The 72,089-nt window shown below is 37.2% G+C and overlaps 1 protein-coding gene across 1 annotated transcript in view; it reads right to left on the reverse strand.

Annotated features, from left to right (window-relative positions):
* Nucleotides 1-71,857: 71,857 nt before the first annotated feature.
* LOC133822919 (protein argonaute 7) overlaps nucleotides 71,858-72,089 on the reverse strand; it is a 4,218-nt gene continuing 3,986 nt past the window's right edge. The window contains exon 3 of the mRNA XM_062255388.1: nucleotides 71,858-72,089. This exon is cut by the window's right edge and continues 1,472 nt beyond it. The gene's annotated coding sequence lies outside the window, so the exon portion shown is untranslated.

Consider the following 72,089-nt stretch of genomic DNA (forward strand, 5'->3'; position numbering starts at 1 on the left):
GTTTGCATGTCTGAAGCAATGCAATTTGATGGTAGTTGAGTATGCTCGAAAATTTGATCGTCTAGCCAAGTTTGCACCAGAGTTAGCCTCAATCGACTACTTGAGGTTTACCAAGTTCACTAGGGGACTCATACCCAAGATTGAGTTAGGAGTTAAGTTTGCAAATCCTGGAACCACTCTTACGTTGATGTTCTGGAAAAATCTATAGAGGTGGAAAGGCTCCAAGAAAATGTTAGTAAGGAGGAGGCTAGTAAGTCTGAACCCAAGTAGCAGAATCAGGCGCAGAATGGTCAAAACCACAACAACAACCAGCATAACAATAATGGGCAGAAAAGAAAGCAACTTGATAATAAGCAAGCTGACGCTGACAAAAGGGCACAGACTAACAATGGTAATAACAGGTCAGGTTACGGGAATACCCCCAGTGCTCCAAGTGCCAGAAAAGACATCCTGGGGAGTGTCGTGCAAACACCAAGGGTTGTTACAATTGTGGCCAGGAAGGTCCTCGGAAAAAGGATTGTCTGCAGGTCAAACAAGAAGAAAAGAAGGACAACAAGATGATTCCTGCCAGAGTCTTCTCCTTGACCCATGGAGAAGCCAAAGCTAGTAATAAGGTGGTCATAGGTCAGCTTCTTATCCTTGATAATACATGTTCATTATTGTTTGATTCGAGAGCAACACTCTCGTATATCTCATTAGGAACGATAGAAAAATTATACAAACCTTGTGAAAGATTTAGAACTGGGCTTATTACGGAACCCAGCCAAACTAATCACAGCCATGAATCAAGTTTACCTAACAAACCTCCACCTTATGAAAACCGTGCAATACAAGCTCAGAATTTCCAACTACATTTCAACTAGAATTTTAGTAAAATCAATTCAATAACAAACTTCAATCTTTGCTATGCAAATCAGCCTTAACCAATAAACAACACACAATCACAATACTATATGCATGTCAAATATTCCAATTCATTCCATCAAAACCAAGTATTACATATGCAGGCATAAGTCATCGATCTCCCCTAATATGATAACACATGCTCAAGAATCAGAAGGACTTTTAAGCTTATAACAAAAGGATAAGGTAAAGGTAGATGAAAAGGTCATTTAAGCTAAAGTATACAATAAGCACACAACCAAACAAACCAATCTTGTATCAACTTGCAAACCCAAAAACAATCCCAAATTTCCAAATTTTCTTACTTTGAGAGAAAGTTCAATTGATGATTTTTTTTTTCTTTTTCTAATTTGCAAACCCAAAAACTATCCCAAATTTCCAAATTTTCTTACTTTGAGAGAAAGTTCAATTGATGATTTTTTTTTTCTTTTTCTAATGATACTACACTTCCCCAAACTTATTTCTTTGTGTTTTCAATTGGAGTGTAGTTCATTTTCAATTTACTTTTTTTTCTCTCTCAATTTTTCTTCTTCTCTTGACACAAATTTCTAAATATAAACCTCATTACAAACCATCTCCCAATCACTTTTCATGTGCCCATGGTATATCAAAGTGAAGGAAAAATAACAAAGTTTCAAATAAACTCAAAATAAGTGTCAAACAAAAAGAATCAAATTAGGCTCAAAATTGGGTAACTAGGGATTTAATAAATCTAGGTTAGCTTGAAAGGCACAAATGGTTCAAAGAATTTCCTAAATCATCTTCCTAAGTATGTATTACACCAATTTCAGCTCACTCAACAAATTATGCAAGTTCTAGAATATTTTCAAAATTTTGATCCACAAACCCACTTAACATGCATATTTTATTAATCAAGGCTTTTATGACAATTAAACTCAGATCAAAGCTAATCACTAAATTACTTTCACCAAGCACATGAATTCGCATAGTTTGTCAAAAAAAAATCGCTCACATTACATGGTTATCAGTATCATTGACTTCAAAACAACTTCATTCATAATTATAGACACTAAAAACAATGAAAACAAAACAAATAAAACTAAAATAAATAAAACAAAATAAAATAATCCCTCCCCCAAACTTAAATAACACATTGCCCCCAATGTGTTACAAAATTTAAAGGGAAAGAAAACTTACCCAATCACCACATCAGATGGTGGAGGAGGCGGTTGTTGCTCATAAGGGTGAAACTCTGAAGGATATTGAAAATAAGGCTCCTGCGCATCATTCAGGTTCCAAAGACCGACCAAAGCATTCAGTTGATCGATGTGTGTATGCTCGTATACATTCCTGGCCATCCAATATTGTTGCATATAGTTGTTTTTTTTTTTTTTTTGATCAAGAAGAAAAAGGAACTTCATTGAACAAACAAGCTGTACAAAACAGTGCTAAGCACTCAAAACCAAACCTGTACACAACCAGCAACCCCTACACTAATTACATTGTAATTTCCTTAAAAAGGACTGCTCGACTGTAAATTTCCTAAAATCAACCAAGTAAAGCCTATATTTAACTACAATTTTAATCTCATTAGCAAGACAATCAGCTGCCAAAGAATATTCATCAAGCAAGCTTCTATTCCTATTCCTCCAAATACTGTAAGCAGTGGCAGCAACAGATAAATTCAGGATAGCTGCCATCAGACCATGCCGAGGTCTAGCAAGCCAAACACTCCAACTAGTGAAGTCACTCGGCCAAGCAATGAAACCAAACCAATTAAACAAAATTTGAAGCACCTTCTTTGATAGACAGCAGGTAAAGAAAAGATGATGGTGACTCTCAGGATAGCACCCACAGACCGGACACAGCTGAACAGGCACCTGAATATGCAGCTTTAACAGGTTATCCCTAGCAAGAAGCTACTCATTAACCACTTGCCAAAGAAGGAATCTATGCTTAGGTAAAGTAAGCTTGCACCAGACTGCCGAATAGTAGCCTACAAGCTGCTGGTTTAAAGCAAAATTATACAATTTGGATGGCTGAAACCTCCCAAAACTACCCGCTGCCTGAATCTCAGTAAAACCAAATTTCTCCCTTATGTGACATAACTTCCTCCAATACCAACTACAGTCAGATTTCAAAGCATATAGTTGTTTTGCTGAATAATATAATTCAACTGAGCATTTGTATATTGAACATGAGGATTAATCGGTCCACCAATCGCCATTATTGGATCCTCATTCATAGCAGTTGCTACATTGTCCTCTGCATCCCTTGGTTCCTCTGGTTGAACAGCCTCAACACGCCGACGACGACGCGGTCTTTGTTCCTTTGGATAAGGAACTGTTATAGGTGCAGAATACCCATAAACAGTAGTCCGAGTAATAATACCTTGGACCTATCCTTTAACACCAGCCGAATGCATTGGAACTCCATAAGTTTCACACGGATCCGTAATGAAAGATCCATGCCCCAATCCACCAGTTGTCGTGAGCCGACAAATAAATCCAATACTATTTCACATCTATTTCCCACATCAATTTTCATCCCCTTCATGATTGCATAAACCATCAACAATCTATCCATAGAAATATCATAAAAGTGTGATGAAGGAATCAACCGATCACTCACAAAATACAAGAATGCATGTGCTATTTGGTTGAGCTGACACAGATACATATGTTTAGGCTCATCATGTGTATAATTCACTCTGGGTCCATGACAACCAATGAACTCCGCCACCTCATCATAATCAATCTCAATGCGTAAGAACGCATTATACTCATCTTGTTCATTTGAGTAAGACTGCATCTCATAAAAATTGTTGAATGTCACAGCACTAACCGGCACCCGCTTCCCCCTCACAAAACAGGTATTATTCTCTTGCTCAGGCCAGTTTGCATAAAACTCATATACAAGAGAAACGTTGGATTTAGGAATGTTGTCCACATTGACCAATGAATGCCAACCTCTATCTTGAAGGATAACTCTAATAGGTTCATAGGTTGGGTCATCAAAAGGAGAATTCTGATAATCCATTTCTTTCTAGAACTAAACTCCATTTCCTCAATCTCTCATGTCTATCTTAAGCCTCTTTGCTCACAAACTGTGTTCTATCAGAAGAAACTGCACCCCTAGATGATGATGCTCCATGACTCGATCTCTTAGGACCCATTACACTTCTTAATGCTTAAATTCTATAAAAAAAATTGACAGCACCTCCCCTTGTTTTTTCCACTTCCCAATTCAACAAAATACCACAAATCACACAAACAAACTTTTCAAACCAACACTTAACACCCAATCTAAACAATACAACTCTTAACCACCCAAATCACAATAATATATTGTCAAAAACACCAAAATATTCAGAGAATAAGAGAAAAATAATTAACCACAATGAAGATTAGATGAAACATATCAAGCTCTCCCAATAATTAAAAATTAGGGTTTTGAATTATGATAATGTAATTGAAAAGGGATTTAAGCCAAAGTGATGATGGAAAAATGGTTGAATCAAGGTTATATGAAAATTATGAAAGAAATTGTGAGAAAATTGGATGTTTTTTCCTAAAAGAACGGTGGAAATGAGGTGGGAATTTCGGATTGTGTAGAGAGAAGAAAAAAATAATGAAGGGAGTGAGGAACAAAACCAAAAAACTTACAGTTTATAGCTATTTTGCGACTAAGCGTCGTGACTCAATGTTAGGGCGTCGCGGCCCGTGTGGAATTTTGATATTGGATATAAGTCCCCAGCATGGACACCAAAAACTTGATCGGTAAATTATGATACGCAAGAATATGCAATCGATTCAAGTAATATAGATAGTAAATAAGAATCGTTCCCACTAAGACTATAACCCAATTACCAATAATTGCTCTTTACTTTCTATTTGGCAAGTAAAATTAAGATAAATAAATCTAACTACAAGCACAATTTCAATAACTATAAAAAAACAATTAATCAAAGAATAAAATCAATAATAAAAAGACCTAGGGTATTAACTTCATCAACTTTTCATTCTATTAATTTTACTAATCAGATCTAAATTTCTTCCTTCTTATACTAATAGCAGGTTAATAAAAATCGATTCCTATTCTTTTTCAAGATATAAGATCTCAACCTATATGCAGGTTTTCTACATCTCTGTGATATACTTAAACACATAGCAGGTGTAACGACCCAAATTTGTTAATAAGGCTTAGGGCCTTGATTAGCGTGCCTGTAGGGCAATAAATGATTTAATATGTTAATATGTGAATATATGTGAATATGTGATAGAGATGCATGTTTAGTTGAATTAAATATGCATGTGGGCCCCGCCTGGATATTAGGGGTATGTTTGTGATTTTAGCCCGTTGAGGGTATAAATGTGATAAATGCGATATGTATGTGATTTATCTGTGCAGCACGATCCGAGACAATCCTGGGGAGCGGTTAGCCAAAAAGTCACAACGGGGTTGAGAATCCGACTCAGGGTGAGTCGAGCGGTATTTTGGGTATTAGATGTATTATGGGGTTATCGGGTTATGGAAATAAATATTCGGAGATATATTTCAGGTTAGAATGTCTAGGAGGGAATATTGGGGAAATTTACCATTTTTCCCTCGGGGACGTTTTGGTACCCCGAGCCTTGAGGTAACCCTATAGACTTAAGTTAAATAAAACAAAATTTGGAATTGTTTAGAACATTTAGAAACCGAATCTTTCCTTTTCTCTCTCTTGAAGTTTTCTTCTTTTCTTTCCCTCCATTTGAGCTTGGGAGAATTCTTGATGAAATCAAGCTAAGGACTAAGTAGTGAAGTTGGGAATCTTTGGAGCTAGAAGCCTGAGGCTTAAGGACCAAATTCAGAGACTGAGTTCAGCAAGGGTAAGCTTTAAATTACAAGGTTTTAGCTTGAAGTTTCTGCTGGTTTTTAGAATATGCATGTAGTTGGGTGAAGGATTGATCTTGGGTTTTATGAGGATTTTGGTTTAAGTTCTTGTTAGGTGTTGATGTTGTGGTTCTCTTAAGACTTCTGTGATTAATGTTTGGATTGTTAGGTAGATTTTTAAGGATGATTGGCTGGGTTTTAGAAGAGAAAATGGAGGATTTTTCTGTGTTCGAAGGGTTGGGCCGCGGCATTGTTCTTGCTGAGCCACGGCCCTCTGAAGCATTTGGGTGGCCTGGAAGAAGGGCGGGCCGCGGCATGCCTTAGCTAGGGTCGCGGCGCGCATGCCCTATTTTGGGTGTGCTCTCGGGTTTGGGGGCGGGCCGCAGCATGGCCCCATAGGGTCGCGGCTCTTAGTGACATTTTGTGCTTTTAAGTGTGTTTAGGCTTGGGAACTCAAAGGTTAAGGCTCGGGATGGATTTTATCACCCGGATTGATAGAATTCAAGATCTCAGAGATTAGAGTTATGGCTCAAAGTTATTTAATGGATTAGAACTTGATGGGTGACTATTGTTAATGTGTTGTAACTAGGGTTTTGGCGAGGCTCAAGTTAGGGGAGTGTGCTTGGGATATCGGTGCTCGGAGAGCTCGGGACGCAGGTAAGAAAACCACTGTTTCCATAGAGCTTAAATGTAGGGGCGAGCCCTATATGTTTGAATTGCAGGGCGTAGCCCTTGATTGAATTTGTTAATGTTCGGTGTATGTTTTATTATGCTATGAATGCGATTATGTGAATGTTCGGCAAGAGCCGGGAACGACGCAGGCCGAGGTCGGCAGGGCCGGAAACGGTAAGGGGTCGGGAACGGCGTTAAGCACGTTGAGTGCAAGGCCGAGTGCGAAAAGGGGCCGGGAGCAGCGTTGAGCACGTGGAGTGCGAGTTGCCAGGGCGAGACCCTAAAGGATACCTGGGATATCCTCACGATGTGGACTGCAAACCCAGGGCCTGGTAAGGCGCCTGGGACGGCTTGGCCGTATGTGTTTAGCCTATTGATGGCCTATTTATATGCTATGTGTTTGTTATACATATGTTTTCTGCTTGTGAGGGTTTTCTTGTTGGGCTTCGTCTCACGGGTGCTCTGTGGTGTAGGTAAGGGCAAGGGAAGGGTTGACCAACCATGAGTACGGAGAGCGTGAAGCGACGCGTACATGTTTGGCCTACCTGGCTACCACAGCCAGCGGTTTTTTGAGAGATGGTTGTATTAAAACCTAGATTTCTAGTCGACTTGGTTTGTATTTATATGTTGTAAATATTTCTAAACAGTATTTTGGGATCCCAGGTGTCAAACACTTTATGATTTTCAGTAAATGGAATTATTTTCAAAGTTTATAACTCCGCTTATGATTTAATTACACTTTTGACTTAAAATCCTGATTAGCGGTCTGAAAGCACATTTTAAACTCACTTGGCAACGGCTCTAAGGCAGTAGGGCGTTACAACTTGGTATCAGAGCGAGCCAAGGTTTATGGTTCTGGAGATTGACCAAACATATACGCTCACTGTTAGTGACAAGCTCGACTCAGGGTTGGTTGGTATGATTGACTAATATGCTTGAATATGTGCTTGAATGCCCTGTTTGGCTGCTTATTTTATATAGAGCATGAAGAATGAGTTAACATATGCATGATGCCAGGGCATGGCCCATTGTGTTATATGCTATCTGTATGTTATGTGAATTACTGTTTGTGGATGGCTAATGTGTTTGGGAGGTGGTTTTGGATGTTGTTATCATGCCTGATGAGCGGCGTCGTTGGTTGCAGGAATATTTGTTGAGATGCCTCGACAATCATCTAGACTCTGCGGCAGTAGGGCCGAGGATGACAACCAGGGTCAGGACCCTCCACTTGCCCCACAGAATTGGCAAGAGATGTTTGCCGAGATGGAAGCGAGACTGCAGCGAACAGAGGAAGAGCTTCGATAGTTGAGGCAGCATGCCTCACCTCAAGTCACTGGGCTGCCAATTCAGCAGGTTGAGGTGTCAATGCCGGTTCAATCTGCTATGGAGAATAAGTGGGAACCTTTGTATGAGAGGTTCAAGAAACAGCATCCTCCCACCTTCGAGGGTGGACCAGACCCACTGCGAGCAGAGTAGTGGATGAATATGATTTTCTCAATTCTGGATTATATGAGGGTTTAGGGAAATGAGAGGGTAGCTTGTGCTAGCTACATGTTCAGAGAGGATGCATGCATCTGGTGGGACGTTGTAGTTCAGAGAAGGGATGTAACAGTTATGACTTGGGAAGAGTTCAGAAACTTATTTAATGAGAAGTATTACAGTGTGGCAGTTTGAGCTGCAAAGGTTGACGAGTTCATCAACCTGACTCAGAACCGATTGACAGTGACAGAGTATGCTTTGAGATTTGATAGATTGGCAAAGTTTGTGCCAAATTTAGTGCCGACTGATGCAGCAAGAAGAGATAGGTTTATGCGAGGGTTGAATGTTATGATCACCCGTGATGTGAATATTACTTTGGATCCAAAGACTACGACTTATGCTCAGGTAGTGGATAAGGCCCTTACAGCTGAGTGGGCCGAGGATCAGATCCTGAAGGAAAGTGTTGTTAGGCGCGATGCCAGGAGGACAGTGCCTCCTTTTTTTGGATCGAGTCAGGGTGGTGGCTCTAGTGAGCAGAAGAGGAAGGCCCTAGATTCTTTTGTTCCTCTCAGTTCAGATAGGAGGGCACAGGGTGTTTCTACTGGTCGTCAGGGTGGAAGTGACAACTGGAGGAGTTTCCCAGTGTGTCCATGGTGCAGACGTCGACATCAGGGTGAGTGCAGGATCAGAGCCTGCTTTGTCTGTGGGAGTGCCATTCATCTGAAGAGGGACTACCCTCAAGTTAAGAAAGAGGAGCTAAAGCAGAGTGACAGTCTTGCTCCTACCATGGTATTTACTTTGACACAGACTGAGGCGGAGGCTAGCCCCTCAGTTGTGATGGGTCAAATCTCTAGTGCTGGTTCTTTGTATACTGCATTGTTTGATACAGGGGCTACCCATTCATTTGTATCTGCTAGAGTGATAGACCAGCTTTGTAGACCTAGTGGTGTGTATGCTAGGGGATTTCAGACTTTGTTGCCAACAGGAGAACTGGTAGTCTCTAGGAAATGGATTAGAGCATTGCCAGTAGAGATAGATGGTAGGGAATTGTCCGTTGATTTGATTGAGTTAGAGATGGATTACTTTGATATGATTCTAATGATGGATTAGTTATCGAAGTATGGGGCAACGATTGACTGCAAGCGCAGCATGGTGACTTTTGAACCGGAAAGGGAGGTACCCTTTGTGTTTGTGGGGACGGTTAGTGGACCGCGAGTACCAATGATTTCAGCATTGAAGGCTAGAGACCTGATGCAGGAAGGTTGCATGGGATTCCTAGCGAGCGTTGTGGATACCTCTAGGGTGGTGTCGGCTAGATTGGGTGAGACTAGATTGGTGTGTGAGTTCCCAAATTTGTTTCCGGCAGATTTGCCAGAGTTGTCGCTGCAGCGGGAGATTAACTTTGTTATAGAGTTGGTACCAGGAGCGGAGCCGGTATCTAGGACACCTTATAGAATGGCTCCAATGGAGTTAAAGGAGTTGAAGATTCAGTTGCAAGAGTTACTTGATTTGAGGTTCATCAGACCGAGTTTCTCGCCATGGGGTGCTCCAGTGTTGTTCGTTAAAAAGAAGGATGGATCCCTTAGGATGTGTATTGATTACAGGGAGCTGAATAAGTTAACCATTAAGAACAAGTATCCACTGTCTAGGATCGATGATTTATTTGATCAGTTATAGGGAAGAACAGTGTTTTCCAAGATACATCTCTGATCAGGTTACCATCAATTGAGGATTAAAGAGGAGGACATACCAAAGACCGCTTTCCGAATGAGGTATGGACACTATGAATTCCTGGTTATGTCCTTTGGATTAACCAATGCCCCAGTAGCTTTTATGGACATGATGAATAAGGTTTTCAAGGATTATTTGGATAAGTTTGTGATTGTGTTCATCGACGACATTCTGGTGTATTCTCAGTCAGAGGCAGAGCACGAGCAGCATCTGCGGTTGGTTCTACAGCGGTTAAGGGAGAATAAGCTACATGCTAAGTTCAGTAAGTGTGAGTTCTGGTTACCATAAGTTACATTTCTGGGCCATATTGTCAGTAAGGAGGGGATTCTGGTTGACCCAAGTAAGATTGAGGCAGTCAAAGATTGGCCTAGACTGAGCAATGTTCCTGAAGTGAGAAGTTTTTTGGGTTTAGTGGGGTATTATTGGCGGTTCGTTGAGGGGTTCTCCAGAATAACTACGCCTTTAACAACTGACAAAGAAGAAGACAAGGTATGTCTGGACAGACAGATGTGAGAACAGTTTCAAGGAGTTGAAGCGGCGACTGATCACCGTGCCAATGCTAATTTTGCCGACAGATAATGAAAAGTTTGTGGTTTATTGTGATGCATCCAGACAGGGTTTGGGGTGCGTGTTGATGCAAGCTGGTAAGGTGATAGCCTATGCATTGAGACAGTTAAAGGAGTATGAGCAGAGATATCCCACGCATGATTTGTAGTTGGCAGCGGTGGTGTTCGCACTTAAGATTTGGAGACATTATCTCTATGGTGAGAAATGTGAGATATATACCGACCATAAGAGCTTGAAGTATTTCTTTGCTCAGAAGGACCTGAATATGCGCCAGAGGCGGTGGCTGGAGTTGGTTAAGGACTATGATTGTGATATCCTATACCCTCCTGGGAAGGCTAATGTAGTGGCTGATGCATTGAGTCAGAAAGGCCCAGGACAGTTGTTTAGTTCGAGACAGATATCTGATAAGCTAGCTGAGGAGATGATTAGAGCGGGTATAGAGTTGGTGGTTGGTCAGTTGGAAAACATCACACTTCAGTCTACACTCCTTGAGAGGATCAAGGAGGCACAGGGGAAAGATTCCCAGTTGAGAGGTCACAGAGAGAATGTCTTAGTCGGAGCGACTAAGGACTTTTCTATTTCAGAGATGGGATTACTGAAGTACAAGGGTCGAATCTGCATTCCGATGGATTTTGATATCCGGCGGGAGATCTTAGATGAATCGCATACCACTCCCTATTCTTTGCACCCGCGTACAACGAAGATGTACCATGATTTAAGAGTTTTGTATTGGTGGTCGGGCATGAAGAGGGATGTGGTGGATTATGTGGCCTAGTGCTTAACTTGTCAGCAGGTCAAGGCTGAGCATCAGAGGCCAGCGGGGTTGCTACAGCCTCTGGGGATTCCATAATAGAAATGGGAAGACATCACCACGGACTTCGTGGTTGGTTTGTCGAGGACCGTGGGGCAGCATGACTCGATGTGGGTGATCGTGGATAGGTATACCAAGTCCGCCCACTTTTTTCCTATTAGGATAACTTATACTGTGGAGCAGTATGCTGAGTTATATGTGAAGGAGATTGTTCGACTTCATGGGGCTTCGAGGTCGATAGTATCCGACAGAGACCCCACCTTCACTTCCAAGTTGTGGGAGAGTCTGCAGAAGGCTATGGGCACGCAGTTACGGTTTAGTACCGCTTATTATCCTTAGACAGATGGACAGTCTGAGAGGACGATCCAGATATTGGAGGACATGTTGCGAGCCTGTGTGCTAGATTTTGGGGGATCATGGAGTAAGTATCTCCCTTTGATCGAGTTCTCGTATAATAACAGTTATCAGGCAACCATCGAAATGGCGCCGTATGAAATGCTATACGGAAGGAAGTGTAGGTCACCTATCCATTGGGATGAGACAGGTGAGAGGAGATATCAGGGTCCAGAGATGGTTCGGAGGACCAATGAGGCGATTGAGAAGATTAGAGCGCGAATGCTCGCCTCCTAAAGTCGACAGAAAAGTTATTCAGACCTGAAACGCAAGAGCGTGGAATTTCAGGTTCGTGATCATGTGTTTCTTAGGGTTTCACCTTTAAGGGGAGTGAAACGGTTTGGTATTCGGGGCAAGCTGAGCCCTAGGTTTGTTGGCCCCTTCGAGGTTCTAGAACAGGTTGGAGAGGTAGCTTACAGACTAGCGATGCCTCCAGCTTTATCAGGGGTTCATGATGTTTTCCATGTGTCCATGCTCCGAAAGTATGTGTCAGATACGACGCACATTTTGAGTTATGAGAACTTAGAGCTAGATCAGAATTTGTCCTATGAGGAGAAGCCAGTTCAGGTTCTTGACCGGAAGGATAAAGTCTTACGGAGCAAGACTATCGCCTTGGTGAAAGTGTTGTGGAGGAACAACAAGGTTGAGGAGGCAACGTGGGAACTTGAATCAGAGATGAGGGAGTGGTATCCCGAATTTTTCAGGTAATTTCGAGGACAAAATTTCTGTAAGGAGGGGATAGTTGTAACGACCCAAATTTGCTAATAAGGCTTAGGGCCTTGATTAGCATGCCTGGAGGGAAATAAATGATTTAATATGTTAATATGTGAATTCTGTGAATATGTGATAGAGATGCATGTTTAGTTGAATTAAATATGCATGTGGGCCCCGCTTGGATATTAGGGGTGTGTTTGTGATTTTAGCCCATTGAGGGTATAAATGTGATAAATGCGATATGTATGTGATTTATCTGTGTAGCACGATCCGAGACAATCCTGGGGAGCGGTTAGCCAGAAAGTCACAACGGGGTTGAGAATCCGACTTAGGGTGAGTCGAGGGGTATTTTGGGTATTAGATGTATTATGGGGTTATCGGGATATGGAAATAAATATTTGGAGAAATATTGGAGGTTAGAATGTCTAGGAGGGAATATTGGGGAAATTTACCATTTTGCCCTCGGGGACGTTTTGGTACCCCGAGCCTTGAGGTAACCCTATAGACTTAAGTTAAATAAAACAAAACTTGGAATTGTTTAGAACATTTAGAAACCGACTCTTTCCTTTTCTCTCTCTTGAAGTTGTCTTCTTTTCTTTCCCTCCATTTGAGCTTGGGAGAATTCTTGGTGAAATCAAGCTAAGGACTAAGTAGTGAAGCTGGTAATCTTTGGAGCTAGAAGCCTGAGGCTTAAGGACCAAATTCAGAGACTAAGTTCAGCAAGGGTAAGCTTTAAATTACAAGGTTTTAGCTTGAAGTTTCTGCTGGTTTTTAGAATATGCATGTAGTTGGGTGAAGGATTGATCTTGGGTTTTATGAGGTTTTTGGTTTAAGTTCTTGTTAGGTTTTGCTGGTGTGGTTGTCTTAAGACTTCCGTGATTAATGTTTAGATTCTTAGGTTGATTTTTAAGGATGATTGGCTGGGTTTTAGAAGAGAAAATGGAGGATTTTTATGGGTTCGAAGGGTCGGGCCGCGGCATTGTTCTTGCTGAGCCGCGGCCCTCCGAAGCATTTGGGTGGCTTGGAAGAAGGGCAGGCCGCGGCATGCCTTAGCTAGGGCCGCGACACGCATGCCCTATTTTGAGTGTGCTCTCGGGTTTGGGGGCGGGCCACGGCATGGCCCCATAGGGTCGCGGCTCTTAGTGCCATTTTGTGCTTTTAAGTGTGTTTAGTCTTAGGAACTCAAAGGTTAAGGCTCGGGATGGATTTTATCACCCGGATTGATAGAATTCAAGATCCAGGAGATTAGAGTTGTGGCTCAAAGTTATTTAATTGATTGGAACTTGATGGGTGACTATTGTTAATGAGTTGTGACTAGGGTTTTGGCGAGGCTCAAGTTAGGGGACTGTGCTCGGGATATTGGTGCTCGGAGAGCTCGGGACGCAGGTAAGAAAACCATTGTTTCCATAGAGCTTGTATGTAGGGCCGAGCCCTATATGTTTGAATTGTAGGACGTAGCCCTTGATTGAATTTGTTAATGTTCGGTATATGTTTTATTATGCTATGAATGAGATTATGTGAATGTTCAGCAAGAGCCGGGAATGGCGCAGGTCGAGGTCGGCAGGGCCGGGAACAACGTTAAGCACGTTGAGTGCAAGGCCGAATGCGGCAAGGGGCCGGGAGCAGCGTTGAGCACGTGGAGTGCGAGTTGCCAGGGCGAGACCCTAAAGGATACCTGGGATATCCTCACGGTGTGGACTGCAAACCCAGGGCCTGGTAAGGCACCTGGGACGGCTTGGTCATATGTGTTTAGCCTATTGATGGCCTGTTTATATGCTATGTGTTTGTTATACATATGTTTTCTGCTTGTGATGGTTTTCTTGTTGGGCTTTGGCTCACGGGTGGTCTGTGGTGCAGGTAAGGGCAAGGGAAGGGTTGACCAACCATGAGTACGGAGAGCGTGAAGCGACGCGTACATGTTTGGCCTGCCTGGCTGCCACAGTCAGCGGTTTTTTGAGTGATGGTTATATTAAAACCTAGATTTTGTCGTCTAGTCGACTTGGTTTGTATTTATATGTTGTAAATATTTCTAAACAGTATTTTGGGATCCCAGGTGTCAAACACTTTATGATTTTCAGTAAATGGAATTATTTTCAAAGTTTATAACTCTGCTTATGATTTAATTACACTTTTTGACCTAAAATCCCGATTAGCGGGCTGAAAGCACACTTTAAACTCACTTGGTAACGGCTCTAAGGCAGTAGGGCGTTACAGCAGGCATTAAGCATAGAAACCTAATTTATACACAAGCCATACATGTACTTTTGTCCAATATGTAACCTATGTTTATATAACGATAGCATATTCAATTCGCATCTTTTGAATTTTGAATCAAAATCATAAATAAAACAAATATTGATCAAATATTTGCTAGCATTAAGCAAACATTATATAGATTAGAATAAAGAAGAAGAATCAATAGAATATCATAATAAAGTTAAATAGGAATCCAAGTGACTACATTGACCCCTAGATAGAGGATTTAGTTCATATCAGACATAATAATCCCAACATTCAAATAATTGTTCATAGAAAATACCCTAAAGAACTAAGATGAAGAAGAAATATATAGAATAATAAACAGATAAAACAAGTAGTTTCCTTAGGGATTTTTTTTTCTTTCAGAAATCGTCATAATGATGCTTAAATAGTAATATGTGCTTTGGATATGAATTCTCACTTTTGCCCCTGCATAAAATTCCCTTTTCTGCGAAATACGCCTCTCAAGCGCCGCGACTCTCAAAGGTAGCGTCGCGACCCTTTGCTTCTCGATAAATTGGCCTTTCTGTCTAATCGCAATGTCGCTGCTCTAACTCTAAGTGTCACAGCTCAAATTTATTTTTTCATCGAATTCCATATTTTTAACACCAAATGCGGTCATTTATCAATTATGTTAAAACACTATAAAACCTACTCTATCATACAGTTTACATAAAATGCTCCAAATAATGTGTTTTAAATGTTCTAATCCTATTGGTTAGACTAATGATGATGCCTACACTACGTATATGAGTTATTAGAGTTTAAAAGTTTTGATCACACTTTCCAACTCTCTCTCTCTCTCTCTCTCTCTCTCTCTCTCTAAAACTCATTCTCTCTCTAGCTCTCTAAGACCAAAGGTCTCTCCAAGAAACTCATCAAGCTTGCTTGACTTGCATGAGTTTCAAGGCTTATTCAATCCCAAATCTCATTCTACTTAGTTGAAGCTTCAAGCAATTAGGAAGGCTTGGAATAGAGATTTTGGACAACAATATTCATATTGTGTATAAGCCTTAGAAGTTCTCCAAGATCGAAGATTCAAGTTGCTCAATAGAAAGGTTGTATCTCTCTAACCCTAATCTTGTATTTTGAAATTCTATTATGTTATTCATTGTGTGTATTGATGATTAAATGTATCTAAATTCTTCTTATCATCATTTAATCATTTAGGTCATTATATTCAAGATTGACATTCATATCATGAACATGTTTCTTTGATTATCAAGAATTGTCTTCATACTTTGAATTTGAATCTTGATCAACATCTAGGATTTGGAATATTGTATTATTATTACAATTCATTGTTGATTTGCATAAAGGTAAAGCAAGATATTTCCAACAACGGCCTGATGCTTTTTGCAGCCTGGAATTGTTTCTTGAATTCCTTGGAGAGTTGTTCCCATGATGAGATCGAGTGCCTTCAAAATTTGTCTAACCAATTCCTTGCTGGTCCAATGAGTGTGGTTGGGAAGATCATAAAACTGAGCTCGTATCTGACATTGATAGCCCTCGTTACTGTATTGAAGGTCCTTGGGTGGCTACCTGGGTTGGTAGTCCCGTCGTAAGGTGTCACTTGAGGTATCTTGAATCCACTGGGGAAAGGCATCCTTACGATATGTGGAGCAAAGGGTTCAAGCTCCTCATGTGATTCATATACCTTATCCTTGTTTTTCCCTTCTAGAAGAAGCCTAAATGCTTCCTCAAGTTGGTTAATTCTTTCTTGAACTGATTCCACCGGAGGGGGAGCTTGCACTACTAGGAGCTGGTTGCTGTTCATAGGAACTCCAGCTCCTTATCGCGGTATAGGGTTAAATTGATTTCCATATACTGGTTGTATAGGCTCCATTTGGGCATTTAAGTGTGCCCTCATGTCCAGGTTTTGTTGATTGAACTGCCCCCAGTTCTGGTTCAGGTGGTCTCGAAGATCTAGATGATCATTCAGATAGTTCTTGTAATATCTAGGCTTGGTGTTATAGACACTCACTAACCTGCTGTAATCCTGACTTCCATCAAAGAAGCTGACAGTTCTTTCTGGTTGTTGTTCCTATTGTGGGGCTTGATTACGAGGTGGATTATTCACGTGCACCCTAATTCCAGTTCCACGTGACCTCAACATATAATCCCCTGATGGTTGGGGTTGTCTAGCCTGTCTATGTTCCTGATGTGCCCCCATTGGGCCCTCGTGTTCACCCCTATGCTCTGGTCGAGTTCGATGACTCTTGTTCCGGCTTCCATTTCTAGCACTTTGTGAAGGCCTCTGTGGTGCCCTCTCCCCAGCTCAGTTTTCATTGGGAGCTTGCTGGGGTATACCTTGAGCGGGAGAGGGATGCCTGATAGGTGATGGAGGATGTCAGATTGGAGATGGTGGCGGCCTCTCATTGTTTGGCCTTACAGGCTCAAGGTTATTATTATTCCTATCAGATTTTGGGTTATATTTCTAAGCTGTCAAGGGAGCTCGATTATTCCTAGGGTCTGCAGGAATGTCCATGGTTGGATTGCTTCTGGTAGGGTTTTGAGATGACACACTGAGCAAGCACTCTCTAGTATTTGCCCTAGGCCTTGGTTGAGCCTGTTGGGCCCTTTGTTTGGCCATCCTGCCAGCCGTACTTCCTCGAGGTCGCCCCCTGGTCCTCCATGGGGGTGCCTGGGCTTCAACTGCCCGTCTTTCCATCTTTTCATTTAACCGCGTAGCTTTGGCTAATTGTTCATGCAACCTCTGATTTTTGAGCTCGACTGTTGGCACATATCTTTCAGGATTATAGTATTCCTGCTCATTATGTCTAGAAATTTGGTCTGGTCTGGAACTTTGCCCTGGATTCCGTGGGGGATTTCGTTCTCTGGGAGAGGATGAGGCACTCTCCTCATCGGGACTTTGGTCCACAACTAGCTATTTTCCAGGCCTTCGATGATGCTTTTTAGTACGTGGAGTACTTCCATCATGGATTTGGGGAAGTGGTCGTCCATTGGTTCCAAGAATATTTAGGGCATCCGTTGTTGTTAAGCGAGAATTTTTATGATAAATGGTAAGAAGAATTGCTTAATGCTCTCAAAGAAAGCACCAAACTAATGAAGGTATTTTTCGTCAACTTAATTATGTAGAGCAATTAAATAATTAAACAGGAAGAAAAGAAAATAAAGGGAATTTTTACGTGGTTCAGGAGTTAAAATATGTCTACGTCCACGAGTCACTTTTATTAAGGTCTACATTAAAGCTTCAAGAAAGAGAAAATTCACAATGTTTTTCTCAGTACCCAATTGTGCGTGTGTACAAATGACCAGATCCATGCTATTTATAGACCTGGTTACAAAAATATCCTCCCACAAGTTTAGGGAAGTTACAACAAATATTCAAATTAAAATTCAGATGAATATTTGAATAATAATACAATTAAAAGGCATTATTTAAATAAAGATCTCATAAAAATAGGGATTTCATACACGGTTTTAACTAATCACAAAGAAATAGAGATTTCGTAACAGTTTTTTCCATGTATATATTTAACGCGCCTTCGTGCTTGAACACTGCTTCAACGCGTGTTTGAGATCACTCGTAGCCTCGAGCTCACCATTCTAGTTGTCGCCACCTCCTTGCTTGATCATTCTGTCGAACTCATTTCTTGGAGGAGATTGATGTCTTCGAGCCTACAACTCATACTCGAGCACTGATGACGTAACTTTGGAACTTCGTGACAATTTGTACAAGTATAATGTTAACGCTTGTTAATATCGAGCTTACAGTTTACGAGCCTATATTTTGAGTCTACTTATTTATTCTCGTAATTTGGATGTAACAAAAGTTTATCTCATAAATATAAACTATAATCAATGTTATTATTATAATTTACTAATAATTAATTATGATTTCAAAGTAAAGTAAAACATCAACGACAATATCCTTAATTCCAATTTCAATTCCGTCAAATCAAATAAATAACTTATTTTGGTTTTGATTCATTAATTTGATCTCAGGTCAATTCAATATTCCTAATTATTCTTATTGTGAAACCAACACACCATTAATCTTAGTGCATGTTAGTTCAATCGAATGAAAATGCACCTTTTGCTTGAATAGATTTCAATTGGGTTTTTTTTAATGAACATTTCAATGTTTGGTAAGCATTTTTAACTTTTAGAAAAAAGTTTTACGTCTTACATCTTAGGAATTAGTTTTTCATCTCTAAAATAATATTCTAAAAATAAATATTACTTATTTTGCTTGAATAGATTTCTATTAATTATTAAGTTAATATCTTAATATTAAAAATATATATTTTGTCACAATAAATTTTAATTTTTTCTTTTAATTCATTTGATTAAAATTAAATTCAACGATTTGATAAACAAATATAGCACCATTACTTAATTATGGGAAATTCACAAAATACCTAAAATTTAAAAAAAAAATACTAAAAATACAAAATATGTAAAATATTACAAAAATACGGGTGACATAATCTTAAATACGGAGTTTTTTTGTAAACAAAGTTTACAAATTTATAACAATACAATTTTTTTGTAATGAAAGTTTACAAATTTGTAATTAAAATTTACAAGTTGCAACCATATGTTACAATTTTGTAAACAACATTTACAGATTAAATACAAAAATTGTGACATGTGATTACAGAATCGTAACAAACTGTTAACCATATATTTGTAAATTTTGTAAAATTTCGTATTTTTCAAATTTTTTTGAAATTTATATTGCTAGGTGTAATTTTTCATTTACTTATTAAATATAATCTAAACCACAGCCTGTGTGTTTGTCTTTTACTTTATGTAAATAAAAACTTAATGACCACAAAATATTTTGAAATAATACCATGATAATAATATTAATACATTATATATTTTAACCACAATTAACCAAACATATATTTTGAAGCAATCAACCTTTAGGAAAATGATAATATAAGTCTTGATATTGAACAATCAAAGACCAAATTGTTTTTTCCCTAAAAAAACATATACCTAATTAATTAAAGGGTAGGTGACCATTTGGTACTGTGTTTTTGCAAAGTATCATTTTGGTACCATCTGTTTTCAATAATGCTCATATAGTATCCTGTATTTTAAAATCGTACATATTTAGTACCCTAAACTCAAATTTAATTAATAAAATTTTACCAATTTAATCAAACTGTTGTCAATTATGTAAGTTCCAAATTTAAATTTAATTACTTAATTACATATAACTGATGACAGTTTGATAATATTGACAAAATTTTATCTATCAAATCTGAGTTTAGGGTATCAAATATGTATAATTTTAAAATACAGGGTACCATATGAGCATTATTGAAAATAAAAGGTACCAAAATATACTTTGCAAAACCATAGGGTACCAAATGAGTGAATTCCCTTAATTAAATGATGATAATAATAATAATTAATGTTATTACTAGATTATATAACAAAGAATAAGAAAAGAGTCATATAGATATAAAGATGAGAATCACTTTCCAATTATAAAAATAAGACACATAAAAGCTAGATTAAATAAAAAAGAAATTTGCGGTAAAAGTATCCAAATTATTACGTTTGTGGCACTTAAATACGTAAGTTATTTTTTATGTTAGTGAAAGTATCTTCCATTTATGTTTTGTTGCAGCCGCCAGTTTCAACCGTTAAGTTTGTTTGTAATATGTTGGTAAAAATACTAAATTAAATAAATATTTGTAGTATAAATACCTAATTTAATAGATATATGCAACAAAATTACTAAAGTAATGAGATATTTATAGCAAAAATATCTAAATTATAAATAAATTTGATATCACATAATAAATTTAGCGCCAAAATAAACAATAGCAACAAAATAGAAAAAGAATAGGGAAATAACCGCATATACTACTTTTTACATGATTTTTCCATATTTACGGTATTAATTAAGTTATTACACTTTTATATATGCAATAATTCATTTATACGGTAATCCACTTTTTCATATTCCATAATTACGGTTTCTTAGTCATCACCTCTATTTCTCTACTCTCTCTCCCACAATCAAACATTTGTATTGGTTTACCAATTTTATAGGAACTAGAACATGGCAATATTCTTTCAGAGAATCATTTTTTTTATCTGTTTACTTCATTTATTTATACACTTATATTAAATAAGAAAAAAGAATAAGATAAATTCAATGTCCTTCTAGTGGTGTTTTCCTTGCTCACCAAAATAAAGTTTATATATATATAAATTATGATTACTTCATATAGATTATGTGATTAATACTACTGCACTAGACTATAATAAGTTAATTTATGATCCAAGTATCAAAGAAAGTCAAACAACAACTATATACACTTGGAGGAAATTTATTGGTTTCACACCTCTAATATAGTGATTTTGGAATTGTTATTCTGTACTTCATTTCATATTTTGTGATGACATTTATGAATATTGAGTGATTTTATTTTTAATTTTTCAGGTTTTTCGTTCACAAGATTATAAGAGAATTTTTTCAGGCTCTTCGTGGTAAGTTTCTCATTTCTCACTCACCCTTTTGCTTTGTCTATCATGTTATGATTGAAATTATTGATTGAAGATGTGTGAAATCCTTGCCTACAACTTAAAGCAAATCCAATACAACTTAAAGCAACCCACTACATTCTGAAAAGAAACCCAATGCAACTTTAAAAAATATTAATATCCTAATTTGATCCTTATGCAACTCATGCAACCTCAAATTCAAGCAAACGCAATCGATTGCAACCTCGTGCAACCTTATTTTCCCAATCTAAAAACTCATATGCAACCTCATGCAACTTAATGCAACCAATGACAACTTTAAAAAAAAAAATCATATGCTCATTTCATTCTTATGCAACTAAAGCAACCTCAAATGCAAGCTTAATGCAACTTTAAAAAAATGATATGTTAATTTCATTCTTTTGCAACTCATGCAATCTCAAATGAAAGTCAATTCAACAAACTATAACCTCAAATGCAAGTCAATGCAACCTAATACAATCCACTGCAAGCTCAAATGCAAGACCATGCATTCCTAATGCAACCCCATGTGGATGGAAACCTTCGCACCTTCTACAACCTAAAACAACTTTAAAAACAACTCATTTGCAAAATTTATCCTTATGCAAATAATGCAACCCACTACAACCTCAAATGCAACCTCATGCAACCAATGGAAACCGAAAGCAACACATGGCTAGTCCAAGTGCAACCCACTGCAACTCCTAATGTGAGTTATCTATATGAATTACGAATGCAACCACATGCAACCTAAAGCAACGCATGGCTAGTCCAAGTGCAACCCACTGCAACTCCTAATGTGAGTTATCCATATGAATTACGAATGCAACCACATGCAACCTAAAGCAACGCATGGCTAGTCCAAGTGCAACCCACTGCAACTCCTAATGTGAGTTATCCATATGAGTTACGAATGCAACCACATGCAACCGAAAGCAACACATGGCTAGTCCAAGTGCAACCCACTGCAACTCCTAATTTGAGTTATCCATATGAATTACGAATGCAATCACATGCAACCTAAAGCAACGCATGGCTAGTCCAAGTGCAACCCACTGCAACTCCTAATGTGAGTTATACATATGAATTACGAATGCAACCACATGCAACCTAAAGCAACCCATGACTAGTCCAAGTGCAACCCACTGCAACTCACTGCAACTCCTAATGTGAGTTATCTATATGAATTACGAATGCAACCACATGCAACCTAAAGCAACGCATGGCTAGTCCAACTGCAACCCACTGCAACTAATAATGTGAGTTATCCATATGAATTACGAATGCAACCACATGCAACCGAAAGCAACACATAGCTAGTCCAAGTGTAACCCACTGCAACTCCTAATGTGAGCTATCCATATGAATTACGAATGCAACCACATGCAACCTAAAGCAACGCATGGCTAGTCCAAGTGCAACCCACTGCAACTCCTAATGTGAGTTATACATATGAATTACGAATGCAACCACATGCAACCTAAAGCAACACATGACTAGTCCAAGTGCAACCCACTGTAACCCACTGCAACTCCTAATGTGAGTTATCCATATGAATTATGAATGCAACCACATGCAACCTAAAGCAACACATGACTAGTCTAAGTGCAACCCACTGCAACTCCTAATGTGAGTTATACATATGAATTAAGAATGCAACCACATGCAACCTAAAGCAACCCATGGCTAGTCCAAGTGCAACCCACTGCAACTCTTAATGTGAGTTATACATATGAATTACGAACTCTAAAGCTCCAAAGCAACTCATATAGCGACCATTTTATGCTTGAAATTCTTTATCAAAATAAGAAGCAACTTAAACAAACTAAGCAACCTGATCTTCTGCTACATAACATCTCAAAGCAAACTACAACCTCAAATGCAAGCCCATTGCAACCTAAATCAATCCAATGCAACCTCAAATGCAAGTCCATGCTACCTACAACAGCTTTTAAATATTTATTTGAAAATTTCATCCTTACGCAACTCATGCAACACAATACAACCTCAAATGCAAGTCTACTGCAACCTCAAATGCAGTCTAATGCAACATACTGAAACCTCAAATGACAGCCCATTCAACCCACAACAACCTTAATTAAATGTAATCCACTGCAATCTTAAATGCAACCCAATACAAATCTATGCACCTTAAATGCTATCCAAATGCAACTAAAGCAATTAAAAAGAAAATAAAGCAGCTTACCTTTGACAGTGATGAACCTCAATGCCTTCAATCTGAATGTTCACTTTTTCTCCTCCTTTGACATTGAACTCAGAAGCTGGTTTTGGAGGACCATTTTAAAAATCGTTGGGTCGACTCAGTCCACCGTACTGAACAGGAGCATCTTCAGGCCTAATGAACCTGATCAAGATAGAAAGGAAAAGGACAAAGGTAGAGTTATTTTTCTTTAAACTTGTGAGTTGCTCAAACATAGTATTAAAGGAAAGTAATGTGCTCCAAAACGACATCGGAATGAAAAGAAAAGACAGACAAGACAACTAAAGAGGTTGTGGTTTGTACTGTACGTAATATATATACATATATATACACAAGCTTTGAACTTGATAAGAACTGAACATACACAAGCTTTGAACTCACTTCAGAATCTTGAATTTTTTTAAAGAAAATGTCAGAAAAAACAAACCCAGTTTGGATTCTCAATCAAAAAAAATTTAGAGTAATCGAATTAAGCTAACTATTTCAGGCTTACTTGTAAAGTGTCTTGACTACATTTCCTTCCTTAGAAATCACGAACTTGCTCTTAGTTCTTTGAGTTAAAAATGGACTGAAAACAAAGTATAGCATGTTGAAGTACCATGGAACATTGATGAAAATCTAAACCTGAAACATAACAAAACAAAAAAGTTAATAAAGTGAAAAAAAAATGAAATGTGTAGAAAGATACTAAGAAAAAAGAATTAATCAATCACATTACGAGCAACCATTTCAGGATAATTATCTTGAAAGAAAGAGAGGATCTGGTTTGAAGCTACTCTAAGCTCTCTTTTGGGCATGTCTTCAAAGCTTTATTTGTGAGTTGTTTTACAGTAGACATACGTTAGATGAAGAAGAGATCGTATTTCTGAATATATTTTATACAAAAAAGTATTATTGCAAAGATTTAGTAGAAACCGTAAAATTAAAATGTATTTTTATAATATATTTATCTATGAAAAAATCCCAAAAGAATATCTTTTTTCAGTAAAAAAATAACTAGTTACTTAAGTGAAACAAAACTAATATTTAATTACTGTCGCCTGCAAATATAAGAAAAGAATTTTAAACTTCAAAATTGCATGGAGAAAATATATATTTTGTATGAATATGTTTTCATGTAAAAAGTACCAATCAACCTGATTTACGGTAAAATCAATCAATTCATAGAGAAATATCATTCTTATTCCAATATTGATTTGAAAGTTCAACTAAATAATAAAATATTGTTGTTATTAGCATGTAGATCTACTAGCCTATACTCCATCCTTCTTTATTCTAATTTATTTTTCTACAAATCTAAACGACACAACTAGATACAAATATTAATATTTTAACTGAAAGCAAACTCTCTCGGGAAAAGCAAAATATATAAGAAAACTGTAATTGTTATTATTATTATTTGATCATAGTAGTGCAGGGCATCTGGAATCTTCAGTTGGCTTGGCCTTGGTGTCCACCAAATTTAAACAGAGATGCTGTTCAGTCACTTCATTTACCTACGTGAAATAAAAAAAAAATGAAAGAAAGAAAAGATAAGACACCAGTTAATATCAACTATGGTAAATCCACAGCACAGTTGGACAACATCTAACACTGATCTGACCCTTCATTTTGGTCCTTTACATATTGTCACACCGTTAGCTTGGCAGTAGTAAACAATTCCATCCCTCCGATTAAAACATATATAGGCTCGAAACACAAAATATATATAAATATATTATATGGTTCTACGAAAAACTGCTTGGCAGAAAAATTTGAAGATATTGGATTGATCGATGGGACCACATGTATATTTATAATAGTTTAGGTAGAGAAACAAGACCAAAACATTGTCTGTACCAGTACGACATGTCGTTTCTGCAAATGTAGAGTGACAGAGAGAGAGAGAGAGTGAGAGTGGTTCAGTATGATCCAGTATAAGGTTCCATCACCGACATAAGGAATCGGTCATTGACACTTTGGTATCACTTATATCTTGATATTACTGTAACTTAACTTATTGGCCTTGATTCTTGTGTTTTTTTACCTGTAGATTTTGCTTATTTATTAATGGCGATGGCGATGTCTCACGGACTGTGTTATCATCAATATATAAGTATATCGTTTATCTTTAATGAAAAAAGAAAGTGTATTGTTTATTATCTAGTTTCGCTAATTACATGCCACATAATTCACTTAAATTTAAAAAAAAAAAAAAGGAGGGAGGGTAGTGTATGAGTTTTTTCTCAATATTAAAAAATAATCAAAAAAATATTTTTAAACACATCTCCAAAACAAATAATATATCTTATATATTAATTAATTTATTATTTTAAAGAATCTTTTTACAATAATAAGTTAAATGATTTTTTTAATTTAAAATTTTTACTTTTATGATGTTCTCATTGTGAGTTAAAAATAAAAATCAGGACTATATTTTGATATTTATATTTATCAAAATATTATATATAGTGACATAATACTGTTTTTTAAAATATTTTTTTTTTTATAAATTTGATTTGTTAAGCTGACTATCTGTAATGTTTAAGTGTCCATAATATTACCAAACAATTGAGCATATTTTTTAGTTTTCTCTCTCAAAAGAGTCTCACGTTGGTTAGAAATATTTTTCTTATGGAGGTACATATAAGGCGTTGAAAATAATGTTGGGGTTGGACACGAAGGTGAACTCACTTTTGTGGAAGGAAGAGAATATAGACTAATTATTAGATTTAGTTATATTTTCTGTTAGCCTAAGTTGTTTAATTAGCCCAAATGGTTAGTTAGTTAGTATCCTAACTAACTTCAGCCTCTTCTATATATATTACTCTGTATTGTATTTGAGCCGAACTTAAGTTCTTGATTACTCAATAACAAACTTGTTCTCTCTGATATTGGTTCTACTCATATGGTATCAGAAGTTAGCCATTCCAGCATTGCTTCCATGGCCAGACCCACAACTCGTTCACAAGATGGCATCCATCCCACTGAGAACTCCCAATCTGAGCTGATCTCCGACAATCCTCCTGCTGCAAATTCCCATCCTTCATCGACGGCTCCACGGAGATCTCAAACTACAAGACCGCCCAATCGCCCAAATATTGGCTCTGAAATTCCCACTCCAATAGGCTCTCCTGGCGATCTTCCTCCTGGTGATTTCATTCCACCACCAGTTCATCTTCAACGTTCATCATCCTCAGTTGATCGACCCACACATGAAGACTTATCTAGTCCCTTCTTCCTCAGCGCCGGAGATCACCCTGGGTTGATTTTGGTCTCTTCTGTTCTAACTGGGGCAAACTATCAATCATGGAAGCGTGCAATCACAATGGCCCTAGCTGCGAAAAACAAATCTGGTTTTATCGATGGTTCAATACCTCGCCCAGATCCTGGTAATCCTCTTCTCAATTCTTGGATTCGTTGCAATAACATGGTGATGTCTTGGTTATTACACTCTGTTTCCACTGAAATATCTCAAAGCATAATGTTCTTTGATTTTGCCTCTGATATGTGGCATGATCTTGCTGAAAGATTCAATGAGGGTAATGGACCCAGAATTTTTCAATTACAAAATCAACTTACAAGTCTGCAACAAGGTGATCAATCTGTCACCTCCTATTTCACCAGACTAAAATCTTTATGGGATGAACTCAAAGAGTTCCAACCCAATACCACTTGCACCTGTGGTGCAATGAAAGCACTTCTTGATTACTACAATCAAAACCAGGTCCTCCAGTTCTTGACAGGTCTGAATGAATCCTATTCATCTGTACGATCTCAGATTCTTCTCAATGAACCCATTCCGACCCTATCTAGAGTGTTTTCCATGATTGTTCGAGAAGAGCGCCAAAGAACTCTTGGTTCTTCTAATTTCTCTTCACTGGCCTCTTCCATTCGTCCTCCTTCTTCGCACAATTCATCCCGTGCAAAGAAGCCTCAACCATCTTGTTCCAACTGTGGCAAACCAGGTCATTTGGTGGACAAATGCTTCTTCATTCACGGCTTTCCTCCTAGTTATGGAGACAAGAAGAAACAAGACAAAGACAAAGATGCTACTAATCAAGCTTCCACTAGCACCTTTCCTGATGACACTCCAGGCACTACAGTCCGTACTGACCTCTCTACTCAGTGCCAACATCTCATTTCTCTACTCAGCCAACAACTAACTCAAGCAGTCCCTAAGACTGAACCTGTTGTTCCACCTGCTGCTTCAAACATGGCTGGTAATAAACTCTTTTCTCTTTCATGGATAATTGACAGTGGTGCCACACACCACATCTGTTACAGTGAACCTTGTTTTTCTTTTTTTTCTAACATTTCTTTTCCAAAGCAAGTTATTTTACCTAATGGCACCAAAATACCAGTTCATAAAATTGGTTATGTCAAAATCAATTCATCCATCATTTTACACAATGTACTTTATGTCCCCGATTTCAAGATCAACTTATTTTCTATCAATGAATATCTCAATAACACCTCTAACTTGATCTTGTTTCAATCTGCAACATCTCTCATTCAGGATCCTTCGAAGAATGTGGTGATTGGGACAGCTGAAAAACAAGGGAAACTTTATGTTTTGCATCAAGAGATCTCTCCCCTTGTTAATTCTAGTCAATCTCATTTTCATTTTCATCATAACAATGTAGACCAGTGGCATAAACGTCTTGGTCACCCATCTATGTACATTTCTAATACATTCAATAAAAAGATTGACTCTTCTTTTCAACCTAATCACCACTGTTCTGTCTGTCACTTAGCAAAACAAAAGAAATTACCTTTTGTTTCTAACAATAATTTTACTGAAGCTATTTTCGATTTGATCCATATAGACATATGGGGACCTTTTCACATAATTAGCATAGAAGGATATAAATATTTCCTTACAATAGTTGATGACAAATCAAGGTTTACTTGGACATATATGCTCAAAACAAAATCTGAAGCACAAATTGTCCTACCTTCTTTTTTCAACATGATTTGCACTCAATTTTCAACTCCAATCAAAGCTGTCCGTTCAGACAATGCTAAGGAGTTGAACATGCAATCTTTTTTTGCCTCAAAAGGCATCATTCATTACCACTCTTGTGTGGAAAGACCACAACAGAATTCAGTGGTAGAAAGGAAACACCAGCACATTCTAAATGTTTCCAGGGCTCTTTGTTTCCAATCTCATATACCCCTAGCTTATTGGTCATATATCATTCAGACCAGTACATATTTAATTAATCGGATTCCATCAGCCCTGTTAAAAGGCTTAACTTCATACGAAATATTTTATAAAAAACCTCCTGTCTATGATCATTTAAGATGTTTTGGGTGCTTAGCTTATGGCTCCACTCTAAATTCTCATAGACATAAATTTTCACCAAGAAGTCGAGCCTCTATTTTTATTGGATATCCTCCTGGCATGAAGGCCTACACTCTACTTGACCTTCAAACTAATCAAATTTATCATTCAAGAGATGTAATTTTTCATGAGACCATTTTTCCTTTTATGTCTCAATCATCTCAGGAAGAAATTGATCACTGTTTCAACTCTTCCATCCTTCCCATTAATATAAACTTACCAGCTGTCAAACCAGCTGAAACCTCAGTTCATAAACCAGCTGAAATATCCATTTCGAAACCAGCTGCAATATCCATTTCGAAACTAGCTGCACCTTCAGTTAACATAAAAGCAGCAACTTTAGTTTCCAAACCAGCTGAAAACTCAGTTCCCAAACCAGCTGTACCATCAATTTCCCAACCAGCTGTAATATCAGTTTATAAACCAGCTGAACACTCAGTTCACAAACCAGCTGAAAACTCATTTTATAAACCAGCTGTCAGCCCCTCAAATTTATACACTAAATCTGGGCGCACCTCCAAGAAACCATCCCACTTAAATGACTACATATGTCACACTTCTTCCACCCAACACCCCATATCAAATTACCTTTCATATGACAAATTAACATCTTCCTTCAGAGCTGCCATACTAGCTGCATACTCAGAAATTGAACCAAAAACCCATACTGAAGCTTCCAAAATTTACCATTGGCAAAAATCCATGGACACTGAAATTGATGCTTTAGAAAGAAACAAAACTTGGATTGTCACCATTCTCCCACCTGGTCATAAGGTCATCGGGTGCAAATGGGTTTACAGAATAAAGTACAAAAACAATGGTGAAGTAGAACGCTATAAAGCACGCTTAGTAGCCAAAGGCTACAATCAAAAGCAAGGTGTCGATTACATCCAAACTTTTGCACCAGTAGCAACGTTCAATACTTTAAAAATTCTACTTGCCCTTGCTGCCATGAACAATTGGAACATTCACCAATTAGACATAAATAATGCTTTTCTACATGGGGACTTACATGAGGAAGTATACATGAAACTTGCCCCTGGTTACAGAGCTCCACCCAACTCAGTTTGTAAACTAACCAAAAGCATCTATGGCCTCAAACAAGCCTCTAGACAATGGTATGACAAGTTACGTTCCACACTTATTAATGATGGTTTTCATCAATCCGCATCAGACCATTCTCTTTTCATAAAAAGAACAAACTTTATTTTTTTGGATGTACTCGTATATGTAGACGATATCATTGTTGCTAGCAACAATAACTCTGCCATTACTCTATTCAAACAAGCCTTAAACTCTAAATTCAAGCTAAAAGACATTGGTTCACTTCGTTTTTTTCTAGGCCTTGAAATCGGCAGAACCAAGAAAGGAATTTCAGTTTCCCAACAACCCTTTACACTTCAGCTGCTAAAAGAAACAGGGTACCTAGGAGCAAAACCAGCTTCAACTCCCATGGAACCAAATCTAAAACTTAGCAAAGATAAAGGAGATCAAATACAAGATCCTACTATTTACAGAAGCTTAATTGGGAAACTCATTTACCTTACAATAACAAGACCAGATATATCATATGTTGTTAATCATCTAAGCCAATTCCTGTCTTGTCCTCGAGTACCTCACCTACAAGCTACACAGCGTATTCTACAATATCTTAAAAGTACTCCTGGTCAGGGTCTTTTTTTCCCATCAGATACGTCTCCTAACCTTTCAGCATATGCTGAAACAAGTCTATCTACAACCAATGTTCAAGTTTCCCTTTTTGCAGATGCTAATTGGGGAAGTTTCCAAGACACTAGACGCTCCATTTCTGCTTATTGTATCTTCCTAGGCTCTTCTCTTGTCTCATGGAACTAAAAAAAAACAGCAAACAGTTTCCCGCTCTTCAGCAGAGGCTGAATACCGAGCCATGGAAAATGCAACCTCTGAAGTAACTTGGGTCCTTGCTCTCTTAAAGGATTTTGGCATATCTCACAATCATCCAGCCTACCTTTATTGCGACAACACAACGGCAATACACATTAGTGAGAATCCTGTCTATCATGAACGCACCAACACATGTCGAAATAGACTGCCACTTCATTCGAGAGAAGGTTCAACAAAGGTCCTTAAAACTCATCCATGTTTCGTCTCAAAACAATTTAGCTGATATATTCACTAAAGCTTTATTTCCTACCTCTTTTTCTACAATTGTATCCAAGATGGGTGTTTTTAACTTGTACACTCCATCTTGAGGGGGGCTATTAGATTTAGTTATATTTTCTGTTAGCCTAAGTTGTTTAATTAGCCCAAATGATTAGTTAGTTAGTATCCTAACTAACTTCAGCTTCTTCTATATATATTACTCTGTATTGTATTTGAGCCGAACTTAAGTTCTTGATTACTCAATAACAAACTTGTTCTCTCTGATATTGGTTCTACTCATACTAATACTAGTTTGACAATTAGCCCCCAGCCATTGTCGATTGATTCGTTGAGACACTTATTTTTTGAATAAAAATTATTTAATGTTATATCAACTCTTCTCATGATCCAAATACTCCATGGGTATTCGAGCCAGCATGTATAGTTATATAGAGTTAGTTTTGTTAAGGCGTGAGCCACCCCCATTAGTAATTCTAGGACACAGTTGAAAATTAACATCATAAAAACCATTAAAGACAATTTTAATATCTTTGACGACAACAACAAAAGAATAGTTGACTAACGGTTGTCAAACAGTCAAACTCAACAATGAGAGAGGTAAACAATACTACGACAAAGGTTAAGTAGGTTCGCATAAAATTGCCTTAGCTTTGGCAACTGTAAGAAGCATTCGAAACAATTATAGGTCACACTGCAGAAGCAATAACATGGCTATTATCTTCTCTGAGAACCATCCCTAAAACTACCTTATTTTTACTCTTGTCCAACGCAACGTCCAAATTAACTTTGAAAGAACCTCTAGGTAGAGCAATCCATCACGACATTACTTGATGTCTCTCATGGGGCAAAGGGTTATAACCATTGGCTTTGCAATGTTTTTCAATATAATCCAGAGTCCAAACAATAGTCATCTTCTCACTAAGCCGAATATCCTCATGAAGTTTCTTGTTCCTCCTAAAACAAAAGGGCCACATCAAAACCGAACACATGGTCCATTTCAAATTATTAAGGCGAGCCATGATATCTACTAGAAGGGAAGTTCCACATTTTTCGTGCGGCAGAATAATGCCAATCTCAATTCCGAAGGCTTCTTGAAACTTGGCTGGAGTAAAGCAAGCCCATATAGCACATGATAAGTAGTCTCATAAGAGGACAAGCATAGAGGACAAAGTTTAGTATTATGGATGCCATTTCTACCTTTAGATTGATAGGAGTAGGGATCCAACCATTAAAAGCTCTCCAATCAAAAGTATTGATTTTTACAAGCAAACGGTATAGGCTTGCTTTACTCCAGCCAAGTTTCAAGAGAGAGTTTTGAAGAGAGTGTAAGAGTGGGTTTTGAAGAGAAGTGAGAGTGAGTTTGAAGTATAGAGAGTGTGAGAGTGAATTTGAAGAGTTGAAGAAAATGCTGTATTGGGTTTTAGGTGGAGAGATTGAGAAAGTTTAAGTGTGCAGCATTGAAGTTATAAGTCAAATATATCTCTTTTTGTGAGTTTGGTAATTTACCAAACCGAGTAATTTTTTTTATTATTTATTATTGTTTTTGTTGCGCTTGGAAGATTTTCATTTTCCCCAACAAACTTGTGCCACCAACGAGATGGCCCTGCAAGAGAAAAAGCTTGACTCAAACCAAGCTTTTTGAACAGCTATCCAATTGCCTCTACAAATAGTATACCTACTAGACTCTTCATGATGCCAAATCAAGTGATCCTTTGTAGAAGAGAGGGGACACATAATAGGAAGGATGACCTTTGCCTCGTCATTAGAGAAGCAATTTTGAACCTATACGTTTTGGGTCAAATTCTTCCCAATACAATATCTTTGGGGATTAGTAATAATTTATTTCATCCATTTGCTAATGTTCTTGAGTCTTTAGATTTCATATTCAATTTATTCAATCACCTCTAAGACTAGACCAAATGGGGAGTACCTGCAAAAAGGTTTTCTCATGCTTAAGTCACTTAGTGATTTGCTCTGCAATTTGTCTTTCAAGAATTGTAACGAATAGAAAATCATGTCCCTAAAACGAGACCATCCTCTACTATTTATAGAGAAAACAACAAGGAAAGAGTTAGAAAGATTTATCATGATTGGTCCACGTGTCAATCTAACTAACGTCGCTTCTCACTCTTTTCCTCTCCTTCAAGCCAAGATAAAAGTCCAACGACAGAGCATCTGATTAGCCTTTGTTCTCATTAATCCCCTACTCATCATTCATTCGTTCTCTAATCTATCATTTTCAATTAAAAGATGTGTTTAATTAAAGACTAACATTCTTTTATGGTGCTCTTATGAGCTCTACACATTCAAACTAACTCTATTGAGTTATACTCAAGTAAGATTGTCTCAGACTCTCCTTTCGGACATGATCGTTTTGAGCTCTCTATCTATGAGAAGCTCTTCTCAACTTCTTCTTTGTAGCACACAAGCGCTGAGTTCTGCTCTACGGGGCAATAACTTTGTCAAATTCTTATTGTCGTTAGTCATTGATTAGCTCTTCTCTACAAGGAGCTCTCAAAAAATACATTCTAATATGCTCATCTTTTTTAATCTTTCATTAAATAATACGATGTGTTTAACTCAATTTATATCATCAAATCTTGTGGGGAGAATTATTCCCTTACACAAACTATCATTCCAATCTTCATTCTCCCCTAAAAATTCAAGGTCCAATTTAGTTATTGTTTCACACATGCAATAATTATACATCTCGCACTAGTACCATCATATAAAATGGAAAACTACACAAAATATCCCTCACATACCCAATAATACTACCCTTATCCCCATTTTAATATTTTTTAAGGCAATTTTTACTTGCACACAACAAAAGTAAAAATATCACGTGTATCATTTACAAAATTATATACAATAAAAACCATTTTAATAAACATAATTATAAAAATACAACTTTATTAATTCAACCACTTTCCTTATTTTTATATATATATATATATATATTTATAACTTCTCATATATAATATACAATCTCACCAACGTTATATAATGAATTAATCTAATATTAATATATAATATACAAAATTATTATCTCAATTATGTTAGCAAACACAACAAATAAACACCATTTCCAACAAATTTGAATCAATATCTTCAAATAACCTATTACTTTTTACAACATGGTGACTAAAATAAAATAAAAATTAGGTTTAGTTATAAAGAAAATAAATATGTTTAATATTTCAAAGGACAACCGGGTATGTTGATCTTAAATATACATCTTTCAAAATTAATGTATATCTAGTATTAAAGTTGCAATTGAGACACCATTTTTTTCCGGCAAAGTAAGCTTTTCTCATTGTTTATATCACTACAACAAATGCAGGTAGTTGCGGCGAGGTCATTAGCGGCGGGCTCAGTCCGCCGCCATTGTAGAGGTTATTAGCGGCGGACTAGGCTATTCCGCCGCTAATGATATTTAATAAAAGTAAAATATAAATATGGATATTTATATTTTATTAGCGGCGGATATACGATTATTAGCGGCGGACAGTCCGCCGCCAATACCCATAATAAAAAGCCCGGGAATTTTTCATTTATTATTAGCGGCGGGTAATTATTATTATTAGCCGCGGACTACCCGCCGCTAATAATATTAGCCGCGGGTATTTACTATTATTAGCCGCGGACGGCCCGCCGCTATTTTTATTAGCGGCGGGTAATTATTGTTATTAGCCGCGAGGACTAATAATAGCGGCGGGCCCCGCCGCTAATGCTCTTGAGCAGTTTAAATTTTCCATGCATCCCTTCTTCTTCCTCGTGTCTCTCCTCCTTTCTTCAACCGTTCTCTCTTCTTCATCTCCAACGTTTCTTCACAGTTGCAGAGAAAAACATCCGAGACAAGTAAGTTTCTTGATAAAACTTAATCCATTTTCTTCTTCGTTGAGTTCTTCAATATGATTCTGAGTCTTACATCTTCTCTTAATCATTCTTAGTCTCATTGTCTCTGTTCTTGCTTTCTCTGTCAAATATGTCCAGGTTCAGGGCTCTCTGCTCGCACTGCAATCTGATTCTCTCTGGTTTAGCTGCTTTCTACAAAGGTAAGCAAGCAAACTCCATTTTCATATTCTAATTCTCAGCATAATTTGTTAATTTATATTTTAAATCTCTGAGATTATTATTTGAACAGATTCTTTTTTTATTATTATTATTATTTGTAAAAAATGCTAATATTGATTGATATTATTAATAATGATTGCTTTTGCCATGGAAAATGTGTTGATATTTGCCTACTTTTTACGTTCATATTTCTTGTTCCACGTATTAGTGTTAGATTTTTTATTTGGTGCTTCTTAGATTTTTTTAAAAAATTTGCTCATATATGTTAGTGAGACAGCTATTATCTCTTGCACTATATTTACAAAAAGAAGACAGGAAAAAAAAAAGTTTTTGGATTGAGATTGTGTGTGTTGTTTAAGGTCGGGGGGATTGAGATTGTGGGTGGACCGGGGGCATGGGTTTGGGGTTGTGATGTCAGGAGGTTTCGAGGTTGGGGTTGTGGCTGAGTGATGAGGTTGGTAGGGTATTAGATTATTATCTGTAAATTTTGTGTATAAGGTTTTAAATATTGTATTGTGGAAATATTAATTATATTTCATAAAAGTATAAAAAATTAAGAATAAATATAGAAATTGATAATTATATTTCATAAAAGTATAAAAAATTAAGAATAAATAATTATATATATAATAAATTATTTGTTGATTAATTTTTAATAATTTAATGAATTAAATAATAAAAGTTTGATATAATATTATCTAAATAAATAATTTAATTTAATTTTTTTATTGAATAATATTGTTAAATATAAATTACATGAATATAGAAATTGATAATAATATTTAATAAAAGTATAAAAAAATTAAGAATAAATAATTATATAAATAATAATTTAATTTTTTATTAATTTTTCATAATTTAATTTATTAAATTATAAGAGTTTGATATATTATTATTTAATTAAATAATTTAATTTAATTTTTTTATTGAATAATATTGTTTAATATAAATTACATTAATATAAAAATTGATAATTATATTTAATAAAATTATAAAAAATTATGAATAAATAATAATTTATTTTTAATTATTTTTTATTAATTTAATTAATTAAATAATATCTAATTAAATTATATAATTTAATTTGTTTATTGAATAACATTATCCAATATTAAATAGTTATAAATTACATGAATATAGAAATTGATAATTATATTTAATAAAAGTATAAAAAATTATGAATAAATAATTATATAAATAATAACTTATTTTTTGATTAATTTTTAATAATTTAATGAATTAAATAATAAAAGTTTGATATAATATTATCTAAATAAATAATTTAATTTAATTTGTTTATTGAATAATATTATCTAATATTAAATAGTTATAAATTACATGTATATAGAAATTGATAATAATATTTAATAAAAGTAGAAAAAATTAAGAATAAATAATTATTTAAATAATAATTTAATTTTTGATTAATTTTTAATAATTTAATGAATTAAATAATAAATGTTTGATATAATATTATCTAAATAAATAATTTAATTTAATTTGTTTAATTTAATTTCTATTCATGTCAAGTTTTTATTTCATATATTTGTTGGTAGCTTTCATTTATATTAGCAATAATAAATTTCTTTATATTTTTTTTATGTAACTTATCCATATCATATTTTATACTTTCATAAACTTAATTCCTAGAATTTAGTTACTCAATGTAATTGATTTTATTATTTTAATTTAAATCAAACAAGTGCATGCATTTTAAGCACCTGCAAAAGTTAGATTAATAAATTGACTAAAATAAATATACTTGTGTATGTCATTGTTGTAAGTGGTATAGAAACACTTGTTTTATACTAGCTACTTTTGTGCTCTCTCCTTTAATCATCTTCAATGGTGAATAATGGTGTATTTTATACTAGCTACTTAGTTTTATATTATTTTGGTTTGAATTTTTTTCGAGTATCTTTTGGTATTAATTTTTTTTTATCAGGACAGCGACACACCCACGACCCCGACACACACACGACCTTGGCACACCCTCAACAGGTGTGGATATATTTTTTGTAATTAATATCTTTTGTATTTTTTGAATAATTTATTTTGTATTTGTTTAGTGTATAATATTTGAGTTTTGAGTCCTTTAGTTAGTATCCTTGGTATGTAAATCTTGACATCTATTGTTAAGATATATGTGTTTGTTCTTACTTTATTTTTTAATCTTGGTATGTAAATAATTATAGGACTGTTTTGGTTTAAAATAAAATTTAAGTGATAATTTAAATTAATTTATAAAATATAATAATAGATGATTTATTATTAAGTAAAATATAGTGTTTTTGTTAATATTGAATAAAGAAGATTTAAACTTGATCAATTAGATTATTAGCACCCATATTTTCTTTATCACCATTTTCTTAATTATATAATATTAATTAAACTAAGTGCTAGAAAAATATACAAATTCAATTAAAATTAATTTAAATTTTAAAATATTTTTTTAATGTTTGAATCATTTTTAAATTTTAGTAATAAATTTTGAATTATTTTTTATTTTAAAAAAATTTGTAATTATTTTTAAATTAAAATTGAAACAAACTAATTATATCACGTTTGTGTTACTCTATTACCATTATTAGCGGCCATACCAAATTTTTTGAACTACTTGTTAATTATTGTCAAAAAAAAAATGTATTTAGTCAAATAAGTGAAAGCTTTTATACTACTAACTAACTTTCACCGCAACTTGATATTTTTAATAGGGAAACTAATTTTGTTTAGATTGTGAAATTTTTTGAAACAAATTTAAGATAGTTTATTTAATAAAAAAAGTGAGTATAGAAAAAAAAAACAACAATAAGTGCATATTATCATGTTATTTTATTCTTTTTTCTCCTTTTTGCTTGAACATATATTATTATTATTATTATTATTTGTAAAAATAGAACAAAAAAATTAATTAGTAGTTAATTTATTTTCTTAGTATCGGTATGTTTGTGATTGATGGTTGTTGACTACAACCATCAATTACATGGATATCGGCACATAAATGATAAGTTTAAAATATTATTAATAAAATTTATCTAATTATTTAAAAATATAAATTAGTCTTAAAGTCAAATAATAATTAATTTATAAAATTATTATTATTATTATTACAAATTAAAAAATTATGAATAAATAATAATTTATAAATTACATGAATATAGAAATTGATAATTATATTTATTAAAAGTTTAAAAAATTAAGAATAAATAATAATTTATTTTTTAATTAATTTATAATAATGTAATTAATTAAATAATAAAAGTTAGATATAATATTTAATAAAATTTTAATACATAATAAATTAGTTTAGGAAAAAAAAAATTTGTTTATAAATAACATTATCAAATAAAACATCATAAAATAGCATAAGATATTATAATATTGCATAAGATTTCAAAAATGATAACAAATCTCCTTTGTTATCCATTTCCATTCACATTATTAAAACTCACACTCTTATAACACTTTAGATGGCGATTGACAAGACTTGGACAACATTGAGAAATCGTGGTTGTCAAGAATATTGGAATGGTCTGCAAGCTTTTTTGAGGATGGCGTCGGAACATAAAGATTCTGATGGAAGAATTAGGTGCTCGTGTGTGAGATGCAATAATATTAGATTTGAATCTTTGGATGTAGTTCGGGCACACGTATTCGATAGGGGTTTTCATCAAGCTTATGATAAGTGGATTTTTCATGGTGAGGTGGAAGAAATTGTTGCTGATGAGGTGGTTGATGAGAATGAAGACGATGAGATGATTCAAGTTGTGGAAGACTTCCTTTTACCGACAACTGAGGAAGTAGAAAGGGATCCCGGTGGGAGTCAGTATTATGACGAGTTATTTGAGGAGATTGAAGCGGAGTTGTATCCTGGCTGTGATTGGATTTCATCCCTGAACTTTTTAGCAAAGTTATTGCATCTAAAAGTTAGAGGGAAGATGCCTAACAACATATTTGATGAATTGCTGAAGTTGTTAAAGCTTGCATTTCCTAAGGAGAACAAAATCCCCGGATCGTACTACGAGGCGAAAAAGAGATTGAAAAAATTAGGGTTGGGATACGAGTCCATTCATGTGTGTCAGTATGATTGCTGCTTATTTTACAATGAGCATGCATCTAAAGAGACATGTCCAGTATGCGGAAGTAGTAGATGGATTACTTCCGAAATGACGAAAGGAAAAAAAGTGCCACACAAGGTGATGTGTTACTTTCCGTTGACCCCTCGGTTGAAAAGATTATACAGTTCAAGGATTACAGCAAAACACATGATATGGCATCACGCCGGGAAATCAAAAGATGAAGGGGTGATGCGACACCCGGTGGACGGCTCTGCGTGGAAGGACTTTGATGCCAAGCATCCTGATTTTTCAAGGGATCCCAGAAATGTTCGTCTGGGCTTAGCTGCTGATGGATTTAATCCATTTGGCAACATGAATCTTGCATACATTATGTGGCCTGTGGTGTTGGCAAACTATAATCTGCCACCTTGGTTGTGCATGAAAGACAATTATTTCATGTTGACCCTCCTTATTCCTGGGCCAAAATCACCCGGTAAGGACATGGATGTATTTCTGAGACCATTGGTGGATGAGTTGAAGGATCTGTGGGTTAACGGAGTTGATACAAGAGATAGTACGACCAACAGGATGTTCAAGATGCGGGCAGCCCTTTTGTGGACAGTGAACGATTTTCCAGCTCGTAGCAGTTTGTCTGGATGGAGTGGTCAGGGATACAAAGCTTGTCCTACGTGTAATGAGGACACAACTTCCATCCGAGTGATCGGTAAGACTTCTTACGTTGGTCACAGAAGATTCTTGCCAAGTACTCATCGAATGAGAAGAGACAAAGAGTTCGATGGAGAAGTTGAGAGAAGACGTCCTCCGAGACGGTTTACTTGTGAGGATATACTAGAACAAGTTAATGCTCTTGTAGTGCAAGTTCCAGGAAAACATGTCCAGTTTGGGGGTGTGAAACGTAAAAGAGGAGTAGATGAAGGTAATTGGAGGAAAAAAAGTATTTTTTACGAGCTTGAGTATCGGTGTACAAACAAATTAAAACACAATATAGATGTCATGCATGTTGAGAAGAATGTGTGTGATAGTCTCCTTGGCACCATCTTAGACAGTGATAAATCTAAGGACACCACTAATGCCAGACATGATTTGAAAAAGATGGGTGTGAGAAAATCATTGTGGATTTATGAAGATGAGAATGGGAAGCTGATGAAGCCGCACGCTCCTTATGTGTTAACTCCAGCGCAGAGGCAACAATTTTGTCAGTTTATAAAAGGAGTTAGATTTCCAGATGGTTTTTGTTCAAATTTGAAGAAGAAAGTGTCCGAGAATGATACAAATATTCTTGGGTTGAAGTCACACGATTGTCATGTGATAATGCAACGATTACTTTCGCTCGGTGTTCGTAAGTTTCTTCCAAAATCTATATCGACCACTATTGTAGAATTGTGCAATTTCTTCAGGCAAATATGTTCGAGGACTTTAAATGTTAAAGATATGGAGGAAGCACAAAATGATCTTATTAAGATATTGTGCAAGATGGAGTTCATTTTTCCTCCAGCTTTTTTTGACATAATGATTCATTTGGTATTGCATTTTCCAGAAGAAGCAATATTGGGTGGTTCGGTATTTATGAGGTGGATGTATCCTTTTGAAAGATACATGAAAAAATTAAAGAATTATGTGGGAAATAGAGCTCGCCCTGAAGGGTTGATCGCCGAAGGCTATGTTGCAGACGAGGCTTTGACCTTTTGTTCAATGTATTTCAAAGGCATTGAAACAAGATTTAACCGTCTTGATCGAAATGAAGATGCAACTTATATCCCACGAAATCTTGCAGTTTTCCAATCTCAATGTCGTCCACTCACAAAGGGAACTTTGAAGACTCTCGATCATAAGACTCGTGAAATAGCTGAGTGGTTCATCCTTGAGAATTGTCCTGAAATTGAGCCTTATTTAGAGTAAGTTTATTCTCTTATAAATTAGAACATGTGTGGTTATTATCATTTTTTTTGTTATCAAGAATCGTAACACTATTCTAATTAACAGCGAACACCTACAAGAGATTAAACAAAAATACCCAGATGGTGATCATGATCGTTTGCATAGGAAAAATTTCCGTTCGTGGTTTCATAAAAAGGTAGCTTTGAACTTTGAACTTTGAACAGTGATTTTATTAATGATATATTTTGTGAATCTAATATCATTCTATGTATTTAGATATATGACCTGCACAAGCTTGGGTCTTTGGATAACGGTGATGAACTGTTAGCTTTAGCATCTGGGTCAGATCATTTGTCAACCTTTTACCAAGGTTATATAGTCAATGGTGTTCGATTTATTGCACACGATCGAGACAAAAAGCGCACCACACAGAATAGTGGAGTGTCTGCTGCCGGAACAGAAGGTTTTAATTTTTACGGCACGCTTGAAGAAGTGGTGATACTTTCTTTCACTGGTGCATATTCAGTGGCATTATTTCGGTGCAAATGGTTTGATACAAATCCAAGAATGAAGAAAACAGTCATTGAAAATAATGTCACCAGTATAAACGTCAATGGTGAATGGTACAAAGATGAGCCGTACATACTTGCTACTCAAGCTAAGCAAGTTTTCTATCTCGATGATTTACTTAGAGGTCGTGATTGGAAAGTTGTAGAATATGTGAATCATCGACAGATTTGGGACATTAAGGACAATTCTGATGAGGTTAATGATGTTATTGATGTTGTACATGAAACAAGTTCATCAAATTTTTTGTTGACTGTGGACCTCGGAGAGTTGATTATGCAATCTGATCAACCTGCTGCATATGTTGGAGCTGATGAAGATGGTGACGACGAAGCTGATATGTCAGAACATGAGGACGTTGCAGATGCAAAAGATGAATTGGTTGTTGAACTTTGTGAAGATGAAAATGTGTCTCCGATTACTGATGGAAATGATAGTGATTACTCTGTTTAGTTTTTTTCTATTTGTGTAACAGAACTATGTATTTAAATATAATGAAGTGTTTTTTTGTAATTATAATATAAGATATTTGAGCTTTGTGAAGATGAAAATGTATCTTCGATTACTGATGGAAATGATAGTGATTACTCTGTTTAGTTTTTTCTATTTGTGTAACAGAACTATATATTTAAATATAATGAAGTTTTTTTTTTGTAATTATTATTATTATGAATTCAATGTGATATACTTCTATTTAATGCTAATTACTAACTAATAAATTTTAAACTGAAGTATAATGTCAGCTGATATAGCTACTTATCATGGCGGAGATGGTGGGGGTCAAGACCCGCCAGATCCTTCTAGGGTACCAACATCTTGCGAGTCAGGTTAAATATTGCATATCAAAATTATTTTTAGAAATTATATTGTTAGATAAATATAACATCAATACTAATACTGATTATTGTTAATAAATTTTAAAGCCCCGTCGACGAGAAGAAAAGGTCGTGGCCCTGCTAGTAATAATGTTCTTGAAGAACGAAGGAAAAAAGCTGGGAAACCATTGGATCTAGAGCTTGATCCTGTGACCAACAAAGTGGTTGGGCAGGAGGATCAAGCTTTTATTCGCATGTTGGGAACTCTAGTTTCCATGTTGTGTCCGGGGCATTATTTGGATTTTGTTGATGTACCTCAACAGTTTAAGGATCAAGTGCTTGATCGTATGAGGGTAAAAAAATTACAAATCTTGTACTTTTCATTATTTAATTCCATTATTTACAAGTTATCTAATATTTTTTTTTCCTAATGCAGTATTACTATAATATAGACGGTCATCCACAACGTGAGTCAGTTCTGGCAACTCTCAACAAGGAGATGGGGGAAAGATATCGCGAGAGAAAGAACTATAGGCATAGACACTTCAAAAGTCATTATGCTGGACCAGAAGATTTGGAGAATGTCCTCTCTAAGCCACCTGACCATTGCACTAAGGAGGCTTGGCAGCTTATTTGTGAAATGTTTTTGAGCGAAAGATTTTTGGTTCGTTCCGCTAAAAATCAAGCAAACAGAAGACAAATGAAGTATGTAACAACACAAGGCACAAAGTCGTTGGCAGCTAAGCGTCACGAATATGTAAGTGAAGATGTTAATTTAATTTTATAAAATAACACATTCTGAAACATTTTGTTTACATTTGTATAGGAGAACCCGCATGCGCATGTTGTTGATACTTGGAGGGATGCTCATATGAGAAAATCGACAAAATCTTTTGTCAATGAGGCAGCTCAACAAGATTATGTAAGTGAATAGTATTGTTTTCTTGTTTCTAATGTTTATAATGTTTCTAATTTTTGTTTATAATGTTATCTTTATACAGGAAAAAATGGCGGCTGAGGTTGAGAGGTCACAGAATGAGAGGCAAAGTCAATAGCAGAGTGAGGCATCTCTAAATGTATCTGGTGTTGATTCGTCCCCGGTCGATCAATACGAGATACTAAGTAAAGTACTCGGGGAGAGATCTGACTACCAAAGAGGAGTGGGTTATAAGGCGAAAGGGAAGGCAAAAAGGACATCCTCTAGCTCTACAGATCAAAGTCAGTCCCAAGCAAATACTGCTGCTTCGCCTAATGAAGATATGAGAGTTATGGCTTTGCTGGTGAAGGCAATTCGTGAGACGTTTGAGACTTCGACAACTATGCATCCCAGTAAACTGTATAACCCAATGTTTGACAGTTTTCTGCAGAGGCATTTGCCACCACAATCCGAAGGTGCTTCGTCTTCTCAGTCTCCATCACAGCAGTATCAGCCTCCGTCACAGCAGTATCAGCCTCCTTCACAGCAGCAGTTCCAACCTCCTTCACAGTATCCGCTGCAGCAGCTGTACCAGCCTCATCCAATGTATCCGCCACATATGTCGTCGCAACAACCTCCTCAGTATCAAAACCAATACATTTTTGGACCCCATTCTCAGTCTCCTCCACAATATTTTAGTTTTACCGATTTTCCAGGAGGATCGATGCAGCCTCCGCCACAGCCATAGCCTCGAGATCTGTTTGGGGACCTCACGCTCGGACGATCATCACAACCACCATATATTCCTTCACCGTCACCGCCACAGCCACCGCCATCGTCACAGCCATCGTCCTCACAGCCAGACCAAAATGTTGAAGATGAGGACAATTTCAATATTAATCTTAATGATTTTCTTTAGTTACTAGTTTATATATTTGGACTGAATTAATACTTTATTTATTTTTAATGACTATAGTGATATTTACTAGGTTGATAAATATTAAAACTATTTATATTAATTTTAATGTTAGTTATGTTTAAATTAATTAAATGTTTATTTTTATTAAATTATATTATAAATTATTTTTAAAAATAATTAAATTTAATAAATATTAATTTATTAATTTATTTAAAATTTAATTTAAAAAAAATTATAAATACAATAATAGCGGCGGACCCCGCGGCTAATACTAATGCCTCGGACATAGTTATTAGCGGCGGGTTCCGCCGCTAATGTCCACCGCTAATAATTGATTATTAGCGGCGGGTGTGTCAGTCCGCCGCTAATAATCATTATTAGCGACACTTTTTTAGGCGCGGGGTATTAGCGGCGGAGGCCCGCCTCTAAAGTGTATTAGCGGCGGATGTGGCAATTATTAGCGGCGGAGTCCCCCGCCGCTAATAATAGAATTTGTTGTAGTGTATCTCAATTTTGTTTTAATATATATATATTAATATATGTTTGATTTATCAAGATGATCGGCAAAACATATGATTATGTGCTTTTAAAATAAAATTGACGAAGTTTAAAATTGAAATCTTTGGATAATTATTGTCCGATTAGCACATTGAAATATATTTTTCAATTTAAATTGTTTAAAAACTAAACAGATATGTTTAATCTGAAAACGTTCACATGAAAAATGATTATGTGTTTTGGATCATTGTTATGAATAATTTTATGAACTTAAATAACCAATTAAACAAAACACAAAAGAAATTGTATAAATAAAATTGTTTAATCTAACAAAATATTATATAAAAAATATAAACAATTCTATTAAAAATATAAACATAAAAATTTTCTCATTGAAGAAAAAATTAACAAAAACATTTATATAACTATAACGTGCTATTGCTATTGTTATGTATTTTTTTAATTTATTTATTTAGAAATGTTTAAAAAAAACTATGTATAATTATAACATGCCCGTCTAAATTAAATATTTTTGTTTATTTTACTATATCATGAGAAAAAAAATTGAAAACGGTGAATAATACAAGTGTTATTGTCTAACATATATCTCACTGTTTATTTTATGAAAACAAGATACACAAATATGATAAATGTGTACATTTAGCATATCTACCAATTTAAAGCAAAAAATAACAATTAAGAAATAAACAAATTGTTTTGAAGTATAATATATTTATTCAACATTGACAAAATAAACAATGTTTTCCAAAAAAAATAAACATAAACTTAGTTGTATATTCATAGCAAGAAATATTCATAAAATAAGTATAAACATAACTGTATATTCGTAAAAAGGAAAAAAAATTAAGATACAAAACAATCTAAAAAATTTAAAATGACATCATGAACATAAACATAAAAATAAACAAAATTGTTATTTTAAAATAAAAATTTACTATTCTGTTTATAAAAAAATAGTGACGTTAACTATAATCAATGATTAATAAAAAAATACAATCTTGAAATAAACTAACATCATAAAATAATGAATGTCAATGTGAAAAGAACAAGATTTTTATTTAGTTTTTGCCAGATATGTATTGGTTTTTTTTAAATAAATGACAGTGTGAAAGGATTTCTAAAATGGGAAGTTATGACTACAAAACCCTAATTTCATAATTTTAACAATAAATTGTACTTAAAAAATATTAAATAAAATCAGAAAAAAATATTATTAATTAAAATTTAAAAATGGTTAAAATTTATATACAAAAATGAAATTAGTATTATCAGTATTAATATAGTTATATATAAAAAAATATTATTGTACTGGTTGTGTAAAAATCTCTATTTTTTACAAACTTATCTTCCAACCCACTTAAAGTGACGTAATCACTCTTAAAAATATAACTTAACACCACAAACATGACACTACAAGAAAAAGACTCTACAGCAAAGACTCCAAAGTCGTCGCTGTATGTAGTCGAAATCCACGAAAAATTATTTTTTCTTGATTTATAAAAAAAAAATAAGCTACAGTGACGCATGTCGTGTGTTGTTGAGTCGTTGTAGGGTTGTCAACAACACACGACCAAGTCCTCCAAATTCTTGGTACCCTACATGTCGTCCCTGTAGGGTATTGAGAATTTGGAGGGAACAAGAGGCGGGAACTGACTCTACGGCGACGACAGTCGTCGCTGTAGGGTTTTCGTCGAAAAAAAAGGAAATATGTTTGTCTATAGTGACGACCTATCATTGTTGTAGGATGGAGAGGGAACTCAACCACCAAGAGTTGGTTGCCTATTTGCACCCCATATAGCAGCGACAGGTCGTCGCTATAGAGTCCAATTTAATCCACTGGTCAGTTATTTTGTACTCTATAGCGAAGAGTCGCGATGGGGTCCAAAAAAACGTGGGAAAGTGAACTGCCAAAAAATATAAGTCAAAGTTTCACTGCCTATAGTTGTTGTTGTAGGGTAGACGCGTAACACACGAGAGGATTCGTGTATTATTCACTATCCTACAGCGACGACACTCACCGTTTGAGTGAAACAGTGCGTTTGATATCAACGAAGACTGGTCAATACTTATAGTTGCTATAGACTTAGTCAATATAACCCCCCAGCCCGAGCCTTCTTCTTCATTTTCTGCAAAATTTTCTGGAAAAACTAGAGAAAACTTTAGAGTTCTTCGTCCATCCGAGCCTTTTGCTGCCATTTTAGCCTTGTTTTGGTAATCTATTCATATTTTCTTTGTATTTTATGGTTTAAAATCTATTTGTTGTTAGTATATGTGTGTATGCTTTTGTGGTTATTTAGTTTTTGGTAAAAATAAGTTTTTGAGTTTTTATGTTTGTTTTGTTCTTTTCTTTTTTCAGACAACAAAGGAATCTGCGTATTGCTCAGATTGTAGAAATCCTCCCTTGGGTATTGCTTTTAATTGTGATTAATGTATGTTTAATTTATATTTTATAGGTGTATGATTAGTTATTTTTTAGTGTTAAATTTTTTTAGATTCGTTTTAAAGACATAAATGATTATTATAAGTATATTTGTTTGTTAATTTGATTATATTTGTATTTTTTTAAGATGAAAATGTTATATTTATATATTTATTTATTCAAGTTTTAAGAAGATATGAATGTATGTTATAAAAAAAATGTTAGGTTAGATGATATAATTTTTTTTAATTGCATGTTAGGTTAGATAAATTCATGTTAGATGTTTAATGTTATTTAAGATTATAGTTTATAAATAAATGTTTTTAATTTATTGATAAATTATGTTAAGAATTTGTATTATTTATTTATAATATGTTTTTGTTGTTGTTTGTTGACGCAGTTTCTCGCCAACAATGAATTATGAAATTAGCTGGGATGAATTAGTGCTTAATGACAAACAGTGATAATACAATGATATTTAAGAGACCAGAAAAGAACTCTCAAGAACACTCATCTTTTTACGTGGTTCAGTGGTTAAAATTCACCTAGTCCACGAGTTTATATTATTACTGTTTTTCTCTCTAAATTTTGACAGAGTTTTTGTATTACCGAAAAACCTCTCTCCTCTTCATGTCCAGTATCTTAGTATTTATATAGGCAATCCTTTGGACATGTTTTTTTGGGGTCTCGCGTGACTCAATCACCCCTTTTCAAATATCTTACATGTATTATAAATATTCCAATTTATCTTATGGCGTGGTCTGATATGGAATGAAACTGATCCTGGATCCTCAGGGATCCGCGGTCATGTCATGTCTGACCATTCACAATCGAACAACGTGTATAACGTATCCGGATCTTCAGGGATCGTCGGACATCCCATATCTGACCATGCACGACTATATTACGTGTCCAGATTTCCAAGAGACCATGAACACACCATATCTTCACCCTGTCACGAGCTAAATATCCCGTCGAGCTAGCACCTGGGAGGCCATGCCTTATATAGTTCATAAGTCTAGAGCTCATGAATTTATGTATCCCAACTCGTGCTAGAAGCACGGGAACCGTGCTGTCTTCATGGAGAATACATGGACTCCTTGGCTATTTCTGCTGTCTTCATTTGCCAGATGTACACGAGCTGCGTAAAAGACTCTTGCTGAAACTAGGATATACATTTTCCCCCCAAGTCCCTGCCTGTGTTTTATGACGTCACCTTCTGACCTACACAGTAAGGACTTTTAGACTTCTGTTGCAATTACCCATATTCGCCCACTACTCGAGTACTAGACACGTGGAACACCATGATTGGCGTCTGTTCGGGTTTCGAGGACTGCAATAATGGTCTGGCCAACTTTTTGCCGCCATTTCGCCTTCCGAAACATAGCCCTTGGATTTAGTTTTGGCCAAATCGGGTCGCTCACATTGATCTATGCCATTTACATATAAAAGGGATAGACAATTTCTACAAACCACCATCTTTCATTTGAAAATTTTCTCCATCTTCTATCTTCTGTGTTTTCAACCCTCCTTCCTTCTCAGAGAAAAGAAAAACCACAAAACCCTTTATTCCAAAACCTTTCGGAAACCCAGTTGTTCAGCTGCTCAGGAGTGAGTCTTCCAGTCCTTACAAAATACACCCCCTCTATCGATGACCATACTGTAAGTCCTATCACTTCACATGGGCTCTTTCTTTATTGATGTCTGCATTTTATTTACCATGCTCCTTCATGCTTCACCGTAGTCAATATTAGGGCGTCTTCTTGATTTTTTGGCACATAGGTTTCAACTTTAGGTTTACACAGAAGGTTTAGAACCTTTCCTAAAATTATGATATTTACGACATATGATATTTTCTGGGTAGATTTGGGTAACTTTTGGCAAACTTTAGAAAATACCCATTCGGTATATAGAAGATGAAAGGTTAGGGTTCAAAAATCAGATTGCTTAGGGAACACGCTTTCTTGGGTGGTTTTTCTCTAAACCACCCCCAAGGAATGTAGTGGCCGGATTTTCTGACACACGGATCCCTAAATGCCAGGGGTCTATTGGGAAACCTAGGCACGTAACATAGGTAGTGCATGTGAGCACGCAACAGGTTGAGACCAACTCAGTTCGTATATCACAGACCCTTCTTCCCCACTCATCCATGTCATAATATTTATAAAATATTAGGTTTCCTACTAAGTGATTCATCCTTCTTATTCGTTAGGCGATCTAATGGCTCCCAAGAAAAACGTACCAAAGAAGGACACTTCTGGTCTGTCTGCCCAACAAATCAGCAGGGGGAAGGAGATCGCCTCTGAGTCTCCCCTTCCCCACTTCGGCCCCGTGGTGGAGAGGGAGATCGTGGTGGATCCCAATGCTTTCTTCGAGGCAGATTCGATCGTCTCCAAGACCATGACCCAAGGAAGGGTCAATAAGATAATGTTGTCCCACAACATTGAGGTCAGGCCCGGGGTCCTCATAGCCCGACCTCCGTATGAAGGGGAAAGGAGTTGCGCGCCACTCTAGGATGATTTCGCGGCCTGGAGCGACGAGCACTTAAAGGCAGGGGACTTCCTTCTTCTAGACCAGTACTTCGCTAACTTCCTCAACTACGTGAAGTTGGCGCCGTTTCAGCTTCCCCCAAACTCATATCGACTATTGGCGGGGTTGAAGTATCTCTTTTTAAAGCATCAGTGGGAGGTCCCCACTCCAGCGGACATCCTTTATTTGTTCTGCCTCAAGGCCAGCCCAAAACAACGAGGGCGAGGTGATGGGTTCTATTACTTGACCCGATTCCCAAACTCGCCCTCGGTCATTGAGCTCCCCAGTCACCCCAAGGACTATAAAGATCAATTCTTTATGTCAAACGGGTTCCGCAACTGCGAATACCGATACTTCAACTATCCTCGTAAGTCTCCTTTCCTTTCTTAGCTCATGAAATCATTCTCTTTGTATCTAGACCTACTTCTCTTGTATATGCTAGTTGAGTAGTGTTTTTGTGCAGCCATATTCGCGAGGACGGACAAATTTGTGACCCTCGAGGGTCACTATGATACGCTATATAGGCTTCTGCCTAGTGAGAAGGACTACCGCCAGCTCGTGACTGACGACACGATGTTTGCGTGTAAGTTAATCGTTGAAGGCCGGACTCTGGCCTTGAGAAGAACACAGGCTACCCTCCCGGTGGCCTGCGAGCTCCCGCCTACCCATGGAGGGGATGTCGAGGCCACTCAAGGCGAGGAGAAAGATGAAGACGAAGTACCTCTCGTGTGGAAGGGGTGGGTTCCCAAGGCTGCTCGGGACCCTGAGTTAGAGCCAGCTTCATCGGGGGCAGCAGCCGGCCCCTCCGACCAAGGTAACCCATACCCTTATAGGGAATTAGATAGGGTTGTCGCTGACCTTATGTTAGTTAGGTTTAATCTAAACCAGCTCATCCATCGCCACCCTAACAATCCAGACCGTAATATAACCCTGCTCCAGTGCGTGGACCACTTAGTGTTACACCATGACATGGGATATCCTAAGGGCACTGTAGTCGTAGATAATACCCTATCCTTTAGGTCAGTATTTTTTTAAGAGTATGGGACTAATCTTAGGTCGTGGCCCTCTCTGTTCCAAGGTACCCTTGCCCCTGGACTCGGACAGTTCGTAGAGGACTCCAGCCTCGAGATAGAACCTGAGCCTGAACCTCCCCTGATTCAGGAAATTGTAGACTTAGGTTCCCCATCTCCCCAAGTAGTCCCGAGGCCAGAGGTCGTGATAATAGACTCCTCCCCTAGCCCAGAGAGTAGGATTTTTTTATCATACTATATATATATACACATTTTTTGTGTGTACATTTCTGACTTTATCCATGTATTAAACTCCCTTCTTATTCTTTTCAGACGAAGAAATGGAGCGACCCGGAGCTCCCGATCTCCGCACCGCTTTCTAGGGTGGGAAGTCCAAATTGGGTCTTGTCGTAAAGAGGCCTCGATATACGAAGAAAATGCCTCCTATGGTAGGAACCACATCCAATTCCCCTGCTAAGGGGAAAGGTACGAGCTCAGCAGCTCCAGCCTGCACTGTGACGGAGAAAAGGATTCCTCATCCTCGGTTTGCGCCTGCTCAAGATCAAGTCATACAAGCTGATCCCCTAACTCCTGCCGTCCCAACCACCACTATTCGTATTCCCGTGGATCCCCACGACCAGAAGAAAATCCCCGACACCTTCAGGGGGGACCCTCTATGAGACTGCGAACCACATAGTGGAGCATGTCTACAAGACTAACCCAAGGGACCTCAGGACGATTGAGGAGCGCAACCCGGAGAACATCCTGGAGTTAGCTCTGGGGATGACCCTCACTGTAAGATCTTTACGTTAGTGATTTTTTTTTCTTTTTAGTTTTGCCCCCCAGTATGCGCCTAACTATCCCATTTGCACTTTGCAGGTGGCTCTGGCTCAGCACCTTAGCATAGCTCGATCTCAAGCTAGGAATGATGAGCTCCAGATCGAGCTCCAGGCCGTAAAGACTGTCCTGACTGCAGCTCAAGAGGGCAAGCAGGCTGCCAAAGCTGCCCTTGCAGTTGCGCAAAAGGGCGAGCACGATGCTAAGGTCGCCCTTGCATCGTCCCAAGAACGCGAGCAGGCCATGAGTGCCGCCCTGGCCACCCTTCAAATCGAGGTCACTGAGGTTAAGGCAAAGCTACAAGAAGTCGAGTCTGCAGTGAAGGAGGAGAAGGCGGCCTCCCTGTCTTCCATGGAAGATATGATGTACCATTACTGGGCATTCAACCAGGACAACAACTTTTCTCTCCTAGCTCCCGAGCTGTGGGATCCTTATCTTGAGAAATTCAAGGCTTGGATCTTACAAGAGCCATCAGAGATGGGGGGAAGCCGCTATTGTGGGCGAGCAAGAGGTTGAGGAGGTCACCTCCTCGGAGCGTCCTGGAGGAGTTTGATGAGGAGCTCCAATTTGTTGTTTTGTTTTTTTTTTTTTTTTTATGTTTGTAAATGATTGCCTTCGGGGCTAGCTCAAGGTTTTTTCTCCTCGCGACAATTTTATTTTTAATTTGTATATCTAATTTAATCTTTTCCTTAAATTTTTCCTTAGTTCTCTCATATTTATGCTTTCTTACATTTGCACATTCAAGATTTTAGGGATCAACTATTAGATCAGGATAGATATTTTGAATTTGGTTACATTCGAACCTGATGTGTTGATTTATACCATACCTGTTAAGTGTCAGGCCTCGGACCTGGTTATATCCAGGATTTTAAATATTTCAAACTTAGTTCATGTTAGGTTTATTGATATCTCGAGATTCTAGGGAAGCCATCGAATTTTCAATTTTGCTAACTTCTAAGTTTTGGACCTGGTTGTATCCAGAATAGTTTTGTACCTGGTTATATCCAGGATTTTAAGTGTTTCAAATGTTCTGATCTATCTCGGGTTATACGCCCCCAAGTAACCGGAATGTGAACTTTTTTGGTTACTTAGACAATCGTTACCACATGAACTAATATATAAATAAACTTGTGAAGGGAAAAGCTTAAAACTATATGAAAAACAAGAAATACATAACGATCCTTTCATTTCTTAATCAAATTGCTTTTATAACTAAGCCTTACATAGATGGATGGTATCATCATTGATAATACTTCTTTAGGTGCATGGCATTCCAGGTCCGTGGGACTGTTTCTCCACTAAGTTGAGCTAATTTTAAAGTTCCTTCACGCATGACCTCCACTATCTGATAGGGCCCTTCCCAGTTTGGACCTAAAGCACCATCTTTAGGGTCCTTGTTCGCCAAAAAGACCCTTTGGAGGACTAGGTCGCCCAAATCAAAATTACGCCTTTTGACCTTGGAATTAAAGTAACGAGTGATTTTTTGTTAGTAATGCGCGAGCTGTAGTTGTGAAGCCTCTCGTTTCTCATCAATTAGGTTGAGAGACACATTAATCAACTCATCATTTCACTCCTGTCTGAATGTTTGGAGCCTGTGCATGCTTACTTTTGTTTCAACGGGAAGTACGGCCTGTTAGGATAATATAGATTGCCTCAATGGAAATAGGTAAGAATATTACAACTCTAGGAAATATATTACAAATAAATATAGATTAATTAAATAAGGTTACAACTCAATGACTGAAAGTACAAATAAATATAGAGAAAGAAGAAGAAGAGGATTGAAATAGAAAATACAACTTTTGACAAAAAGATACAAATAGACTTGAGGTAGTAAAAAGAAAGATGTAGATGAGATTACAACTCTTAAGCAAAGATATAAGTAAATATAACAAGAATGATAAGAAGAAGAAAAAATAGAAGAAAATAAGAACAAGAACAAAATAATAAGATACTCTCACTCACACAACCAAAGTGAAGAGTGTTGGGGATCACCAACTTGAACAAGGTTTGAAACCTTTGTCCAAAAGCTTATTTCCCCCTAACTCAAACACTAAGGGATCTCTCTCAGATTTTGGAAATGCTTTATGGAATTATCAAGCCACAAGGTGTTTCTAGCCAAGTGTTCTAATGGATAGAAATGTTGTGTCTTTCAAGTGAGCTATAGGCTCCCATTTATAGAGTTTAGAGACACCCTTTGAATTTCAAATTCCACCAACCCCCATAGCTGTTACCAATGTTTAATTGGATTAATATGGAATTAAAAATGACATTTGGGAGTTATTTGGGTTTTTTGAGCCGTTCAACAAAGATTGAAAAAACTGAAAAAAATTGTCTCGGGACCTCCCGTTTCCCCACACAAGGTAGCAAAAGCGTCCCCCAAGCCCCCTGAGCCACCAGAATGGTCCCCATCTCCTGATTCAACCTAGCATCGCGACACGGAAGAACAGGGTCGCGACGCTCATACGCGAACCCAGAAAATTGGGTTTTTCCCAACATTTTTCCCGAGCCAAAACTCTTCCAAATCAATACCCAAGCACACCCAAGTCCCCAATTTGACCTAGAGCTACATATAAACAGTATAACAACTTTTGAACACCAGAAACACACCCAAACACTCCTCCAAACTCAGAATCACAAAGTGGTTTAAAACTTTAAAAAACTTAAACCACACCAGCTAATAACTTCAAAGATGCATGGAACCCTTAGCTTGAGTAGAGATTCGTCCTTGAGCTTCTTTCAAATTAAACTCCAAGCCCAAATCCTCTAATCCCCAGCTGAACCTTGCCAAGTCTTCACTCCAATGATCCACAAAATAAACACAATTCAGCTCACACCCATAACATATCTCACCAGAATTCAATCCAAAAACTAAATTAGAACTTACCTTTGAACCTCGCTCAGTCTCCCAAATCCTGGCCTAAAATCCTTCAAAACCAACCACCATAGAGAGAGAAAGGGAGAGCATCGAGTGGGAGAGAGAGAGAATTCGGTTCCCTACTTTGTCTAATTGTTCTAGTATTTTCCCCAGCCCTCAACTGAGTATATCCAAATGCCAAAAATGACCTAGATGCCCCTTAAGTTAACCTAAGTCCTCATATAACACCAAGGGAAATTTGGTCTTTTAACACATCCCGCTAAGTTCTCGAGTATACCTAAAAATCCCCGTTAATCCCGACATACCAAATTATTAATAAGCTACTAACAATTACTCAATAATTCCCGAACACATTATAATATTCCCAAAATACCCCTAGGCTCCTCCCGAGCCGGGTATTTGAGCCTGTTGTGACTTTGCTAAACGACTCCTTAGGACCATCTCGGGTCGTGCATCACAATTATATCACCACTCACACGTGGTATCAATCACAGTATATACAAATATCACATTTATGCCCTCAATGGGCTAAAATTACAAATATGCCCATAGCAACCAAATGGGGCCCACATGCATAATTAATTCACCTAAACATGCATTTCTAATCACATATTTATCAAATTCGCATATTAGCAAAGTAAAGCAATTATTGCCCTCTAGGCATGCTAATCAAGGCCCTAAGCCTTATTAGCAAATTTGGGACGCTACAAGCCTAGTGTCGATCATCTGGACTTCCATCGCGCTTCCTGCCACACTTGGACTTTCGAAGAATTCCACTGGTACTACGTTCAAAGTCTCAGCTTCCTTGGAGGTGGCAAGCCTCGCCAAAGCGTCTGCGTTAGCGTTATGCTCGTGAGGGATCTGTTCGACGGTGCCATACTCAAATTCTGATGGCTCTTTCTTCTCCTTGGCTAGGTAAGCTGCCATCCTGGTACCCTGCGCTTGGTATTCCCCTAACATTTGATTGATCACGAACTGGGAACCGCTATAACACTGGACAGCCCTGGCCTTCAATTCCTTTTCCACTCTAAGTCCGGCTAACAAAGTCTCATACTCGACTTCGTTATTTGATGCCTTGAACCTGAATCATAGTGCGGTATGGAATCATGCCCTTCCGGAGAGACCAATATGATCCTAGCTCCGAACCTGTTCTTGTTAGAGGAGACGTCCACGAATATTCTCCACAACATCTGTACCGGTTCTTTCAAAAGCTCCTCTTGAAATTTGGTGCATTCAGCCATGAAATCAGCAAGGGCCTGGCTTTTGATCGAGGTCCGCGGTATGTACAATATTTCAAACTGGCTGAGTTTGACTGTCCATTTTAAGAGATGTCCCGACGCTTCAAGTTTTTGTAATACCTGCCTTAGAGGTTGGTCGGTCATGACATGGATTGAATGGGACTTGAAGTACAGCCTAAGCTTCCTAGAGGCTAATATCAGGCAAGCGCCATCTTTTCCATTAGGGGATACAGTGATTCAGCTCCGAGAAGTCTTTTGCTTATATAATATACCGATTTTTTAGCCCGGTCTTCTTCCCGAAACAACACGGCGCTAGCTGCATTTTCTGTCACAACCAAATAAAGGAATAGGGGCTCCCATACCACTGGCTTAGACAATACTGGGGGCTCGTCCAGATGTGCTTTTAGATCGAGAAATGCATGTTTGTACTCCTCAGTCCATTCAAATTTCTTATTTCCTCGGAGCAAGTTATAGAATGGCAAGCATTTGTTAGTGGATTTTGAAATGAACCGATTAAGGGCTGCCACTCTTCCAGTCAGGCTCTGGACTTCTTTACGCGAGTTGGGCGAAGGCATTTCCAATAATGACCTAATTTTATCTGGATTTGCCTCTATCCCCCTTGTATTGACTATGAATTCAAGAAATTTTCCCAACACCACTCCGAAAGTACACTTCTAGGGATTCAACCTCATGTTATACTTCCTCAGGATCTCAAAACATTCATTTAGATCGGATACATGGTTGTTGGCAGTCTTGGATTTGACTAGCATATCATCGACATAAACTTCCATGTTTTTCCCGATTTGGCCAACGAACATTCTGTTAACTAACCGTTGGTAGGTAGGCCCGACATTCTTTAATCTGAAGGGCATAACTTTATAACAGTATACATTTGTTGGAGTCATAAAGCTAGTGTGCTCCTGATCTGCAGGATTCATCGCGATCTGGCTATATCCAGAATACGCATCCATGAAGGACATGAGCTCGTGCCCCATAGTGGCATCTACCAACTGATCAGTTCTCGGCAATGGAAAGCAATCCTTAGGACAAGCTTTATTCAGGTCAGAGAAATCGATGCAGGTCTGCCACTTTCTATTTGGCTTCGGGACCAGGACAGGATTCGCGACCCAGATCAGATATTTTGCTTCACGAATGAACCCGCACTTTAATAGCCGAGCTACTTCTTCTTCCAAGGCCTCAGCTCAGGTTTTTCCTAAACGTCTTTGCTTTTGGGATTTCATAGGTACACTTTTATCCAAGTTTAGGGTGTGCATGATCACACTTGAGCTTATTCCCACCATGTCTTCATGGGACCAGAAGAAAACGTCTAGATTCCCTTGTAAAAAATTTATCAGCTTCGTTTCCTTCTCATCGTCAAGATTTTTCCCAAACTTAACGACTCTCGAGGCGTCCTTGGGTCGATATTTACCTCCTCAAGCTCTTCGATAGCTTGGATCTCTGATCTATCCTTGCCCATTCGCGGATCAATGTCATCACTTGGGGCGATGCCTCTATCATTGGCTTCTTGAGGTTCTTCCATTCCAGAAGAAACTTCTACTTCCTGGGACTCCTCGCCTTTGTCATGTATGGCCATTGTTTGCTGCCCGGATTGTGATTTTCCCTTCATGGAAATGCTATAACATTCCCTGGCAGCGAGCTGATCGCCTTTAATAGTGCCTACTCTTGCAAAGGAGGGGAATTTAATTGCTAGGTGGGGGATAGAGGTTATGGATTCAAACGTCATCAACACAGGCCGACCCAAGATCGCATTATTGGCCGCTGGACAATCGATGACTACAAACTCAAGGAGTTTGGAGACAGTTCGTAGACCTTCACCCAATGTCACCACTAGTTCAATTATTTCGATAGCCGCTGATCCCTTACCAAAAAATCCATAAAAAATCATGGAAGTTACCTTCAGGTTGGTTACACACAACCCCATTTTTTCTAAGGTGGACCTAAAGAGTAAATTCACATAACTTCTGTTATCTACTAGTATTCTTCTCACTCTTCGGTTGGTGAGCTGAACCGTCACGACTAGAGGGTCATTGTGCGAGAACTGAACATGGCTGGCATCTTCCTCCATAAAAATGATCGGTTGCTTTTCTAACTGCTAGTGCTTTGATAGTCGTTGCTTTGGGAGGAACTCCACTCCATTGTGGGATTTTAGCTCGTTGATATACCTCTTCTGGGCACCTCTGCTCGTGCCTGCCAGGTGAGGACCTCCCGAAATGGTGACTATATCCCCTCCTATTATTGGAGGAGGGCTGTCTTGACTCACTTGAGCTCCAATTTGACTCATTGGAGCTTTCGGAGGTGATGGAATGTTTTGTTCAGCGGGTTGTCTGGAAGTTCCTCGATTTTGGATGTACTGAGCCAAAGGTCCTACCCTGATGAAAGTCTCGATCTCATCCTTTAATTGTCTACAGTCATCAGTATTGTGACCCATATCATTGTTGAATTGATAGAATTTCAAGGGATCTCTCTTTGCCCTTTGATTCTTTAGCGGCTTAGGCTTCTTCCACGGAAAGCGACCAAAGTTTTCCAAGAAGATGCGCTCTCTAGTGTCCGTGAGGTCGGTATAAGTTGCATAGATCGGTTTGAACTTCTCCATGGATTTGTTTTTCTTTAACCCGCTCTGGCCGCTCTCACCATTTCCCTTTCTTTTACTACCCCCTTGGTTATTCTGGGAAATGGTTTGAGTTGTGGCACTAGCCACATTTGTTGCCACTCCAACGGGTTGAACAAGGGCTTGGCTGGCTCCGGCAATAGAAGCTTGTGCCTCTTCTAGATTAATCCACCTTTGAGCTCGGTTGAGGAACTCATCCACAGTGTTAACTCCTTTTCTTTGTAGTTCCTACCATAGGTCGCCTCCCACAAAGATTCCCGTCCTCATTGCCATGAGCTTAGAACTCTCATCGGCATCTCTAGCTCGAGCGACGACGTTGGCAAACCTACTCAGGTATGCTTTCAAAGGCTCTCCGAGCTGCTGCTTTACATTTACAAGAGAGTCGGCCTTAATCTGAGTTACCTGAGAAGCCCTGAATGCTCTCTTGAAATTAGCAGAGAAATTCTTCAACGAGCTGATAAAGTGTTTTTTGTACTGTTTAAACCATTGCCTAGCTGACCCGATCAGAGTCAAGGGGAATATTAGGCACCTTAGCTCCGGTCCAGTGTTGTGGGCCATCATCAGGGTGTTGAACATTCCAAAGTGGTCGGACGGATCTCCATCTCCATCAAATTTTGATAAATGGGGCATCTTGAAACCTGGTGGGTATGTCATTGCCGCAATGTTTGGGGCAAAAAGCTCGAGCTCATCCCCTGAATCATACTCGTCCTTTTCCTTTTCCTTTTCCGGCAGGAGTCTTTTCATCAGCTCCTCCATCTGGGCTAACCTTTCGAGGGTTTGTTCCTTGGTTCCTTGGTGGTTATGGGGTTGCTCAACAGCTCCCGTCCTGTCGTACACGTCCAACGGGTTGTTGCCCCCCAGGCTTGAGCTTGGTTTGGTGGGACATTTCCATTATCATGTTCTTCTGAAGAACCGCCCTCTTGACGAGTGTAACTGACTCCATTTTGGGCTGAATTTCTCCTGTGTGAGTTTAGGCGATCTCGAAGATCGGTCTAGGGATCGACTTGAGGGCTCTGAGCCGAACTCAGGTGATTTCTCAAATCTGTATCGGACCAGCCACTTCGACGACCCTCAGTCCAATAACTCCCATTAGCGAAGCTCAGTGCTCGTGGTTGAGGATGAGGATCTAGGATATTGCCGCGTGTCCGCGGGGCATAAGTAGGGGCAGTGGGAGGAGGATTTCTTCTACTGTCCCCATAAGCAGGAACATTTTGCACAGAACGAGGTGGTGTTGGATGTTTTATGGGTGATGGGGGATGCCTGATTGGCGAGGCGATTCTTGTCCCATCAGGACGAACCAAATTAGCCCGCGGTCATTCTGCTGCACCATTTCTAACTCTATGTGTCTAGCGATCTGATCGTGACGCAGGAGGGTTGGCTGGAACATGTTGTCTTTGTGAGCTTGCCCTGGACCTTCCCTGTGGGTTGCCATGGGTGTTTCAAGGTGCATACGACAGTGGTATTGAACTTGGGGTCAAGCTTCTAACCGACTGGCTGACTTGCCGATGACCCCTGGGAGGGCCATTAGGCCGAGCATCTTTGTGATCTCGTGCCATGGGCACAAAACTTGGGGTTGAAGTTCTTCCCGATCAACTTGGTTTGGATTGGGCATTCTTGCGGGACTTATGAGACCCACCTTTCCTTTTTCTGACATTGACATCGGTTGCAGAAGGGGGTAGCCGAGCCAAAACCTCCTCGATTTGCTTGTTTGCTTTGGCCAAATGGCTTCTTAATTGCATGTTTTCTAGTTCTACAACAGTCAAGTAATCTGGGTTCGGATTCAGTGGCAATGACGCTGAACTCCCAGCATCGTCGTGGCCCATCGGTTGCTTTCCCGATCGTTGTTGGATTTCAGGGCTATGCTCATTGGAAACAGCGACATGGTAAACCTCCTGCCCACTAGGTTGTTCCATTTCATTGTCGTGCCTCAATCGAGTGACCACCATGATGAACCTTGATTGGGATTTTGATGAAAGCACTAATCTGCAGCTCTCAATGAAAGCACCAAACTGTTGACGCAGTTTTTCGCCAACTGTGAATTATGAAAATAGCTGGGATGAATTAGTGCTTAATGACAAACCGTGATAATAAAATGATATTCAAGAGACCAGAAAAGAACTCTCAAGAACAATCATCTTTTTACGTGGTTCGATGGTTAAAATCCACCTAGTCCACGAGTCTATATTATTACTGTTTTTCTCTCTAAATTTTGACAGAGTTTTTGTATTACCGAAAATTCTCTCTCCTCTTCCTATCCAGTATCTCAGTATTTATAGAGGCAATCCTTTGGACAGGTTTTTTTGGGGTCTCACGTGACTCAATTACCCCTTTTCATATATCTTACATGTATTATAAATATTCCAATTTATCCTAAGGCATGGTCTGATCATGGAATGAAACTGATCCTGGATCCTCAAGGATCCGCGATGATGCCATGTCTGACCATTCACAATCGAACAACGTGTATAACGTATGTATCTGGATCTTCAGGGATTCGCAGTCATGCCATATCTGGCCATACACAACCGCATAACATGTATAACGTATCCGGATCTTCAGGGATCGTTGGACATCCCATATCTGACCATGCACAACTATATTACGTGTCCAGGTTTCCAAGAGACCGTGAACACGCCATATCTTCACCCTATCACGAGCTAAATATCTTGTCGAGCTAGCACCTGGGAGGCCATGCCTTATACAGTTCATAAGTCTCGAGCTCACGAATTTATGTATCCCAGCTCGTGCCAGAAACACGAGAACCGTGCTATCTTCATGGAGAATATATGGCCTCCTTGGCTATTTTTGTTGTCTTTATTTGCCAGATGTACACGAGCTGCATGCGTAAAAGACTCAAGCTGAAAATAGGATATACATTGTTGATATGATAATTTAAATGATTTTATGCAATTTTATGTATGTTCTGGGAATGATTTTTTTTTATTTTACATACAGATTTTAAATTTTGGGATAGGTTAGATTACAGTCAATATGCTGCCGAAATTTTTGTAGATTTAGAAAAACTAAACATTACAAAATAGTTTCAAAGTTAGTGTGATTAAATTTATTAATTAATAAATTTTAAATCATTTAATAAAAATTAATTAAAAAATTATAATGTGTAAATTAAAATAATAATTTTACAATTATAAAATATTATCAATATTTTTTTATAAAATAAGTAGAAATTAAAATAATAATCTTTAATGGTTGTTATCCTCAAAATTTGAAAATGATGACGTGGCAATAGAAATGGCAAGTGGCATGGAGTAGTTGGGTGATCTGGCTTAGCAGCAGCCCAGTGCATCAGTGAAGAGTTTGGACTGCTTGAGAGGTGGCATGTCCAAGCCAAGTGCACCCGAGGAGAGTACTTGGGCTAGGATGTGCCCGGTCGAACTTTGGTACGAGGAGCACTCCAAAGGTATGGTCGAACTTTGGTCCGAGGAGTACTCCAAGGGCATGGTCGGACCTTGGTTCGAGGAGAGCCCAAGGTGGAGTGGTCGGACCTTGGTCCGAGGAGAGCCCAAGGGTGGTGGTCGGATCTTGGTCCGAGGAGAGCCCAATGGTGTGGTCGGATCTTGGTCCGAGGAGAGCCCAAGGGTGGTGGTCGGATCTTGGTCCGAGGAGAGCCCAATGGTGTGGTCGGATCTTGGTCCGAGGAGAGCCCAAGGTGGAGTAGTCGGACCTTGGTCCGAGGAGAGCCCAAGGGTGGTGGTCGGATCTTGGTCCAAAGAGAGGAGAGTGTCATGTTAGAGGAGAAACATGGCATGCTAGAGGAGAGTGCCATGTTAGAGGAGAAACATGGCATGCTAGAGGAGAGTGCCATGTTAGAGGAGAGATATGGCATGCTTGAGGAGAGTGCCATGTTAGGCGAGAGGAGTGCATGTCCTACCAGCATGCACATGTCCTACCACCATGCACATGTCCGACCAGCAAGTGCATGTCCTACCAGCAAGTGTATGTCCTACCAGCACTTGCATATGTCCAGCATGCATGTGTCCGACCAGCACTTGCATGAGTGGTCAGTAGGAGATATGGGTCGACCAGATAGAGGAGGACTAAGTCAAGATTCCCAAAAACGGCTTCAACAGAACCGGTCTTGGCACGCGCGAGAATCTCTCATTCTTCCCACAAATTGGGGGTTTCATTACATTTTGAATGTATTTTGTAATTTAAATGTAATAAATATAATAAAATATCCCGATTCTAGGGGATATCAGATGTATGATCCTAAGCCTATAAATATATGGCTTATGGGATCAGAAAGGGCTTCCTCTTCTTTTGAGAGACTTTTGGGAAATTTTGGGTCTGAGTTTTCTAGAGAGAGAAAGTGCTGGTATCATAACGAATTATTGTATTCTTGTAATCTGTACTGAAGAAACTCAGTTGGCTCAGTTCATCTGATCTTGAGTACAGATCTATAATCACAACTCTAAGTGGATTATGCTATTACCAACATATTGGGGCTGAACCACTATAAAAATTGCGTGTGTTATTTACTTTCTGTTCAAAAACCGTCTGTGTCATTTTATTTCTCTTGAAGGTTTGTCGTTTTTGACGTTCTCACGTCGTTGGCCAAAAACGCGGTCAACAATGGTAAATTAATAAATTTGTAATTAAATATTTGTTTATTTAATTATTTTATAATATATTCATAAAATTTGAAAATATGTGTAGATAAAATAGGTAGTTAAGTTAACTTTACTCTTAAAATTAAGTTAAGATTAAAATAATAGAACTTTATTGTTGTTGTAAAAAAAAAAGTGAAAATTATATTAAGAATTTGATAATTATTAAATAACATAATAATAATTATAATTAAATATTTGATTATATAACAAAACTTTATAATACATTCATAACTAACAATAATATATATTCAAAAAATTTGATAATATATATTCATAAATTTAATAAATTATTCATAAGATTTCACAATTTACTTGAAAAAATTAGTGTTTTGGTGATAAAAAAAAATTATTAGCAAATAAGGTAGTTTTTTATGATTATCACATTGTGATAATTTATTTTCCACTTAAATCAGTTATGACGATTGACAAGAGTTGGATAATTAATAGACAGCTTAACTCTGATGAGTTTTGGAATGGTCTTCAAGCATTTATACAAATGGCTAAGAATCATGTGAATGCTTCAGGAGAAGTCAGATGCCCATGCATTCAGTGTGTCAATATGTTGAATCAGAAACGGGATGTGGTGGAGGCTCACATACATAGATATGGGTTTCTGCAGCGATACGTGAAATGGACCTACCACCGTGAAGTTGATATGCCTCCAGTAGTTGACGACAGAGCTCCAGTGACTAATGAGATGATTGACATCATCAATGATGTTATTGGTGAACAAGACACTAACGAAGAAAGTGTAAATGAAGGAATTTAAGATGGTGGTGGCAATAGTGTGGAGAATCAATTTGATGACCTGTTTCAAGAAGTCGAAGCTGAGTTATACCCTGGTTGTACTTGGTTGTCTTCCTTGAACTTCTCGGCGAAGATGATGCACATGAAGGTTATGAATAAATGGACAAATAGTTCCTTTGATGAACTTTTGAAGTTTATGAAATTTTCATTCCCAAAGGAGAATAAGATTCCAGTTTCATTCTATGAGTCTAAGAAAAAAAATAAGGAAGTTAGGGTTAGGTTATCAATCAATTCATGCTTGCAAGTACAACTGTTGCTTGCTTTGGAAGGAGAACTCCCAAAAACAGAGTTGTCCTATATGTGGCGAGAGCCGATGGGTTGACAAAGACGCAAAGGGGAAAAAAGTCACCCACAAAGTGTTGCGGTACTTCCCTTTAACTCCTAGGCTAAAGCGTCTTTATGGTTCAAGGCATACAACAAATGATATGACCTAGCATAGTACGGGATGGTCAAAAGAAGATGGTGTGATGCACCATCCTGTTGATGGAGTGCTTGGAAACAATTTGATTCCAGATATCCTGATTTTTCCAAAGAACCCAGAAACGTTTGATTGGGTTGGCTGCTGATGGTTTTAATCCATTTGGTAACATGAGTCTATCTTACATCATGTGGCTGGTAAGATTTTGCACGTACAATATACCTCCTTGGTTGTGCATGAAAGAGTCATCATTCATGCTGACCTTACTGATTCCCGTTCTGAAATCACTTGGAAAGGACATGGATGTCTTTTTGAGGCACGTGGTAGATGAATTGAAGTAGTTGTGGGAGGAAGGAGTTCAAACCAGAGATGCTGCAACGAACAGTGTATTCAGAATGCGTGCAACACGATTATGGACTATCAATGATTTTCTGGCCCATACTATTTTGTCTGGTTGGAGTGGCCAAGGATATATGGCATGCCCTTCATGCACGAAGACATTCATTCATGTCGGGTAATTGGGAAGACGACTTATGTCGGTCATAGAATATTCTTATCTTCTACACATTAGTGGAGGAAGAATCACTTGTTTTTATGGTAATTATGAAAAATGATATCCTCCAAGAAAATTCAGTAGTCAAGACATACTCGAACAATTAGCGCATGTTCTAGATCGTTTTCTGGGTAAACAAGTCAGTTTCGGGGGTGTGAAAAGAAAATGAGATCCAAAAGAGCTTAATTGGAGTAAAAAGAGTATTTTCTTTGAACTTGATTATTGGTTCGAACTTGAACTGAAGCACAATTTAGATGTGATGCATGTAGAGAAAAATGTTTTTGATAATTTACTCAGTACTTTTCTTATGAATGAGAAATCTAAAGACACCACCAATGCATGAGTAGACTTGAAGAATTGGGGTATTCGAGAAGAGTTGCTGATGCGTGTCGTATTGCGTACCAAATTTAACAAATATTTTATTTACTCTAAAACCAATTATTTAGTATAACGGCAAGTATAGGTCGAACCCAAGGGAACTATATTCAGTTTATTATTCACAAAAGCTTAACAAAATTAAGCTTGGAAAGGGGGGTTTTTGAAAAGTAAAAGTAAAAGCAAGAATTAAGAAAACAATTGATAGCAAGAAGAGATTAACAACGATTTTAAAGATGGTTAAGAATCATTCTCCACCTCAGAAAATCATGCATGAATATCAATAATGAATATTATTCCGATCCCCAATTAAACTATTAACCCTGCAGATAACGCTTAAGCAGTCAATTATCCCAATCTCCCTATCACAATCAATTACGGCTAAGCGCTCAATAATTAATTCTTTTTACCAAACAACAAACCTATTAAGCATACGATTCATTCAATTTAGTAAAAGCATTAACAACAGTGGAGATAGGTTAATCTAGGCAATAAATCAATGAAGCATTTAATTCATTTAACCTAGGTTCTATTCTTCATCACAATCAACAATGCTTTTGACCACATCATCAATTGCAATTTATCACAAATACTTAGAATCCTAAACTATTAGGTGAATAGAAATTCTAAGATGACAGTAAAATAAAGCAAGCCCTAATTAGTTGTACACCCTAACAAGGAATCACAATATTTCATACAATAGGCATAGAAGAATAGAAGCAATTTAAAATTATGGAAATCAAGAACAATATTCACATCTCAAATCAAACATTCATGTCTGGGTTTTGAATAACCCTTAACCTAAAAGGAACTTAGCCAACAATCATGATGAAAAACATAACCAGAATCAAAGAATAGAAGAGTTTAGAGAAGAAGAAAACTATTGAAAAAGTTGAATGCGATCGTCCTTCTTCTCCTCCGCTCTCTCTGTGTTTCTCTCTCTAAAATCGTGTCTCCAAAACTTTTTTTACGAATATGACCTAATCCCCCTTTTATTTCCCGTCCCAAAAATTAAGAAAATTGAATTTAATTCTGAATTCAAACGCGTGCCGCGGCAACCATATTTCCTTGTCGCGACACGAGGCTTCAGATATGCGATATAGGCTTTGCGTGCCGCGGTATGCAACTTTCCTTGCTGCGGCACGAGACTCTCTGTTTCTCTTGTAGCGGCAGGGACTTTTCCCTATAGCGGCAAGGACCTCTCTGACTTTCCTCGTAGCGGCAGGGACTTTTCCCTGTAGCGGCAAGCTCTCAGATTTCTGTACTTTTGTTCTTTTCTCGATTTTTCTTCTCTTTAACACTTTACTCCAATGGTTAGAATCCTACAAAATCATCATTCAACCAAAAATCATCAAAAATATACAATTATCCTTAAAAATAATGATTTAGATTAAATGAAACAAATTAACAAAACGATTCTAACTATCCCCAAACACACTACTTATGAACACAAAATCTGATAAGTAGAAAGGTAAACTTTATACAAAAATATACTTATCAGTTGCACCTCAAGGAAGACGATACGAAGTTGATCAAACCACATCCTATGTACTCTTTCACATCAGATGATAGACTATTTTTTTGTTAGTTTGTAAAAGGAGTTAGACTTCCTGATGACTTCGGTTCAAATTTCTCTAAGAAAGTAACTGACAATGATGGCAACATTGTTGGGCTGAAATCCCATGATTTTCACATTCTTATGCAATGTCTGTTGCCGGTAGGAGTTCGAGGCTACTTGGATAAGTCTGTTCGAAGACAATCATTGAGCTTTGCAATTTCTTTAAGCAAATTTGTGCTCGTACATTGGTTGTTAAGGACATGGAGAATGCAAAAGATCAAATGATACAAATTTTGTGCAAGTTGGAGTTAATTTTTCCTCTAGCCTTTTTTGACATAATGATTCATTTAATTCTTCATTTACCACAAGAAGCTATCCTCGGAGGACCATTTTACATGAGGTTGATGTATCCGTTTGAGTGGTATATGAAGAAGTTGAAAAATTATGTCATGAATAAGGCGCACCTTGAAGGTTCTATAGCAGAGGGTTATGTTGCCGATGAAGCTTTGACTTTTTGTTCGCATATCTTCAGGGCGTACAGACTAAATTTAATCGTCCGGAAAGAAATGTGGATATTGTTATTCCTAAAAGACAGTTGTCAGTTTGCGACAAGTACAGTCAACTGAGTGTATTGATGAATTATTTGCTTTACCAAATGGGTCCAATCATAATGCATACTCCTACATGACTTGCATTGTTAACAGTGTGAAGCTTTTGGTCCATAGTCGTGATGAAAGACGTACCACTCAAAATAGTGGAGTTTCAGTGCCAGGAAACAATGGTTTCACTGTCTATGGCCAACTTGAGGAGATTGTAGAGTTATGATATTTCCATAGTTACTCGGTAGTATTATTTCGATGCAAATGGTTCAACACCGATGCAAGCAAATGTCAAAATGTGACTGAGAATAACATAACTAGTATCATGATTAATTATAAATGGTACAAGAACGATCAATTTATTCTCGCCACTCAAGTAAAAAAAGTTTTCTACTTGGAAGATCCTTCAAGAAACAAAAATTGGAAGGTAGTAGAAGAAGTCAATCATCAAAATATATGGGATCATCCAAGTATTGATGATGATAATGAGGTTGATGTCATGCATGATAGTACTTCATCAAATTTTGTACTCACTGTGGAATTAGGATAGTTGGAGATTATGCATTTGGATCGACCTGGTCACACCAACATAATTGGGGAAACATCTTGATCTGTTCTGGATGTGGATGATGATTTCATCAATGACGATGATGATGACGAAATTAGTGAAGATGATTTAGAAAGTACAGATGATGATGTAGGAATCGACATTGATTATGAATAATATTTTCTTATGCATATTCATATTTGTATGTTTAATGTGTATGTTTTAATTTCAAGACTTTCAATCAATATTTGACTTTTCTCAACAATGTTTTTTTTTTTCAATAGTTTCAAATGCATTACCGAAATTATTTAAGTTATGTAATTAACCTTCAACTATAATTGATTTTAAGTAAATAATTATTTAAACTGCAAAGATATGTTTGCTACTGTTGCTCGTTCTCATGGCGGTGATGGAGCGAATCCTCCTCCTCCAGATCCCATGAGAGTTTCTACTTCTTGTGAGACAGGTAATATACTATAACTAGTCTATCTTTTATCAATAAATGAAAAATTGTTATTATTTTATTCAATTTAATCGTATTGTTTAATTAACATATGCAGCGGCTCCCGCAAAAAAAGAGGTCGGTCTCGATCCAAAAATTTGCAGCAGCTCATCAACGACAATAAAGGTCCGTTGGCTCTACACTTTGATCTGAAAGAGGGAACCTACAAAGCAGTTGGTAATTTTGTGACATTGTTCACGAAACTTATTGGTAACTATATTGGTCACCATGTCCCGTTATATTATGACTCGTGGCAGAGTGTTCCAAATGAGCACAAGATATGATTGATGCAAAAGCTTGAGGTAAATTTATCAACTTATTCACATATAATGTTTTTTTTAATAATTTAAAAAATCTCACCATTTTTTAAGGAATTTTTCATTCTTCCCCGAGCTCTCTCTAAGTGGTGACTGATAGAGACTGGGATTGAGCGAGAGTTTCAGGATCGCCACTAGGATAGAAAAGATCGCAAGAAAAGACACTTCGATGAACATGGACGGTATGATGATATCGAGACAACCAGAAAGAATTCACCGAAGGACATGGACAACGAGAATTGACAGAAGTTGGTTGACATTTTCACCACTCCACAGTTCATGGCACGCTCAAAGGCAAATGTTGCCAACAAAGCAAAACAAAAGTATCCAAGTCTCCATCGATCGACTTCTTATGCTTCTGCTCGATTTAAGAAGGTAAATAAAAATATATAGATAATTTGAAATATTTTAAGTTATCTTAATAATAATTTCAATATTTAACTGAGATTTTGTTCAATTTTGTTTTCTAAAGATGAATCTTCAGACTAATGAACGACCCAACATTATCGATACGTTCCATGACATGCACAATCATCCGACACATGGATGGGTGAACACGAATGATAAGGATGCATATGTAAGTAACTTTCTAAGTTTTGTATATATGTATAGTATTCAATTATATTATTCTAAACTGTAGGATGCCTTGCAGCAAGAAGTCCAGACGCAATCTCAATCTGAATCTGAATCTGAAGCAGGAAGTGCCACTGCCAATGAGACATAAGTCGTCTCAAAGGTACTTGGTCAACGTCGTGGCCACAACCGAGGTATTGGACGCAAGTTGAAGGGCACTAGTACCTTTGCCTCAAGCGCCAAAAGATCCCCTTCACAATCAAAGGCATCACCGTTTCCGTCCACCACAGTTAGCCCTTCAACGGTACCACATAAGGCTTTCCAGTCCATGATTCAACACTTCAGTTAAGCCCTTATGACCCAGAATAACAACTTCCAGCAAATGCACACAATTTTGGCAAGCAACGAATCCGAACAACCAAGCTCCACAATTTTAGCCTGTCAACTTGGACATGAATATGATACAGTCCATGATGGCAAGCTTTCAACCACAATAACCACATCAGCCACAACTACCACAATCACCACAACAACAATCACCATAGCCACCACAACAGCCCGACGATAATGACTTTGGAATTGATTTTGATGACATTTAGTTTTATTATATTATTCTTTTGAACTTATTAATATTTTGTGTTGTTTTTTTAGATAATACTACTTATGTTTTGTTATCTTAAATTTTGGAGACTATGGATATTGTTAAATTGGTTTTATTATTTAATTAATAAATTAGTTTTATTATTTAATTACATAAGTTGATTTTATTTAATTAATATTGAATATTTTATTAAATAAATTTTAATCCATATATTTTATTATTATTTTTTTAAAAAAATTGTATACCTACGGCAACATGGCGTCGCTGTAGGCATATGAACCCACACACTCTTCAACAACGATATGTGGTCGCTGTAGATGGGGCGGTCGACGGACCTACAGTGACGATATGTGGTCGCTGTAGGAGTTTTTGAAATTCAAAATTTCAAATTTTGCAACCACCAACAGCGATGACATGTCATCACAATATCCCAGTATAACCGAAAAAAAGGATTCCCTACTGCGACCGATGTGTCGTCGCTTTAGTAAAACACTACTGCGACGAATGTGTTTTGTCGTCGTTGTAGATTGCTACACATACGGACCTACAACGACGCTGTTTGGTGACGACAAGTCGTCGCTGTACAACTACGGCGACAACTTCTTGATCTACAGCGACGAAAAAAGTCGTCGCTATAGAGTCTTTTTCTTGTAGTGTGAAGTACCCCATGGAATTCGAAATGCACAATTCCTCTCATTCTCTCAAATCATCAAACTCACATTCTAAATCACAAATAAATCTACAACCATATTTCAAATCACAAGAGGAAATTCACTCTCAATAGCTTTACATCATTTTAAGAAAAGGTTTACAAAGTTGAAGGATGCATGAGTTCTTGAAGCAATTAATGATGAGTAAATAATATTATTATTTGTAGGTTATGTGTGTGTTATAGAATAGTTTGAATGTATTTTCGAGTTGTTTTGGGCTGAAAAACTGATCAAAAAATTATTTTTTTGTTGAGTTGACGTCCTAGTTCAGAATTAGTCTCCTTAAGTGTGAACTAAGTTCGAACTAAAAAACCATAAATCACAAATTTTAAATAGAAGTTCGTCATTTGAACATAAAATTATTTTAATTTTATCGACTTTTTAGCCTAAAATAGCTCAAAAATACAAACTATTTTACAACACATCCATAACTTATAAATAACAATATTACTAACTCGTTATCAATTGCTTTATAAACTCATTTTTCCTTCAACTTTGTAAATTTTTGTAAAAAAAAATGTGTGAAACTATTGAGAGTGATTTAGAATGTGACTGATAATTTGAGAGAAGAGAGAATGAGATAAATTGTGTATTTCAAATTTAATTAGGTATTTTCATGTCTTATATTTTTAGTTACGTCATTTTAAGTGGGTTAGGAGATAGTATTGTGAGAAACATTAAAATGATTAGTATTATCGGGGATATGTGGATATTTAATGAAGTGTCCCTATAAAATCTGACTACATTGTTCAACATTTATACATATTATTATTATCTTAAATCAATGATAATTTTACTAATATAATAATGAGAGCACATTACATATTTTGATAACAAGTAAAAATTATAAAACACTTTAGTCAGGTTAGAGGAGGAAGTGAGGCGAGCTGCAAAGTAGCAGTACTAGTCCCCACTATACTCTGCCAAAACGCACGTTTGGTTTCCAGTCTTTCTGTCTCTTCTCATGAGTCATGGCCGTGCAGTACTTAAAAGGCGTCTCTGACGCATAGAGAAGAAAGCTATGGCGAGTGAGCTAATAATAATAACAATAATTCAACTCTGCTGGGTAAAAAAACATACAATAATAATATATATAAATAAAATTAAAAAAAAAGCAAGTGAAATAAGTATAAGTAAGATGAAGAGACAAAAGGGGAAGTCACAAACTCAGACTTCAGTAGCCTTTACTTCAAATCCCATCTTTTCTTGGCTCTTCCCTTTATTCCTCTCTCTCTCTCTTTTGGTACCATTATGAACTGCAGTGTTTCAGTATCTTCTGAGTAATAGGTGTCCCCATTCCTCGTGGTTTGGTGGAACCTTTTTTCTCTCATATGTTTAATAAGTAGTATTTTGGCTTTACTTTACTTTTCTTTCTTTTTCAATTTTTTTTTATATATATATTTGGATTGAACTTTTCTCCATGCTGTTGCATGCATGGTAATTGGTTTAGTTTATGAATAGTAACAAAGATATAAATAAAACACTGACAAGAGGTAGCTACGTTACTTCAATAAGATTTTCTTATCCATCTATTCTCTCTGTCCCAAAACTGTCCCTGACCCTGTAAAACACACTTATCAAAGAAGTATCTCTCTCTCTCATTTTAGTCCAAAATGATGCAATCAAAGCTGGAAAAGGTAGGAAAATGGAACGTGAATATACAATTAAATCCTCTTGAAGACGCTTTCATTTGGCTTTTGGAATTAGGATTTAAGTACTTGGGGTCATCAAAAAGAGGCCATACAGTGAGAATTGATTAGGATTTAAAGCTGTTTGTAACAATGAAACTTAATTAAGATAAAAGATATGTAACAATTTAATTCTCCTATTAAATAAATATTAGAAGATTACAGTAGTTGCATGAGAATTGATTAGGTTGCCAGTTAATCAATCCCAAGTGATCAGTCCTAACTTAGGCATAGTTGGGTTAATTTTGTTATACTGGAGTGAACTAAACCTACATGGCATTCTCTGGTGTTTGTACACAGTTCAACAATGAGAAACAATTTTTTTGATAAGCAAAGGAGATTGGAATTTGG

This window comes from Humulus lupulus, chromosome 3 (assembly GCF_963169125.1).
Source record: "Humulus lupulus chromosome 3, drHumLupu1.1, whole genome shotgun sequence".
Taxonomy (NCBI): domain Eukaryota; kingdom Viridiplantae; phylum Streptophyta; class Magnoliopsida; order Rosales; family Cannabaceae; genus Humulus; species Humulus lupulus.